Source organism: Podarcis muralis, chromosome 1, assembly GCF_964188315.1.
Source record: "Podarcis muralis chromosome 1, rPodMur119.hap1.1, whole genome shotgun sequence".
Lineage (NCBI taxonomy): Eukaryota > Metazoa > Chordata > Lepidosauria > Squamata > Lacertidae > Podarcis > Podarcis muralis.
Genome location: NC_135655.1, coordinates 122,330,456 through 122,402,544, shown reverse-complemented (window position 1 = coordinate 122,402,544; position 72,089 = coordinate 122,330,456). Strand labels below are relative to the sequence as shown.

Below are 72,089 nucleotides of genomic sequence, written 5' to 3'. Positions count from 1 at the left end.
GGAAGAAGTTAATGTTGCCATTTATTGATTCACAGCCAGAAATAGTAAAACTCCTTGCACGAGGCTAGGGCTTCCTCTTTTAGCACGTGCATTGGATTGCCCGTCCCTCCCTCCCTAGAATAGGGTTGTTCGCTTTGACCTTGCTATGCCTGTCATGGGGTCGTCTGCTTTGGGGCAGGGGCCTGGTAGGAATTTTGTCCATCTGGCTGATTGGCTGGGGCCATTTGGTTTTTGCCTACTGCGTAGCAAATCGTCACAACTTGTAAGGTTCGCGGTTAGGCATTGGTTTATGGTTTGGTTGGTGGAGGGGCATGGATTGGCTGTGCCTGCCCCTCTAATGCTGCTGCTGCAAGGGATTCCGTTAAAGGAATTGGGGGCTAACTATTGCTTTTCCACTCTGTCAAGGGGGCTCGGGCCATAGCAATGAGCTCCTGGTTGCATTTGGGGTGAGGGCAGGTTCCCTGCTCTGCGTAACCCCCAAGTGTATTCCCCCATTCTGACTTTCGCATCGTGCGGAATGTCAGTCTGTCCCCCATGGTGGGGGCAGATAGTCACAACCAATGCCTAAGCAACCACTCACATGCTTGTATTTTAATAAAGTTGTGGTCAAAATTATGCCAAAAATCTTAAACAAAAATTTCTGTGTGATGTGTGAGTTATTGGGGTGGACCTGGGGACCTCGACACGCAATTACTGTTGTGTCACACCATTCCGACTGGTGTGAGTGAAATTTAGCATGACATGTTTATATATCAGTCAAAAAGCCGCAGTTCTATAGCACTGGAATACTGCCATGTGAAAAGAACATTAAAAATGAGACAGAAGTGCTAGCATTATCTTCTGGAAAAGTAACACAATACCCCATGTGTCTGAATGCACCCTAGGGCTCTGTACATGTTATCATTTACTCTGGCGCTGGTGTGCTCACATATCTACCAACATTTCTCCAGTGACAATAGGGACGTCCTATTCCATACCCTCCAACATTTCTCTAATGAAACTCCTCGAACAGTTCCCCGTTGTAAAGAGGGGCGTCACTTCTGGGGCCCCTCCAGACCCTGAAACTTAAGCTTTATTAGTTTTATAGTAGATTCCCTGGTCCTGAATGGGGTAACTGAAGGATCAGGTGCGCAGCTCGGGAGTCATTTTGGACTTGCAGCTGTCTGTGGAGGAGCAGGTCAATTCTGTATCTAGGGCAGCTGTTTACCAGCTCCATCTGGTATGCAGGCTGAGACCCTATCTGCCCATGGACTGTCTCACCAGATTGGTGCATGCTCTGGTTATCTCTCGCTTGGACTACTGCGATGCGCTCTATGTGTGGCTACCTTTGAAGGTGACCCGGAAACTACAACTAATCCAGAATACGGCAGCTAGACTGGTGACTGGGAGCGGCCGCTGAGACCACATAACATCGGTCTTGAAAGACCTACATTGGCTCCCAGTACGTTTCCGAGCACAATTCAAAGTGCTGGTGCTGACCTTGAAAGCCCTAAATGGCCTTGGTCCAGTATATCTGAAGGAGCGTCTCCACCCCCATCATTCTACCCAGACACTGAGGTCCAGCACCGAGGGCCTTCTGGTGGTTTCCTCACTGTGAGAAGCCAAGTTACAGGGAACCAGGCAGAGGGCCTTCTCAGTAGTGGTGCCTGCCCTGTGGAACGCCCTCCCATCAGATGTCAAAGAGAACAACAACTACCAGACTTTTAGAAGACATCTGAAGGCAGCCCTGTTCAGGGAAGTTTTTAACGTGTGATGCATTACTGTATTTTAATATTTTGTTGGAAGCCGCCCAGAGTGGCTGGGGAAGACCAGCCAGATAGGAGGGGTATAAATAAATAATAATAATAATAATAATATTATTCACCCTTGCTAGGTAGATGGACTTGGGGAGGGTGTTAGGCAGGGTTGGTGAGGTGTGTAGCTAGTGGAAGGGACATTGTTCTGGGACAGTCCTGGGGCTCAGATGAAGAGGTCTGGAGAGGCCCATTCAGCCCCATGACCCTGTGGTTCTCCAGTCTTGCACTAAATGTTCGTTTTCCATGTTGACCTAGATTCCAACAGTTCCTGTCTCCCCATGAACTGTATTGCAAAATCAAGGACTGCTTTCTTTTTCTGAGATTATTTTTTTAATGTTGCTAATTGTGGCTATTCTCCAGTGTGCAAATTGCTGTGAGGGAGAAAGGTGAACGCAGCACTGACAAATGACTGTGTAGAAGTTCATCACATAAAGACGGTGAGCCAAAGAAAGTGTGATGATTATGTGCAGTAGCTCTTGAATATTAAGTTGTGAAAACTGTCCCTTTCCAAGAGCGTTTTTCAGGCATTTTTTTGACAAATTGCTCTGTTCTGGAGTTAGGCTGTTGTTGATGTGTTTGCACACACACACACACACACACACAATTTGTGGGTCTAGATTCAGGTAGGTAGCTGTGTTCATCTGATGCAGTCAAAATATATTTTTTTAAAAATAAAAAATTGTCCAGTAGCACCTTAGAGACCAACCAAGCTTGTTCTTGGTATAAGATTTCGTGTGCATGCACACTTCTTCAGATACTGTACACTGAAACAGAAGTCACCAGACCCTTATATATGGTTGGAGGGTGGGGTGGTTTTTTCTCAGGAGGTTAGTAGGAGATGGGTGATTGACTCAATGGATATGGTAAACCTGTTGATGACTGTTAAGGTAAAGGTAATTAGGTCCAGACGCTAATGACTCTGGGGTTGCGGCGCTCATCTCGCTTTATTGGCCGAGGAAGCTGGCGTGCAGCTTCCGGGTCATGTGGCCAGCATTTGAACCTTCTGATCGGTGGGAGTTGATCGCTTTCCATTTTTAAGTCCAGAATAGAGTAGTTGCTTTGGAAGACGATAATCAGGCATCCGCACAACATGACTAGTCCCATGCCATGTAGTGTATTACAGTCCCATCAGAAATGGACCCCTTGATTGTTCTGAATGTTTTGACTTCTGACTCGGGGCAGCAGGCTGACAGGGACTTTCCAGAATGAGATCAAAATCCTATTGCTGCATATTCTTTAGCAATAAAAGGAGAGTCTTGAATCCATTGTGTGCTAAACTTCAGACACAAGGTGGAAACTTGCTGAAAGCAGAGATGTGCCCTTCAAATGCGATCTTTTACTTAATTTCTTCCCAGGTGCCTGTTCTACAGTATTTTATTTCATTATAATCAGAATGGAGTGGGGGAAAGTTTAACTTGCAAAAATTACGCTATGTAAATGACAACCGTTTTCCCCTCTCAAGGTGAAGAAAGGCTTGCAGTAGAGTGGCCGGGTTTCTATGGTAACCCTGCAAAACTTCTGTGTGGTGGGGGAAATGTCATGTTCCAAAAGAGACAAAACTTCATGGACAAGTGGAGCTGTGTCTCTGGATGGGAAATTACGCTTTAAGAAGGGAAAGTTAATTTGCATTTATGTTTCTGGGTTTCATTTTCGACTTTACGGGGCCCTGACGGCACATTCTTCAGCAGGAACAAAATGATATTCAGCATTGCTGATGAATAATCTAGTTCATGATGATGTTTAGGCACCTGTGGTCCATTCTGAGGCTTGCAAGTGAAACATAATGAGCTGTTGCTCATAGATAAAAAATGGTGTAAAATCAACAATAGCTCAATTGGCATGAGTGGAGTTGGCTCACATTTGCACCTGCCTTTCAGAGACCTGATCCAGTCAATAAACCGATGAGAATTCATGACATGGCTTGCCATTTTAGCAAGTAAAATTTTTACCTTCCCATTCTGTGCTACTTGGATGCCATCAATCACCATTCATAGTAGCCGGCATCACATAGAAGAGCATTTTATGAAGAGCATTATCGTCGTGGTATAGCAAAGAGCATTGTTAATGAAGCATGGAAAAAAGAATAAATTCGTCTAATGGGTATATGTGTCAAATTTCAATTAAGGATAGGTTGGAAAGTGAAAAAGAGAGATGAGCATACAAATTAAACCTTTGACCTTCAGAAGGAAGTTAAGGAAGAAAAAATAAGAAGGAAATGGAACTCTTTTAGGCTTCTGTAAAAATGCTATAGTTTTCATAGATACTATTATGATTTTTCTTTTTCTTTTTAAAAAGGCATTGTATCAGATGTTAACCATACTCAGAGTAAATCCAGTGAAATTAATGGATATCTGCAGGTGGTACATTGGATCCTTGGTCTTGCACACAATTCTGATATCAGAGAACATAATCAAAAGGGAAGACAGCCAAACCAACACTCTGTCTTGAGAAATTGTTTTGGACATACAGTCTCTGCAAACCGAGAGGACATATCGCCTTGGCAATACATCAGGCGGAGGCTAAAATCCCTGCTCCAATAAATGCCCAACTATTTGCTTCTCCTGTGACTGATCACAAACATCACTGCCACAGAAGGCATGACACATCATAGGGAAAAGGAAGTCCAGTGTGGTGTTATGTGGTGAAACAAGGTGTTAAGTCCTAAACATGGGCTTATTAGGGCATAGGTGACTACAGCTCCCATGAGACTTAGCCAGCATGGACAATGGCCAAAGATGGAATCCAGCAACACCTCTGACCACAAGTTTGTAACCCCCTGATTCAGGGCAAACTTCACTCTTGTGGCTTATCACCTCAACAGCTTTGGGTTTTTGTAAAGCAAACAGTCTAATTTGTCAGCGCCTAAATGATATCGAGCGTCAGAACAACTTGGCCACAAGAAGGAAATTTTGCCCATGGTATGACTATTTTCCACCAAACCATTTCGACTCTCTGGCACCCTATCTACATAACCTAGCAATCCTAAAATATAGAATCACTTGTACTCTCACAGGATTGAATGTATTGACCTCGGCTGTACTTGAGGGACGATTCCAACAGATCCCACACGAAAAATGCTTATGTCCCTGTGGAGATGGCAGTACCGAATTAGTGGTGCATGCCCTTCTGGCTTGTACTCCTTAGGAATGAGATTATCACCCCTCTTTTATCGTCCATTCCGGGTCACCCAGCTACTGCCACAGTGTCCTTTCTCTTGGCAGATCAAGATGAGCAGGTGACAGCAAAGGCTGCAAGGTTTTTAGCTGGGGCAATTAGAATAAGATCCACTATTTGAGTATTGATTCAAAATCCTAAAATGTATTTTATATAATTGACTTTTTATTTCTATCCTTTGTATATTGTATTGCTTTATTGTGATGGCCGATCACTGACACAAACAAAGATTCATTCATTCATTCAGGGCAAAGTGTTTAATTTGTGGCAGTCACCCTATTTCGATAGCTTTTAAAATATAATTTCTGCAATCTCATGCAAATGTAAGTTTGAGTTTGTTTCACTTTTTAGACTTTCAGGAAAATTTGTTTTTCAACAGTCACTTAAAGCATATGTGAGTGTGTGAATCCAAGATCTTCTTCTTAAGCTCTTTATCAATTTCTTGCTGAAGTTCTGCAAAACCTGGACGGTCTCTGGATATTCATTATGACTGGTTACTTAATTTATCAAAGTCAACTTCTGAAAGCTCGGTGGATAACACAGAGTTCTGTTCTTCAAGGTTTAAAGCAAGATGAAAACAATTCTCACCTTTTTTTGCAATATGGAGTGTAGATCTAGTAGGTATTGTTAGGAGGATGTCATGAAATATAGATTAATGGCTGCATTTTCATACGTTTGATGTGCCATTTAACGAAGTGTGAACTCTTTCATATTTGACATCAAAAGGGACGTGCTCGAATTCTTATCTTACACATCAAATGGTTTCTTTGCATTCATGGGTATCATCTGAACTTCCAAATACCTGCTTTTTACAACCTCTGATGTGCATTAAATCACAGATTCAATCATTTGCCAGGATGCAGTTTAAGATAAACTGATGCAATTTAACTCCTGGTCAGGCGTCACTCCATAAAACTTCATTGTCTGTAAGCAGAAAGTAGGGAGAGGGGGGGAATGAATTGGTGTAAAAATGTACTGCTAAGTTTGCTAATAATCAAAGAAGAACTAAGGGCTGTGGTCAAATGAAAAGGTGTTTGTGCTTTCAAAAAGGATTGTGCGCTGTGGAAATCCATTCCGCTAGTTTGGAAGAAACCAGAGACAGCTGCATCATGAGCCCAAAACTCTGAAATTTGGGTCTAGTGCTCCCTAACATTGCCACCATCTTCCTTTTCCATCAAAAATTACCAAGCAATTGTACCTTCAACAATGAGACCTCACTGTAAACTTTCATTGCTGACACGGGTGGATACAAGGGCCCATGGGTCATCTCCGTAGTTCCCATGGACTATGATGAATGCAGACACAAAATAACCTGGCATAATTAGGAGAGTTTAACTCTCAGATACTAAATACATTTCACTGAAATGACATGCCCTTCCATATCACAGATATTTGATTTCCCATATCCATCAGTTTAAGTCTAATTAAATCTGTTCATTTAGCTAGGCGAAGGTAAATACATGGGTGGCGCTGTGGTCTAAACCACTGAGCCTCTTGGGCTTTGCTGATCAGAAGGTTGGAGGTTCAAATCCCTGCGACAGAGTGAGCTCCCGTTGCTCTGTCCCAGCTCCTGCCAGCCTAGCAGTTCAAAAGCATGCCAGTGCAAGTAGATAAATGGGTACTACTGGAGTGGGAAGGTAAATGGTGTTTCCGTGTGCGCTCTGGTTTCTGTCATGGTATCCCGTTGCGCCAGAAGTGGTTTAGTCATGCTGGCCACATGACCCGGAAAGCTGTCTGAGGACAAACACCGGCTCCTTCAGCCTGAAAGCGAGAACCCCATAGTCGCCTTTGACTGGACTTAACTTTCCAGGGATCCTTTAAAGGTGTAGGTAAAGGGACCCCTGACCGTTAGGTCCAGTTGCAAATGACTCTGGGGTTGCGGTGCTCATCTCGTTTTACTGGCCAAGGGAGCCGGCGTACAGCTTCTGGGTCATGTTGCCAGCATGACTAAGCCGCTTCTGGCGAACCAGAGCAGCACACAGAAATGCCGTTTACCTTCCCGCCAGAGCAGTACCTATTTATCTACTTGCACTTTGACATGCTTTCGAACTGCTAGGTTGGCAGGAGCAGGGACCGAGCAACAGGAGCTCACCCCATTGCAGGGATTCGAACCGCCGACCTTCTGATCGGTAAGCCCTAGGCTCTGTGGTTTAGACCACAGCGCCACCCGCGTTTACCTTTACCTTACCTTTATTTAGCTATACTTAGGGCTGCCATACATCTGGATTTCCCCGGACACTACTGGGATTTCAAAGGCAGAAATGATGTCCGTGGGTGGGGCTTTCTGAAATGTGGTGCTTTGTCCTGTATCTTAGGCAAGTCAATTGAAAAATTATGTTTGTTCGGCCTTTTGGTTTTTACTTTTTGAAATATGCAACCCTACTATACTTATTTACTATTATTTACTGAACTAGCTGTACTTATTTACCATTACCTAAATTCCAAAAGTGATACTAAAGCTTATCATAACATCACCTGTGCATGTAAAGTGATTTACAGTGCAAAACCTATTTAAGTTTATTCATAAGTAATTCCATGAAGTTCAGTTGTACTGACTTCCAGGTAAATGTGTTTAGAATTGCGGCCTTACCTTGTTTTTCTTTAGGCATTGTTTCCGACCTTATATTTTAGTCCAAGAATTCGAGGTTAAATAGGGCGGCTTATAGCACTTATAAAAACATAGTAAAATGTCAAACATAAAAAACTTCCTGATACGGGGCTGCCTTTAGATGTCTTCTGAAAGTTGTGTCATTTTTTATCTGTGGGAGGGCATTCCACAGTGAAGGTGAGACTGCCAAGAAGGCCTTCTGCTATATTGTTTTATTGGGCAGTTTATCTGGTATTTATAAATATATTTACACTGTTGGCTTGTTATTGACTTTATCCTGTTTTATTGTAACATGCTCTGGGCTTATTGTTGGAGAAGGGGGTTGTGATCATCATTGAATAAATAAATAGCCAGTTTGACATTTTGGCTTCCAAAATGGCAAAAATTCTATGCAGGTGAGTCAGTAATATTAGTATTATTTGTGTGTGTGTGTTGTTTTGTCTGTTACTTAGAATGAAAAATCTCCTACACCCCATTCCATTCCCTCTCCAAATTCCTCTTATATGTTCTGAATTGCTTCCAGGCCAGTCTATCCAGAGAGGTTGTCAGTAAAAAAAATCTAATTGTCCCAGAATTTCCAGTTCAAATGTTAATTCATTTGTAGCAATGGAGGAATAGGGTCCCCCAGGCAAAGGCCAGAGCATCATTCATCTCTTGCCCAGCTCCAAATGGCTTTTTATAAACCATACCTCTTGCGGTCTTGGAAGTTATTGATTGGTTCGTGTCCTAAGGGGTGGAGGCTGATTGACCAATCCTTGTGAGTTCTTCCCATTGACAAATAGGACTCTAGTGCCTGGAGGATCCAGACTTTAGATTAAACCAGCTTCTTTTTTGAGTGCCTGATACTATGAGGAGGAAATCCTGTTAAGGGCTAGCCACCGCATGAAGTCCAGTTTTAGAAAATTACTTTTTAGAATTTTGTAACTCAAGGAAATGCACTTCCTACCTCACTGAGTAGAAAGCGTTTCAGAAACATTTTTACTTTCAGTGCTTTGACTTCCAAGCGATACAATTTCTTTCTTTCTCTTTCTTTCTTTCTTTCTTTCTTTCTTTCTTTCTTTCTTTCTTTCTTTCTTTCCTTCCTTCCTTCCTTCCTTCCTTCCTTCCTTCCTTCCTTCCTTCCTTTTCAAGTTTATACATTTCACTAATTTTACAAGCATTTTGACATTTCAAAACTTGGCTTCCTTCCCCCTCTTTCTACGGTTCCTTAAATTTATTTTTATTTTTTATTTTATTCTTCTTCTGCATATCCAAATTAACTTAATTTGCTCATTTGTTCATCTTCTATAAATATATACTCTTATGAAACTTCAGCTTATTACAATAATCCTGCCAATGTTTTTATCAGTTTGCAATTAATCTGAAAATATTCAATAAACCATTTCAATTCTTTTATGAAAAATTTGTTATCTTGATTTCTTATTCTTTCGGTAAGTTTTGCCATTTCTCCATATTCCGTAAGTTTTTGTATCCATTCTTCCTTTGCTGGGACTTCTGCAGGAAAGGAATCAAGTGATACAATTTCTTAACAATAAACCTACATCTAGAGTCAAATTGAATGGTAATATGTCTGCCACCTTTCCTTTGACTCAGGGAACCAGACCAGGACACCCACTTTCACTTTTGCTTCTTAATATTCATTTGCAGCCCCTGGGTTGTGCTATTAGACAACAATGTGAGATTCATAGAGCAGTTCATAATTCAGTTGAACACAAATTAGTGTTTGTTGCAGATGACATTCTTTTGCTTATTTCGGAACCTCAGACTAGTATTCCCATCTTGATACACATGATAGAAGCTTTCGGTAAAATATCTGGTTATTCTGTTAATTGGTTCAAATTTGCACCAATCAGTCTGGCAGGCCATTGCTAAATGAAATAGCAAACCATCATGCCCTTGGGTGCGCAGTCTCTCCAAGGGTTTTGCAGGAGTTTTCCACAATATTTTTAAAGGATTTTAAAATATTCCAATAGGCAAATTTACTGCGCTTTCCCTCCATGAAGCTTATCTTTCAATTGCTCCTAAGCGTGGCATGGCTCAGGGATTTTTGATATACTTTGGTCTGTTGATGTGTTATAACCAAATAGATTGCTATAATATGCTATTAAAGATGATTCTCCCCTTCTGGAAAGTCATTGCATTATAATGAATTATAACCCCATATTTTGGCATATAGTGTTTCAGTCTGCAGTCTATCCTATCAACACAAACTTTACAGAAAGGTCACCTGGGACAGGATTTCAAACTCTACAGCATGAAAGTTTCTTGTAAGGAAAGGGTTTTTATTCTTTTAATTGGATGATAACTTCAAGGAGCAGTACTGGAATTTTGACATGAATATATCTGTAAGAGCCCGAATAGAATTTACTGGGCAATGTGGAAGTCCCAATCCTTTATCTTCCTCCAAAGTGAGGATTGGATGATGATTTGACCAATTCTTTTTCCAATGTTCACCTCACTTTGCCACATTTGTGCATTAGTCTACGATAAAACAAAATAAAAGTTCTCATTAACATTTTCCAACATTTCAGTGTGTATCTCACTTTGTTGTTGTTTAGTTGTTTAGTCATGTCTGACTCTTCGTGACCCCATGGACCAGAGCATGCCAGGCACTTCTGTCTTCCACTGCCTCCTGCAGTTTGGTCAAACTCATGCTGGTAGCTTCGAGAACACTGTCCAACCATCTCGTCCTCTGTCGTCCCCTTCTCCTTGTGCCCTCCATCTTTCCCAACATCGGGGTCTTTTCCAGGGAGTCTTCTCTTCTCATGAGGTGGCCAAAGTATTGGAGCCTCAGCTTCACGATCTGTCCTTTCAGTGAGCACTCAGGGCTGATTTCCTTAAGAATGGATAGGTTTGATCTTCTTGCAGTCCATGGGACTATCAAGAGTCTCCTCCAGCACCATAATTCAAAAGCATCAATTCTCCGGCGATCAGCCTTCTTTATGGTCCAGCTCTCACTTCTGTACATCACTACTGGGAAAACCATAGCTTTAACTTTATGGACCTTTGTTGGCAAGGTGATGTCTCTGCTTTTTAAGATGCTGTCTAGGTTTGCCATCGCCTTTCTCCCAAGGAGCAGGCGTCTTTTAATTTCGTGACTGCTGTCACCATCTGCAGTGATCATGGAACCCAAGAAAGTAAAATCTCTCACTGCTTCCATTTCTTCCCCTTCTATTTGCCAGGAGGTGATGGGACCAGTGGCCATGATCTTCATTTTTTTGATGTTGAGCTTCAGACCATATTTTGAGCTCTCTTCTTTCACCCTCATTAAGAGGTTCTTTAATTCCTCCTCACTTTCTGCCATGAAGGTTGTGTCATCTGCATATCTGAGGTTGTCGATATTTCTTCCGGCAATCTTAATTCTGGTTTGGGATTCATCCAGTCCAGACTGAACCATTTCATAGCAAGTGCCCTGATTCCAGAGAGAGAGATCCAATCATTGGCTCATGGAGTTAATGTAGATGCGAATACCCCATCATTACGGTGCCCATCCCAGAGCCATAAAGCTGTCTGGGTGTATGTTTTGATACAAATGAAGATGCCTACAGGCACCCTGGACTGTCAATTCTTCTTCTTCTTCTTCTTCTTCTTCTTCTTCTTCTTCTTCTTTTTAAAAAGTGACTACTACAGATAGATGCTGCCCCCTGATGAATAACAAGCATGAAACATTCTCGGCTAGTTCACCAGTAGGAATCTGCGGAGGATTCTAATGGTGTGAGGCAGCATCCATCCCCTATGCCCCTGTCGAGAAGCTGTCTGTTTCAGGAAATTGTGTGCAAGAATAGGGGAAGCAAATGACACACACTGTTCAGTATGTTGCAGTTCATCTGGGCACCACCTATAAATATAATTAATTTTATACAGGTTAAAAATGGTTGTAAACTGTCAGCAAGGTATATGATGCATAAAATGGCCTTCCAGAAAACAGTTCTACAGTAAATTGTTTTTTGTTCATAATGAAGCCATATATAATCTACACAATGAGGCAAGCTGAGCCCACAGGGAACTGTTTCCCAGCATCTAAACCTGCTATTATTACCTCATTATTTTTTATTTTCTTCCCTGCACAATCCTTTTTGAATGTTTTTTAAATGAAATGTATGCGGGGTTGTTTTTTTCTTCTTCTTCTGAAGAAATACTCTTCAAAAGAAGCTGGGTCTGGAAATGCATACATTGCACTGATCCTAACTATTCTGCATATTGTGATTTTATGACTTTTGCAGATGCAACAGAGGTAGCAGGAGGAAAGAGCTACAAAGTGTATAGGGAGGCAGTAAGCAGTGTGGGGACGCGGGTGGCGCTGTGGGTAAAAGCCTCAGCGCCTAGGGCTTGCCGATCGAAAGGTCGGCGGTTCGAATCCCTGCGGCGGGGTGCGCTCCCGTTGCTCGGTCCCAGCGCCTGCCAACCTAGCAGTTCGAAAGCACCCCCGGGTGCAAGTAGATAAATAGGGACCGCTCTGGTGGGAAGGTAAACGGCGTTTCCGTGTGCTGCGCTGGCTTGCCAGATGCAGCTTTGTCACGCTGGCCACGTGACCCGGAAGTGTCCTCGGCGGTCCTCGGCTGGCCCCTGGCCTCTTAAGTGAGATGGGCGCACAACCCTAGAGTCTGTCAAGACTGGCCCGTACGGGCAGGGGTACCTTTACCTTTAAGCAGTGATGTAAGAGATATGGTGTCTTGAGGGAAAATAATAATAAAGCAGAGTGTATGGATTAGTCCAAAGGTTTTTGGTAAGGCCAAATTAGAGCTCGTATGGATACAGACCAGGTGAGCAAGTAGTGTTTGCGGTGAGATTTGAGAGTCCTTAAATAACCCCTAGAACCTGTGAATTGCCCTATGGGTGAAATAATCCAGTCCCACATTTCAAAAACATTTCTGCACAAAGCCTTCTGGGGAGCATTCAGCTACTTTTTTAAAAAAACTGCCATTTTGGTGATGGAATACCCAATTCTCATTTATAAGAGCAAATGACCAATGGTTCATTTCACTGGTGAATACTGGCCAATATGTTGTCTGAAGCTAGGCCTCATGCAGAGCAATAAAAAACATTTTATTTATTACAAAAACATCTCCCCTCCTTCTAAATGGCTCAGGAATTTTAGTAGTGGCTCTGTATTTTTAATTCACACAAAGCGTGTTCTCCAATAAATGAGAGCACGTGTTGCGGTGTGGGCCACCAGGCCAGGCCTCTTGTTGCCAGGCAGGTTAATAGTTGTTGCCTGGCATCATGATTGGGTTACCGGGTTGCTGGGGCAAATTGTATGTTGCAAATTGGATGGGTGGGACCATAGTCTTTAAATATTGGTGCACTCTGGTTTCTCTTTCTCTTTGCAGAGTGCATCGGATCACCCGCCCGCCCGCCCTCTTTCCGGTTGACCTTGCTTTGCCTGTCATGGGGTCGTCTGCTTTGGAGCGGGGGTCTAGTAGGAATTTTGCCATTTGGTGAATGGCTGTGCCATTTGGTTTTTGCCTACTACTCAGCAATTCGTCACAACTTGTAAGGTTGCGGTTAGGCATTGGTTATAATATGCTGGTGGTGGAGGGGTCAGCTGGGTCTGCCCCTCCTATTGCGCTGAAGGGAATTCCGTTAAAGGAATCCTGGGGCTTGCCATGATTTCGTCCAATCCCTGTTATGGGACCAGGGCCGCCCAATCCCTGTTATGGGAATCCTTGTTATAGGACCGGGCAGGCAAGCTTTCGGGGAGCTGCTGGGGTGAGCGGCGTGGGTCCGACGCTTAGCTCGAATGACCCCCCAGTTTGACTTTCTCTTCTACTGGCTACCGATCGGACCTCGGGATGTCAGTTCTGTCCCAGGCGGGGGGACAGATAGTCATAACCAATGTCTAAGCAACCACTCACTGATTTTGTATTTTAATAAAGTTGTGGCCAAAATAGTGCCCAAAAACCAAAACTAAAATTACGTGTTATGTGTGAAGTTATTTGAGGGGTGGCCTGGGGACCTACACACGCAACTACATGAAGCAGGAAAAGTTTGAGAGAAAACAGTTGGCCCCCAGCAAGCTTTATGACTGAACTGTGATTTCAACCCAGATCTTCCCAGTGCGGTGCTCTATCTGCTCCACACAGTTTCACACAACATAGAGTTCACGATGGCAATCACTATCCTGTGAGGTGGTGATAGCTGACTACCTGGATGGCTTTAAGGAGAATTAGACAGGACCGCTCACCATTTTTGGTGGGCAGTGTTGCGGCCAAGCATCTGTGGCCCGATAGTGATCCACTGTGGAGGCGGAGATCGATGTCCCTTGCTTAGACAAATTCACAGAAGATAGAGCAAACAATGGCTCTTACTTAGGAGGATATATTATCCACCACCAGACCATCCCTCAGAATACCAGTCGTGGGAGAACATGAGCCAGAGAATGAGATCATGCTCATGTCCCGATGTGGGAACTTCATAGTATCTGGTTGGCTATGGTGAGAAGAAATATGCTGGGCTAGATCAAGGAGCAGGACTTAATAGTGGACTTTGTTATGGTTCTTGACAAAAAAAGAACTCCCCCTTCTTTGTTTTAAACTAACCCCCTTTTTGTATGATAAGGAAAGTGGGTGGTGCTGTGGTCTAAACCACCAAGCCTCTTGGGCTTGCTGATCGGAAGGCTGGTGGTTCAAATCTGCACGACGGTGTGAGCTCCCATTGCTGTCCCAGCTACTGCCAACCTAGCAGTTTGAAATCATGCCAGTACAAGTAGATAAATAGGTACCACTGTGGTGGGAAGGTAAATTGCATTTCTGTGAGCTCTGGATCCCGTCATGGTGTTCCGTTGCGCCTGAAGCATGTCGGCTCCCTTGGCCTAAAAAGTGAGATGAGCACTGCACCCCATAGTTGCCTTTGACTAGACTTAACCATCCAGGGGTCCTTTACCTTTTTACCTTATGATAAGTAGAGATAAGTGGATGATTCATGAAAACAGCAGGAAATCATCAGCTTTCTTTTGGACTGCATCCAAAAGCTGAGAGGGGCATCTTGTTGTCAGGGCAGCCCAGGACCTTCATACACAATGCCCAGGCCAAAGGGAGATAACTTTCGTGCTGCTAATGCAGAAGTTTGACTTCTTGCCAGACTGTCTCGCCAGAGTGGTGCATGCTCTTGTTATCTCCCACTTGGACTACTGCAATGCACTCTATGTGGGGCTACCTTTGAAGGTGACCCAGAAACTACAACTAATCCAGAATGTGGCAGCTAGACTGGTGACTGGGAGCGGCCACCGAGACCACATAACACCAATCTTGAAAGACTTACACTGGCTCCCAGTATGTTTCTGAGCACAATTCAAAGTGCTGGCGCTGACCTTTAACACCCTACATGGCCTTGGCCCAGTATACCTGAAGGAGCGTCTCCACCCCATCCTTCAGCCCGGACACTGAGGTCCAGCTCCGAGGGCCTTCTGGCGGTTCCTTCCCTGAGAGAAGTGAGGTTACAGGGAACCAGGCAGAGGGCCTTCTCGGTAGTGGCGCCTTCCCTGTGGAACACCCTCCCACCAGATGTAAAGAGAACAACAACTACCAGACTTTTAGAAGACATCTGAAGGCAGCCCTGTTTAGGGAAGCTTTTAATGTTTGATGGATTACTGTATTTTAATATTTTGTTGGAAGCCGCCCAGAGTGGCAGGGGAAGCCCAGCCAGATGGGCGGGGTATGTATAAATAAATAAGTAAGTAAGTAAGTAAGTAAGTAAGTAAGTAAGTAAGTAAATAATTTGACTTCACTCCTGAAGGCCCGTTCCATTGTCTCTTAAGACAGACAGTTGCCAGCAGCAACAACAAAATGCTGCATTGTGTGAGGAGAGGAAACGTGATCTAGTTTCCCACTGAATGCTTCACTACAACACCTTGATTACCGTCTCTCCATCTGACCTTCATCTCAGTGGGTATAAGATTCTCATTTAGACTACAATCCTAAGAACACTTTCTTGCGAGTATGCTCCATTGACTTACTTCTGATTAAGAATGCTTTGTATCCTACTGCCCATCTCTATCACACACCGTACTTAAGCAACACAATTTGGCTTAGCTTCCTTTTCATTCAGGGCTGCTTTTATGTATCAAAGCTGCCTATTTCATATAATAGTGCCATCCTTCCCAGGTGATATTTTCATGGAATGGCAGTTTTTCGGTAGCAATTGCAAACAATTCTTTCATCAAGCAGGTTCTTGGCATCTTTGTCTTCTTGTCAAAGCTATTCAGCTCTCGCTGAGCTTGCCCTAGCGCAAGAGCACCTCGGCTGACATTGCTGAATCCACACTAAACCAAACCTATTCTAATTTAGAAGATAATCAGGCCCAGCAACTGAACAGGATCCTTCTACAAAGCTATTCAACCCACGACTGAGAACGGGATGGTAGAATTTTGGATTGTGCCAATTCTTTCAGGCTGCCGAGAGCGCATGGCACTTGTTATTTGAATGTAAACTACATTCCCCCTGCTGTTTCTAGCTAAGGAGCAGCTTTGCCAGGCCTCTCCTTAGCTAGAAATGACTCACAGGGTGTTACAAGCCCCATGATCTCCCAGCAGGAAATGACATTCTGCATACCATTTTCAGCTAAGGGGAGGCCTTATGTGGAAGTGAGTTTTCTTCCACCTGTACTCTAAACGTTTTGCTATATGTATATAGCAAACATTTGACAAGAAGAGAACCAAGAGCCAGACAAGGATAGGGAATCAGTCCACAGATATACCTAATAGGAAGCTGACTTCAGTGGAGGGTTCTTAAATTCGCTCTGAAAACCAGGAACAACCCTACCGTTGGGCAAGGTGTGACAATGGTCTCAGGGGGCAGATCGAGGGAGGGGAGGAGCAACAGTCCTCTTGGCTGTTCTTCCGAAGCCTTCTGGCCATTCCCCTCTGTTTGAGAACAGGCCTGTTAGAAGAAGAGTTTGGATTTGATATCCCGCTTTATCACTACCCAAAGGAGTCTCAAAGCAGCTAACATTCTCCTTTCCCTTCCTCCCCCACAGCAAACACTCTGTGAGGTGAGTGGGGCTGAGAGACTTCAGAGAAGTGTGACTGGCCCAAGGTCACCCAGCAGCTGCATGTGGAGGAGCAGGGAAGCGAACCCGGTTCACCAGATTACGAGTCTACTGCTCTTAACCACTACACCACACTGGCTGTCTTGTCCCCCCCCCCCAACTAATCTGCTGTCTTGAGTAAAGGTAAAGGTAAAGGTACCCCTGCCCATACGGGCCAGTCTTGACAGACTCTAGGGTTGTGCGCTCATCTCACTCTATAGGCCGGGAGCCAGCGCTGTCCGCAGACACTTCCGGGTCACGTGGCCAGCGTGACAAGCTGCATCTGGCGAGCCAGCGCAGCACACGGAAACGCCGTTTACCTTCCCGCTAGTAAGCGGTCCCTATTTATCTACTTGCACCCGGGGGTGCTTTCGAACTGCTAGGTTGGCAGGCGCTGGGACCGAGCAACGGGAGCGCACCCCGCCACGGGGATTCGAACCACCGACCTTTCGATCGGTAAGTCCTAGGCGCTGAGGCTTTAACCCACAGCGCCACCCGCGTCCCTGAGTAGTAGAGTACATTATTCTGTCACCAGTGTTGAAGTAAAGATTGAACAGTGAGTTTAGCTAATGTGTGTACAGTGGTATCTTGGGTTACATACGCTTCAGGTTACAGACACTTCAGGTTACAGACTCTGCTAACCCAGAAATAGTACCTCGGGTTAAGAACTTTGCTTCAGGATGAGAACAGAAATCACGCAGCAGCGGTGCGGCAGCAGCGGGTGGCCCCATCAGCTAAAGTGGTGCTTCAGGTTAAGAACAGTTTCAGGGTAAGAACGGACCTCTGGAATGAATTAAGTACTTAACCCGAGGTACCACTGTACATGGAATAGGGAGGGGGCACAATCATGACCTTTGCCTCAGTCCTGCCCAAAACCACCTCCACATATCACACACAGCTTCCGAGTTCAAAGTCCTGTTGACCTCAGTCTAACAGTTACTTGAAATCCTGCCCAACGTCAGGGACTAGGCAGAGGAGGAATGGTGGAGATGCCTCCCTAGCCTGACCCTTCCAGGGAGGAGAAAGAGGAAGACACTATAGATTTACAACAGGAGGTATTGTGGGGAAGGTACAGGGGAGTACCATACGCCCAGAGAACCTGTCATTGTGCCATGGGTGTGGTTGAGTCCACCGAACACATTCTCTTGACTTGCCCTTCTTATGCAGAGCTTAGACAAAATTTTATAGACCCACTCCTATGTCAATTTAGCTTCCTACCCGGAGAAAACCAGGTTTTACACTTGCTGAATAATGTCACTAGAGCTATACCTTCCTTGGTGCCCAAATTTCTTTTTTTAGCTTTTAAGCGTCGCAAGACTATGATTGACTGTATTGATATGGGGCTATCTGTTTAGCCCATTTTAGTGTTGGTTAAGTTCTAAAATCTTTCTGGATGTTTTAACTGTGTATTGACAAATGTACTTTTTTTCTGACTGACGGTTGAATAAAAGGTTGATGATGATTACAACAGGGGGTGGAGGGAGGTCATAGCTCAGAGGCAGATGAGGGGGAAAGCTGGGAAATCACAGGACAGACAGAAAAAGACCCAGCTGACTCGTCGTTCCAGACCCTTCATCTCCCAGAAGCCAGCGAGCCTTAAAAGTAGGAGAGCAAAGAGCTCAAAGACAAAGGGCACGTAGCAGTACATGTAGAGGATGTGATGATGGTGATGAATGAGGAAGTGGGAGGGGGGTGGAGATTCACTTGGGACAATGCCATTATCCAAGAGGCTGGGTTCTATAGCATCTCTCTGTAAACATAAAATAAAAAAGGATGGTGAGAAACCAGCCAGGAGCCCCTGACAGCATCCTGACACCCAATGAGAAAAACTAAGCACATGTGTAACTCTCTCAATTTGATGATGTTGGCATGTGTGACTTATCTGTGTAACTCTGGCTTGAGTGTGCTCACAATTAGCTCACACTAGTCACATTTGACGGGTGCCGCTGTGGTCTAAACCACAGAGCATAGGGCTTGCTGATCAGAAGGTTGGTGGTTCGAATCCCTCAGACGGGGTGAGCTCCCGTTGTTTGGTCCCAGCTCCTGCCAACCTAGCAGTTTGAAAGCACATCAAAGTGCAAGTAGATAAATAGGTACCGCTCTGGCGGGAAGGTAAACGGCATTTCCGTGCGCTGCTCTGGTTCGCCAGAAGCAGCTTAGTCATGCTGGCCACATGACCCGGAAGCTGTACAGCAGCTCCCTCAGCCAATAAAGCGAGATGAGCACCATAATCCCAGAGTTGTCCGCGAATGGACCTAACGGTCAGGGGTCCCTTTACCTTAGTCACATTTGATGTGCCTAGATATACCTAGATATGGAGTTATTTGATGGGGAAAAGGCATTTTTGAAAAAATGTAGAGCAATTCTCTTGTTCTCCTTCCATTTGTGTAGGGGTTCCTTTGAGCAAAAAACGAGAAGAAAAATATAATATCCTAGACACCAAATCATCGTCAGCAAGGCACTGCATCCCATTTTGATGTTATAAGTGTTTTCTTTTGTCTGGCAAATTAGAAATGCAACTTTCTTTGTGGAAAGGTTGGCACTGGGGAGAGTTTAAATTACTATCAGGGGAGAGAAAAGTTAAACAAGGTAGTGGGGCAATGCATACATATCTAGTGGTCCTTATATTTATTGGAAATGAATATACAACAATCCACTATAGAGAAATCGAGTTGCCGTTTATGCATAATTCAGTTTTGTTGTGATATTACCAGGCATAGGTTTTGAGCATAAATCTCAGGTGCCAAAGGCTAGAACTTACTATTTCACCAGCACTACTTTCAATAAAAATATTAATTCCTTTTACACTCTTACGATAAATGCAATTTATAGAGCTGGGAATTGGGAAGAGCATTCCTGCAGTATACTCTTGTTAATGCCAGGACAGGAGATGCACACTGCGACTTTGCCAGCAGAATGACCAACCTGTCCAGAGTACCAAGAAATTTTAAAATGGTGTAGAAATGACAGACACATCCCTGAATTCTGGAGAAGTACCTCCACAGCCAAGCAGATGTTGGGTTTCCTTAATAAGTAAGGAAATATCTCTCTTCCCTTCCAGTCCTCATGAAGATTTGTTTGTGTTTTACTTTGAATTTTCCCTAATATACAGATTTTAATGCAATTTCCCAGTATCCAATTTTCACTAATATATGCATTGCTATGCACACTTACTATAGTAAGGTAAAGGTAAAGGTAAAGGTAAAGGTAAAGGTAAAGGACCTCTGTACTGTTAATTCCAGTCAAAGGCGACTATGGGGTTGTGGCACTCATCTCGCTTTCAGGCTGAGGGAGCTGGCATTTGTCCACAGACCACAGTGGTACCTCGGTTTACAAACAGTCCTGTTTACGAACTATTTGGTTTATGAACTCCGCAAAACCAGAAGTAGTGTTCCGGTTTGCGAACTTTACCTTGGTCTACGAACGGAAGGGCACTGGTGGTGGGAGGCCTCATTAGGGAAAGCGTGCCTCCGTTTAAGAACAGATTTCGTTTAAGAACGGACTTCAGGAATGGATTAAGTTCGTAAACCGAGGTACCACTGCATAGTATACAAATTTTTCTACCCATTGCAAATTTGGAGATGTGCGACTATTGAATTATAGCTGTGCTTCAGTTTGCGTATTGTTTTGGAAATTCTAATTATGTAGGTTTGCCTTTAAATGTGAACAGAATTCAATTTGCCGCCCATCCCCAACTGAGGCTGATGGGAATTGGAGCACAACAATATCTGGAGAGCTACAGGTCCTGTAGCTCTCCAGCTCTGTTGTCTCCTTTCAGCCAATGCCATAATAATAATATTATTATAATTTATTATTTATACCCCGCCCATCTGGCTGGGTTTCCCCAGCTGCTCTGGGTGGCTTTCGACAAAATATTAAAATACAATAATTCATCAAATATTAAAAGCTTCCCTAAACAGGGCTGCTAGTATTGGGCTGAACTAAAAGTAAGCTCTCTTACCCAGATGTCTGTTACTCACCACTGATGCTAGATATAACGTTCTTGTAATGCTTATTATCCATCAGCCAAATAGTTTCAAGAAACTGGAAAATGCACAGAGATTTGATTGCTATCCCCCTCAGTGTACAACAATTCATTAACTGCCAAAGTAAGTCTCATCTGATTGATTTTATTTCAGTACTAATCAAGTGCTCTACACATTACATTTTGTTTTCAACCAAATGCCATCTTCATGAGATTGTTTGGCTTCTAAGAAACGAATCTCGTGAGGGAGTAACCAGCTGGGATTAGGTGAAACTGTGCATGTTAATTGCTTGCTGCTTTTCTATTAAGTAAGATGTAGTTTTGTTTATGTTGATAATTCTTTTTGTACCTCAAATGTCCCACAAAGGGTTTCCTGTCCCTGGTAGTCATTTTAAACATGATCACCAAAGAGGATGATTGTCTCCAAAGAACCGGTCCAGTTTTTGGGATCTCTGTTGCTGAAAATAGTTGGGTGCCTTTCCAAGCAACTGTAAGAGGAGGAGGTAGGCTGGGCTGTCAACATCTGAAGAACTTGAGTGAGATGTACAGACTTTTGATATGAAATGCAAAGCTCCCATTTGGGTGGCAGAATCATGATGCAAATAGTAGAACTTGCATTATCCTGAAGCTCTGTAGCAGAAGCCCTAATTGTCTAGTATTAGTTGACATCCTAGAAGTAGATGGGCATGGACAACACAAGCCATGTTGTTGCTGCCCACCCCACAACCTGCTGTGACCCTGAGGGCAAATGCTTTAAAATATGGAGAGGAGGTAGGGGATTCCAGAAGATTCCCCTTCACTGGAAGCCCCTGGCCTTAGAGCCAGGGCTACCAGCACCCCCTTGTTCTGAGAAGCTTGCATCACACTCCTTTCTGGAACTTATGGCAGAGCTGAGGTCTTCTGAACGCTACCAGAATCAATGCCATAGAAATTGGGGAGGGTCCCCTAAAAAATCACAGGAGGTGGTAGGGGAAGTAATAGAACCACTTTGCATGACTGCCTTTAGAAATCTTCTGTGAGCCACAGTTGCTTGCTGGTGCAACCCCTAACCCACGAGTTGCTAACCACTGCCCCCCAGATGTTGTTGAACATCAACCCACTGTCTTAGCCATGCCAGCTCATGCTCCCTGGGTGTGTCAGGGCTGGAGGGGACCCATGGCTTCTCCTTGTGTGTCCTGGGCACACAGGGGCGGGACTGGGTGTGTGTCTCATCCTCCCCACCACTCCAGCGCTGCCTCCAAGTAGACCCACTTTGAACTTCTCCTCCTGCACAGACCACTGGAGCCGCTGCAGCAGGGGGCACCAAAATTTGTCCATGCTCAGGGTGCCATAATAACAATGCCCACCCTTGAGAGGATGGCGCATTGGCTGTGGTTCTTGCCTTTGTATAGTAAACTACATTTCAACCATGTGAAAGCCAGTGGTTTGCATACACACACCTTCTCCAGTCTCCAGTGTGGTGTAGTGGTTAAGAGCGGTAGTCTCATAATCTGGGAAACCGGGTTCGCATCTCCGCTCCTCCACATGCAGCTGCTGGGTGACCTTGGGCCAGTCACACTTCTTTGAAGTCTCTCAGCCCCACTCACCTCACAGAGTGTTTGTTGTGGGGGAGGAAGGGAAAGGAGAACGTTAGCCGCTTTGAGACTCCTTAAAGGGAGTGAAAGGCGGGATATCAAATCCAAACTCCTCCTCCTCCTCCTCCTCCTCCTCCTCCTCCTCCTCCTCCTCCTCCTCCTCTTCTTCTTCTTCTTCTTCCAGGCAACCAAGAGGAACCATCCCAGTTCAGGACATATTTCAGATGGGCAAAAGCACTCCTGAAGGGTGCAGAGTCTGGTCAGTGAGGGGTTGTGACATGGGGAGAGTCTGAAGGGCCAGGTAGAGATGTTCAGAGGGCAGGATTCAGGGAGGATCTCCACTGCTGGACAATGAGAAACTTTGTATTTTAGAGTTCTAGTAGGTTCTGCCCTTTGACTAGCAGAAAGTCTGCTGTAAGCTTGTATTTCAGGACCTTAGCAGTATATAGCATATAATGTTTTAAATAAACATGCCATGTCCTACCAGCACCTGTTAGGTAAAGCATGAATCAGCAGTCAAGATTCAACTGAGAATACACAAATGCTCTTCTGTAGAATGCTGTGCCCGCTGATGGAATAACCCCCCTCCAAAAAAATACTACCTAACTGTGAAAAATAAACGGGTAGGACTGTCCAAAATTGCAAGTAAATAAAATTACGAGAACTTTTTAGCAAGAAAATCACTACGTGGGTGGGTTTGACTCATGGTTTTGTAAGTCTGCAGCTGACAACGCTGTTATGCCTTCTCTATAGAAAGCCATGCGTAGGTGTTGGGTGAAGTGAAAGAGATAGGAGATCAGAGCGATGCTTCCATAATTACAAGTGACTTTTCTGCTCCTGGTGAAAACTTTTAAAAACCGGTTTCTTTCCTGCAACACAATGAAGTTTAACCAAGTCCTCAGAGTAAAACAACCGTGCTTCCATTTCTCTGAGGCAGCTTCCAGAAACTCTTGTTTAATTACTCAGAAAAGAAATGCATTCACCAGTAACCAACGTATTTCTCAGCACAAATAAGCTGCCAACTTTGGATATCAAGGAGAGAGGAGAGATTAGCAAGATGCATTCATTTTGACTACTTGAGGTAGTATCTGGATATTCAGTGGTTTCCATCATTGGACATATTATACTCACATTTGTAATCACTGGGCCTTTCCTTTCTAAATTGGCCACTGGAGTAATTTCCTTTTGTGTTGATCCAAATACTTCCCGATCATTTATGTTCAGAGACCAGGATTTGTCATCTTAGGAAATGTTTTTGTTGCAGGCGGGAGTAAGTTTTCCTCTTTTTTACTTTGCACATTATTATTTGACAACAGATTTATCTCTGCAATAACCCGTTGCTGTGCAGGGTCATTTCCCCAATTTTTATCTCCTCTATCACTTGTGACTTAGATTCCTTTAATTTTAATTTTAAGCCCATTGCTTCTTCTGTGTTGCACAATTTAAGCCCCGTTAATTTCTGTTTTATATGCCTGTTGTCTTTGTCCATGGAGTGATCTTTTAGAAGATCAAACCTATCCATTCTGAAGGAAATCAGCCCTGAGTGCTCACTGGAAGGACAGATCGTGAAGCTGAGGCTCCAATACTTTGGCCACCTCATGAGAAGAGAAGACTCCCTGGGAAAGACCCTGATGCTGGGAAAGATGGAGGGCACAAGGAGAAGGACGACAGAGGACAAGATGGTTGGACAATGTTCTCGAAGCTACAAACATGAGTCTGACCAAACTGCGGGAGGCAGTGGAAGACAGGAGTGCCTGGCATGCTCTGGTCCAGGGGGTCACGAAGAGTCGGACACGACTAAATGACTAAACAACAACAACAATTTCTGTTTTGCACAATTTAAGCTTCTCAATAAGTCTAGCCTTTCCAAGATTTCTGCCATGGTTGGCAAAGTCCAATACTGACGCATTAAGGCTTTCTCTTCCGAAGTAAAATTTTCTACCGACTTGATAGCGGAGTATTGTGGGTCGTGTTTAGGTGCTATCTTCCATTCTGGTTTTGATGTCTCGTTTATAATAAAGGGGCAAGGGTTGCTCAGAGTTATAGAATTTCAGCCTTGGAATTTAAAGCATTACATTCATTCAGATGAAATCCATACATTGTGCTAATAAACTGTAGCAAATTATATATATGATGCTCCACACTGCAATGCTTTAAGACAAAAATTTAGGTCAGAAATAGATATTGCTGGTTAGGGACACATTAATGAGCCAAAGGCAACAGCCCCTTCTCTCTCTTTCATCATGTTTCGTATTACATGATTCTGAAGTTGGATATGATTTATACCTGTATACCTGAAGGAGTGTCTCCACCCCCATCGTTCAATCCGGACATCCAGTGCAGAGGTGATTCCCTCATTGTGAGAAGTAAGGTTACAGGGAACCAGACAGAAGGCCTTCTCGGTAGTGGCGCCCACCCTGTGGAATGCCCTCCCTTCAGATGTCAAGGAAATAAGCAGCTATCTTATTTTTAAAAGACATCTGAAGGCAGCCTTGTTTAGGGAAGTTTTTAATATTTAATGCTGTATTGTTTTTAACACTTGATTGGGAGCCACCCAGAGTGGCTAGGGAAACTCAGCCAGATGGGCAGGGTATAAATAATAAATTATTATTATTATTATTATTATTATTATTATTATTATTATTATTATTATTATTATTATTATGTCACTATGCGATGAGTTTCCTTGAGCCTCCTGAAACCTCTTGAGGTAGCATAGTTTAATTTTTATTTTTTTAAAAAAGATATTTATTGGAATTTTGAACAGTAAAACAAACTTCACAATCAAACCAAAAAAGAAAAAAACATTATCACAATCAAATAAAAACAGAAAAATACAGTAAAAAACATAAAAAAGGTAGAAGAGAAGAAAAAAAAACATAAAAAAGACATAAAAATCCATTTTTTACTTATTGTTTTTATAACCCTCCTTCCTGACTTCCTCACATCTCCCTTTTCTGTGTTCCCTTTTACACAATCGTATTCAGCAGTGCCTTACCCTCTTTCAAATGTTATTCTATATTATACATTTCAACCTATTATGTCTCCAATTTTTCCCTTTATATCATTTTGTTTAAATTTGACATAATGTTATTCTAGCTTTTTCACCCTTATTCTTTTAAAACATTTTTTACATATTCCTTTCAACTATATCACTAATGCCATATTGTCTTTGTATCCTGCATCATTTTAACATTCAAACATTTTGCAATGTTTTTGCAAGTAGTCTTTAAGAGGTAGCATAGTTTTATGGCTTCTAGGCTTGGGTGTGTGTGAATGGCATCCAAAAGGTTTTAATTAAAAAAACCCCAAACAAATGGATTTTAAGAAATATATATTATATGTAGAAGCCAGAAAACTCCCAGTGACCCAAACAAGCAAACAATGTGTTAAATACATCCTCTGCTCCATCTTTCAGCACACTTGCCAAAGACGGATCTTATGTTCCTTTGTTGTTCTCAATAGGATCCCAGTGCATATTTTGTTGTCTAATGCAGGTTCTCACAGAAACAAGACTGAATGGACTTAAAGGTGAAGACGTGGACCAGAAATAAACTGATCCACAGATCTGCAATCAGTGCAGTTTGAGCTGTTGGTCATATTCATGTTTTTAGTTTCGAAAACTGCACAGAGAAATAACTGGGACGCCAGCGTAGGTTTATTTTTTATGCAATGTTTTATGAATGCCAGGTTTCGTGACTCCCCTCTCTAATATAACTGCTGATACATCTCGTTCAAAGCTCTTTTGTGCTGGCATGGGAAGGGTTTGGACCACAGTTTAGGGGGGGGGGGAGAGAGTTATTGAGAGTTTAAAAACCAGCAAACGATGAGCTTAACGTATCTGCAGAAGGTCCCTACAAAATCATGTCACCTTTCATTATTTTGAAATGGCTACTTTAATAAATCACAAACAATTTTGCATGACAAGCAGCCTACCTCCACCTCCCCAGCCCCCAGTCAGAATGATAATTGACACATTTACTTCATGGTTCTTCTGTTTTCGAAAATATTATATATCTATAGATGGTGATGATCAAAATGAACAACATCCAGAGCCAAAGTTCGTAACTGGCAGATGGTCGCTGAATGGCTACATAAAGGCAGAAGGCCATAGCTTTTGTGAGGGGGAAAAGGCATCCGTGATGATAACTTTTCATGTAGCACTGGTTCCAACACTTCACTGATGAATTTGGAAAATTAACTTTAACTACAGTCCTGAAGTATTTCTCCACGTCTGAAATTAAAGACAAAGCAAGAAATGAAATTTTGCATTTAAAGAAATGTTCAGGGGCAAATTTTGGCACATTCCGCAAGTTAGTCTCTACTGTCCAAAATGATCCATTTCTGTGCTCTGATATATAATTCTTTCATACTGAAGCAGAAACAAGCATTATAAGGGCCAGGTGCACCTCTGAACCTTTTATCTTTTTATTAGCAGAAATACCTTGTTTGCCAATTGTGTTGTGAGAAATAAGGGGAGTGTGTGGCATGCAGTCTATACCACTGAGCCTCTTGAGCTTGCCAACAAGAAGGTTGGCAGTTTGAGTCCATGTGATGGGGTGAACTCCTGTTGTTCTTTCTCAGCTCCTGCGAAACTAGCAGTTTGAAAATATACCAGCACGATTAGATAAATAGGTGCCATTGCGATAGGAAGGTAAATGGTGTTTCCGTGCGCACTGGCACTCGTTACGGTGTTCTGTTGTGCCAGAAGCAGTTTAGTCATGCTGGCCACATGACCCGGAAAGCTGTCTGCGAACAAACAACGGCTCCCTCAGCTTGAAGCAAGATGAGCACCGCAACCCTATAGTCGTCTTTGACTGGACTTAACCGTCCAGGGGTCCATTACCTTTCTACCTTATGGGAAATATTGAAAAGCTAGGAAAATGTCCACCAAATTACGGGAATGTAAATAAGAGTAGTTGTCCTGATGGGTGAACTTTCTCTGAGCTTGCACAGTGTGCTGGTCCTGGGGGGTTACCGTGCGGCATGGTCTGTGTCCGGTCCAGGGCTGAAGCGGGGTCCAAGGCAGGGAGTTGGGCGTGGTCAGGAACTCCAGCAGAAAGCAGGACAGGGTGCTGGCAGGAACAAATAACCAACGATGTTTCTCCCGCAACCTGGGACTGGGCTGGCTGGCTTTTATCTCCTCTGAGGCATAGGCACCTGGTCCACAGGTGACTCGCCTCTCCTGGCCTGGAGCCGAGCACTCCTCCTGAGAGAACTTAGTTCCCTCCGCCTCTCTGCCCTGAGCCTCTGCAGCTCAGGAGAGGCTAGAGAGTTACTGGACCCAGAGGCAATCTCACCTTCCCCTGACAGGGCTGGGAGAGGAGCACCTGCAGGCAATGGGTCCTCCATCACCTCAGGAGCCAGAGCGGATTCAGCTGGTGTCTGCTCCTGAGGATGTGGCACAGGTGAGGGCCCTTCAGGTTCAAGCCCCTGGCCCAGCTCAGCCGGCCCTGGAGGCGGGGACTCCTGTGCAGGCTGGGATTCCTCAGGTTCAGCCTCTGAATCAGATTCCCAGGCCATCACACCCAGCCTCCCAAAATATGGATGATCAGCCCTATATGACCACATGCCTTTTTCTTTAAGCCATCGCCATGCTTTCAGGGTGAATGCGTGAGAGCATAAAATGAACATACATGTGAGACCCATTCTCAAATACATTTTTTGAAGTTAATAACTCATTGGTAGTTTGCAGGTCTCTCCCCTTCTTCTTCTTCTTCTTCTTCTTCTTCTTCTTCTTCCCTTCCCTTTCATGATCTGAAGATACCTTTGTTTGACAGGAAGTGTTTAAACGTGCCATTTGAGTTGGCCCTCCCCGTAGATTTTGCCCTAATGAACTTTGACAACAGAAAGCTTTGAGATAGGGTCGTTAAGAAACAAAGAAGCATGGTCATACATTTTTAACTTATGACTGGTTTTGACTTAGTAATGGTTTTCCATTAGATAATCTGTACAGTAATTTTATTACACAATGTGTATGAGAATTACACAAGTCATCTTTACATAAATAAATGTATTTCAAGCCTAAAATCTGCCAGTTTGTATTTCTTAGTGGCAGAAAGTATTGATCTGATGTGTAGAGAGCTTTACTATTCTACTTAATTGAAGAGGGTTCTGGAAACTTCTAGAAGCTTCTCTGTGTGAAAGAAACAAGCAGAAGGTCCATGATGTTAGGGCTATTCCTTCAGAGAAGCTGAGTACAGCTGGTTTGAACTAGTTCTCTTTCTGTCAAGGTCATGCTGACTATAAAAGTAGGGCCAGAAGGAAGGAGCCTGAATTTCACACTTTCTCTTTTCCTTCTGGTGTAGTGTTTTGTACATAGTATGCTTAGTGTTAAGGTTTAGACTTATGCTATTGTTAAGTTTCGGGGACGCGGGTGGCGCTGTGGGTAAAACCTCAGCACCTAGGGCTTGCCGATCGCATGGTCGGCGGTTCGAATCCCCGCGGCGGGGTGAGCTCCCGTCTTTCGGTCCCAGCTCCTGCCCACCTAGCAGTTCAAAAGCACCCTTAAGTGCAAGTAGATAAATAGGTACCGCTTTCTAGCGGGAAGGTAAATGGCGTTCCGTGTGCTGCGCTGGTGCCAGAGCAGCTTCGTCACGCTGGCCACATGACCCAGAAGTGTCTCCGGACAGCGCTGGCCCCTGGCCTCTTAAGTGAGATGGGCGCACAACCCTAGAGTCGGACACGACTGGCCCGTACGGGCAGGGGTACCTTATTGTTAAGTTTAAGTTAAGTCTGCAGCAAGTGGATCTCTTATGGACAGTGCCAATCCTGTATGCATTGGTTTTGTGACCATTATGTTCATTTGCCTTCAGTAGCAGTAAAGCTCTGCTGGATGAAATATTAATTGCCTCTGGTCTATTTTTGGGGAATCCTGCAACGTGTTTAAGTTGTTACTCTGCTAACTATACGCTGGAATCTACTCTGGATCAATATTGAGTCGAATTTCCATGACAATATCTCCCAGACAATCATTTAAAAAGTAAGACCTCCTCTCAACCAAGTTTGTGCTGAAGGAGGTGCCATTTCTCTTCTGGAGCAAATCAGGCTGCTTTTTCTATTCCTCTAGTTCAAGGCACTTCAAAAGCCATTCCTGTATAGATGGATCATGAGGGTCTTTCTATTTTCTGGCCCATATTATTCTGGCTGCTGTTAACAAGATTTTTACTAAAGACATCTGTACTGCATCCTCAAACCAGCTAAATATTACCAATATTGGATAAAGTCTCAAATGTTCTGCTATCATCAGTGATCTGTAGCATAACAAATAGACCTTTCCAGAAGAAAGTGTAGCCTCCTTTTTCTTCCTTCAGTTGTCCCTCGCCTGTTCTTTGAGTCTCTTGAAGCGCCACAATATCAATGTTAAAACGACACAGCTCTCTTGCAATGATGGCTGTTCTGCGTTCAGGATGCTCGCTGTCTGTGCTATCTGACAAAGTCCATATATTCCATGTTCCAAAGTTCAATTGTCTTTTACGACTGCTAGGTGGTGACCCCGCTGGGTGTCTAGCCCCTCCCCCTTTTCAGGGTGAGCAGAGCGGATCCTAAAAAGGGTTGCTCAGTCATGGATACAGTTGCCGAGCTGCTCAACTGCCTTGTTCCCTGAGTCAGAACAACTGAATGGATGTGTGGGTCCAGAATTGGCCTCCACAGTCACTTACAGACTCATTGTTAAAACCGTGTCTATGGAAGACAATCTTACTCGGCTACAAGTGATCACCGAAGAAGAAGAAGAAGAAGAAGAAGAAGAAGAAGAAGAAGAAGAAGAAGAAGCATAACAAATACGGCTTATGTTCTGAAAGAATTTGTGTGTGTGGATAGATAATTGTAGAACGAATCTCACATGATTATCATTTTAGAGAAGTTCTTGGCTTAAACACATTGGGCGAATTGCAAAAATCAAGAAAGCATCTTTCCCCGCCCTCATTTTTTATTTTTTTTTGCTTGCCATCTTTATTGCATATGCTCATCAGACAATATGTCTGCTTGAGAACACAGTTACGCTCTTTCCTACACCCATGTTGGAGTGAAGAGTTGCCACAGGCTTTTTTCTTCAGTCGCACTGTTTCTGTATACGAGTCCTTGTACAGAAAATCCATTTAGCTTCAAATCCAGCATTGTTCGTCTTAAAAGCTTTCTGCTGCTCTGCTGGCCACTGCTCTAATATTGCCATAAACCTTTGATGGAGGACTTCCCAAGATGAGGTTGCAGATTGCTGTTTGCGCCATTTTAATATTCTGGAAAGACCCTAAAATATGAATTTTCGAGTCTGCAAGAACTATACGTGTTCTGGTCACATTTTCAATAGTGAATTTTGTTTTTCCACCTTTCCCAGCAATTCTTCCTATTGCTCTAGAAAGATGGTCTCCTTTTAACAGCTTGACATCTGTTACTTCAAAGGATTCCAGAAAAAGGTCATCTAATCTAATGAGAGCAAGTGCATCCTCAACTTGAAATCCAAGTAGAAAAGCTTTCACAAAATCAACTGCTTTTGTCAAAGCACCTACGTCTTTTGTTTGTTTACAAGTCTTTATCTCTACATTCCTTGTTTTTAAATTAAACCTAATTTGAAGCTGTAAGTGTTCTACGATAGACGTAAAAATTTTCATCCAGTTTTCTTTCAGAGGTGTGTATCTGTTTGGTGGTACAGAAATTTTCCTCACTTCACCTTTTCCACCCCCAAGAGCCTCTCTGCGGAGAGGGGGAAAATCCAGCCGCTTCAGGGGCAGAGGGCCCTCGGCCGTCTCCATGGCGCCTTCCTGGCGCTCACACGCATGCTGCTTCCGCGTGAAGCCTTCACCGGCAGCCTGAGCCTCCATGGCCGCGGGAGGCTCTGCGACCCCACTCTCGCCGGCAGAGCCCTCCATTCTGAGTCCGCAGGACACGCCGAAAGGCATCCTCATTTTTAAAAATTAATCTATGAGATAGGTTTCTCTGTTTTGTACACACCACACACCAAATTAACGCCATTTCCTTTCATTATCACATTTCAGATTCAGTTCCATAGTTCTGCTGTATTGCCAAACGAGTTCTAGTCATATATGATGGAACCTGCTAACTTTTAAAAAAATAAAAATCCCCTCCTGCCTTTAAGCTATACCTGAAAAGGGAAGGGAATCTTCTATATCAGACACTGCTAGATGTAAAACATGACTCGAAAGCAGCTCAGGAACCTGTGTTTGCCCCAGAGACACTTTGTGACAAGTAATAAATGGAAAATAAAATCATGCACTCAGTCAAAATTTCAAGGCAAAGCAAGTAACCAACCATGATTATTTTCAAATGAAATCTTTCAGACTGTTATCAGCTTGCTCTGCTCCAGTTGGTTCTTCTCTCCCTCTCCTAAAAATTATATAGCTTCACCTCTTAAAAAGAAAACAGAAAAAAGATATACATGAGGCAAGGAATATGTGGTTGAACATCTCTGGTATCATTACAAACCCACCAAGCTCAGTGTGCTCTCAGCCAGTCCCTCACCGGCCTAAAGGTAAAGGTAAAGGACCCCTGACAAGTCCAGTCGCAGACGACTCCGGGGTTGCGGTGTTCATCTCACTTTACTGGCTGAGGGAGCTGGCATTTGTCTGCAGACAGTTTTTCCAGGTCATGCGGCCAGCATGACTAAGCCACTTTTGGCACAGTGGAACACCAAAACCAGAGCAGCACATGGAAACACCGTTTACCTTCCCGCCGGAGCAGTACCTATTTATCTACTTGCACTTTTGGTGTGCTTTTGAACTGCTAGGTTCGCAGGAGCTGGGACAGAGCAATGGGAGCTCACCCCGTCACCGGGATTTGAACCGCCGACTTTCTGATTGGAAAACCCAAGAGGCTCAGTGGTTTAGACCACAGCGCCACCCACGTTCCTCACCGGCCTACCTGCTTACAACTATTCCATGAGGTGACGCTGGCTGCCAGCTTAGTCTCAGAGTTGCCCTTGTAGCACTCAGCAGGGAAGAGGATAAGAGCTTGCCATTGGCTCTGGTGCCACCTATCATTGTCCCCCCTGCCTTCCACCCAATGGGCACCAACCTCCACTGTCAGGGCTAGACAAGGTTTGAAAATGTTCCATTTAACATTTGTTAAAAAACCCGAGGCATTTTTGTTGGGGATTGTAGGGAAAGACCTGCCAAAAAAGCTGAAAAACATCTTCATGCATGCGACAACGGCCGCGAGAGCTCTGGTAGCACAAGGATGGAAGACTGAAGAAACCCCAGCTAAAGAATCATGGCAAGAAAAATTGACGGACTATGCAGAACTGGCAAAACTGACATATAAGCTACGGGACAAGGATAACTGTGACTTTAACGATGAATGGGAACCCTTTACAAAGTATCTGAAGACACAACAAAGTGAACTGAACTCCTTGGCAGGTTTTGAATAAACATTCACAAACTTTTTATTGATAATAATCAGCTAAATAGTTTGAGGATCTATACAACTTTGTAACATGCAGAAAACAGCAGTCTCAGAAAAACCAAAGACTGGAACTGAGGGAAGTTGGGGGGTGGGTGGGATTTTTTTTGGGGGGGAGGAAAAATGGGGGGGGATGATATGTTTTTGGATAATATATTTTGTTTTAATTTTGAATATTTTTTTTTAGGGTTAGACAAGGTTTATCATAGGCAAGTCAGACTTAGGTAATGGTAGCTATGTCCTCAACTATCTGCTTAGGGAACTGCCATAACAGAAATTGCTATTTGTCTTGCTCAAGGTGGAAGAGGACTTTGATTGCATCATTTGTTCCTCCTTCAATAAGTATCCTTTGTCATTTTGGATCATCTGAGGCTCTGGCTAACTTCTGAGCAGATGTAGGTTATTGTTTAGCTCAGGCTGAGAATCCTAGAAGTAAACAACCACTGAATCTTGATTTCTGTGCTGGAAATTCCTGGGTTGGAAAGTATTGTTTGGCAAGTATAAATAGCTGCGCAAACTCTAGAATTTTTCCACAGAAAGTTTATTTAATTAGTCATTTCCCCAAAGCCCAGCTAATAGGGATTTAGAAGAGAGCCAGTATGTGGCTGCTTAATAAAAGGTTATGATTTCTCTGAGAGCTGAAAAGAAAGGGAGGGAAGGTAACAGAAAGAAAGCTGCTCCGTCTTGCACAATGGGAGGCAGAATTATAGAATAAACACCTGGGAGATAAGAGAAGAGGAGGAAGATCTGTTTAAATGACCTTTATTCAGGCTCCATTGATTCAGGTGAATAAAGAGGATTTATTTTGCAGGAAACAGAATAGAACGCTGGGCTGTCTAAATAGCATATAATTCCATGTACAGAAGCACATGTAAGTCTAATTACAGTGAGGGGGAAAGATTTATTTATTTTCAAACCTACAAAAGAACTCACAAGCCAATATTGCTAGGGATGGAATAGAAATAGAGTTAAAATGAAAAAAGCCATGTGAACACAATGATGAAAGGGAGCTCATATTTAAATCAGAGGGGAAAGGGATTTCTTGGTTTGCACCATTAATCACAGAGAAATTCATATCAACCCTCTTTTTTCCTAATTGGCTGTCTAATCCTCTGAAGCCCTGGTATATATTCGGAGTGTAGCATTCAGGGAGGGGAGGTGGTTTAATGGCTTATTACTAGAGGTAGGAAAACAACAACACTCAACGTGCAAAAATAACGATTTGTGAATTAGTTAAGATACTTGAACAGTCATTGTTATTCAGTTGGCAGAAATGTGAGCGGCTGTTGTGCATGTGTGTATGATCAGCTGCCAGCACGGTGCTATGCCTTCCTTACTTCTTCAAGTGGCAAGGAGTTCCAAGGGTATAGCATTTATCCAGATTTGGTTCCCTTTGGGAGGAGATCGTTGGAGGATGATGGGCATTTTGCAATATTACAAGCGGAGCACAGGTCAAAATGAAATTTCAACAGACAGCCGAATCCAGTGCCCCACATTAGATAGCCAGAGGGAACTCCGCAGGAAGGCTCTTTCTCTGAGCTTGCACAGCCTCCCAAAATCATCTCTCTTGTCATCTTCTTCAGATGAGGCAGGCTGTATGGGCGGGCATGTTAACCCCAACCACCCCAAATGCTGGTCTACTCACAAGGAGTATCATTCTTTATAGAACATGGCCACTGGGCCCGTCACCTCCTGGCAAATAGAAGGGGAAGAAATGGAGGCAATGAGAGATTTTACTTTCTTGGGCTCCATGATCACTGCAGATGGTAGCAGCAGTCACGAAATTAAAAGATGCCTACTTCTTGGGAGAAAAGCAATGACAAACCTAGACAACATCGTAAAAAGCAGAGACATCACCTTGCCAACAAAGGTCTGTATAGTTAAAGCTATGGTTTTCCCAGTAGTGATGTATGGAAGTGAGAGCTGGACCATAAAGAAGGCTGATCGCCAAAGAATTGATACTTTTGAATTATGGTGCTGGAGGAGACTCTTGAGAGTCCCATGGACTGCAAGAAGATCACACCTCTCCATTCTTAAGGAAATCAGCCCTGAGTGCTCACTGGAAGGACAGATCGTGAAGCTGAGGCTCCAGTACTTTGGCCACCTCATGAGAAGAGAAGACTCCCTGGAAAAGACCCTGATGTTGGGAAAGATGGAGGGCACAAGGAGAAGGGGACGACAGAGGACGAGATGGTTGGATAGTGTTCTCGAAGCTACCAGCATGAGTCTGACCAAACTGCGGGAGGCAGTGGAAGACAGAAGTGCCTGGTCCATGGGGTCACAAAGAGTCGGACACGATTAAACAACTAAACAACAACAACAAAAGGTGCTTGGTAATGTCTCCAGCTGTAGAGCAAGTTATAAATGCTTTGAACAAGTAATTGGAGTCTAGGAGTTGGCCACATAATAGGGAGGGAGGAAGGGGTGAGAGCACCCACTGGATACAACATATGCACATTGGAGCTGGCAGTAATATAATAATAATAATAATTTATTTATACTCCTTCCATCTGGTTGGGTTTCCCCAGCCACTCTGGGCAGCTTCCAACAAAGTATTAAAATACAGTGGTCTGTTAAACATTAAAAGCTTCCCTAAACAGGGCTGCCTTCAGATGTCTTCTAAAAGTCTGGTAGTTGTAATGGGGTTGTTTCAACCTACATGGATAAGTCACAGAATCAAAATGTTACAAAAGACGGCAGACTACCAAAAACCTTTTTTGAAATGACAGACAATATGGATTTGATTGACATCTGGAGGATAAAGAACCCCTTGGGAAGAGAGGGAACATTCTTCTCTGAAGCCCAACTGACTTGGACAAGAATCGACCAAATTTGGATATCTAGAGGTCTGGCACCTAAGGCCAGAAAGGTGGAAATCTGCGCAAAGACCTGCTCCGACCATAACGCTATAAAGATGGATATGACACTACTACCAACCGGCTCTTTTAGATGGAAAATGAATGACAACTTATTTAGAGATCAGGAAATCACTAAGAAGGCCCAAAAAGCCTTGAAGGACTATTTTGAGATAAATATGAACACTACTGTGGAAAAAAGAACCATTTGGGACGCAAGCAAAGCGGTGATGAGAGGGTTCTTGATACAACAGAATGCTGTAAAGAAAAGGATAAAAAAGAGAGAAGAAAGACAAGATTTTGGACAAAATAAAGGAATTAGAGAAGAAGTTAAGGTCAAATCCGAAATTACAGGCGACTCTGAGAGAAATTAAACTACATCAAGCACAATATTCTAAACTGATAAACCAAGAAATAGAGTGGAAGGTCAAATTAATGAAACAAAAAACGTTTGAGTTGGCGAACAAATGTGGAAAACTGCTAGCTTGGCAGTTGAAGAGAAGACAAAAACTAAATACAGTTACAAACTTGGAAATTGATGGAAGGAACATTCAGAACCCTGTGGACATTAGAAAGTCTTTTCAGAGATACTTCAAAAAACTTTACACTCAAGGGCCGCAAGATGAGACAGAGATCAAGCAATTTTTGGGAAAAAATGGGCTACCAAAACTCTCACAAGAACATAGAACAACCCTGAACTCTAGAATAACACGGCAAGAGATTGAACAAGCCATTCAGAACATGCAACTGGGCAAATCTCCAGGGCCTGATGGGCTGACCTCCAAGTACTATAAAACACTAAAAGACTATTTGATACAACCACTTATGGAGGTTACCAATGAAATTATGGAGGGGAAGAAGGCGCCGGAGTCGTGGAAGGAAGCTTTTATCACATTGATACCAAAATCGGAAGCTGAAAAGACACAACTTAAGAATTATCGTCCCATCTCTCTTTTGAATGTGGATTACAAAATATTTGCAGACATTTTGGCAAGCAGATTTAAAAAAGTTCTAAATGAAGTAATCCACAAGGACCAGGCAGGCTTTCTCCTAGGTAGACATCTGTTTGCTAATACAAGGAACATTATTGATATCTTGGAACTTTTGCAAACAGATATAAATACAAAAGCAGTCTTAATTTTTATAGATGCGGAGAAGGCCTTTGACAATATTTCCTGGAAATTTATGAAGGGTAATTTAAAAGAAATGGAGGTGGGACTGGGTTTTGAGAATGGGATTGAGGCGATATATTCAGAGCAAAAAGCTAAATTGATAGTTAATAATGTGGTTACCAAAGAGTTTAAAATTGAAAAAGGAACACGACAAGGCTGCCCCATCTCCCCTTTGCTATTTATTACGGTTCTGGAGGTGCTCCTGAACATGATTAGAGGGGACCGGTTGGTGAAAGGAATTCAGGTCGGAGCGAAACAATATAAACTTAAAGCCTTCGCAGATGACCTAGTTTTGACCCTGCAGGAGCCAGAATCTAGTACGAAAAGAGTATTACAACTGATTCAAGACTTTGGTCGGGTGGCGGGATTTAAACTAAACAAACAGAAAACTAAAGTATTGGAAAAGAACTTGACAGATACAGAGTCAGAACGGTTTCAGAGAGAGACAGAACTAAATGTGGTTAAAAAGGTAAAGTACCTAGGGGTAAACATAACAGCAAAAAATTTGAGTCTATTTAAAGATAACTATGAAAAATGTTGGTCAGAAATTAAGAGAGACTTAGAAAGTTGGACCAAATTGAAACTTTCTTTGTTAGGCCGAATTGCTGCTATCAAGATGAGTGTATTGCCAAGGATGTTGTTCTTGTTCCAAACACTTCAGATTGTGGACAAGACAGAGTGCTTCCGGAAGTGGCAGAGAGATATCTCTAAGTTTGTCTGGCAGGGCAAAAAGCCCAGAATTAAGTTTAAGATATTAACTGATGCGAAAGAAAGAGGGGGCTTTGCCCTGCCGGACTTAAAGTTATATTATGAGGCTGCAGCTTTCTGCTGGCTAAAAGACTGGCTACTTCTCGAAGACACTGACGTGTTGGATTTGGAAGGGTTTAACAATGCTTTTGGATGGCATGCATATTTATGGTATGACAAGGTTAAGATCAATAAGGTCTTTAAGAACCATATTGTCAGAAAAGCAGTGTTTAATGTCTGGACAAGATACAAAGACTTATTGGAAAATAAAACTCCAAGGTGGCTCTCACCTATGGAAGCTAAGGCCCGAAAAACACCCAATATGGAGGCCAATTGGCCAAAATATTGGGAGATACTAGAAAAAGATGGAGACAGTTGGAAATTGCAGAGTCAGGAGAAATTGAAGGATAAAGTGCGAGACTGGTTACATTACGCTCAGATCAAGGAAATTTTTAAAAATGACAAGAAGCTAGGGTTCCAGGTGGAGAAATCGAAATTAGAAACAGAACTGTTAGAACCAAAGACTAAGGTACTTTCTAGAATGTATAACTTGCTGCTAAAATGGAACACTAAAGATGAAATGGTTAAATCTGCTATGATAAGGTGGGCGCAGGATATTGGGTATAACATCATGTTTGAGGACTGGGAAAGGCTATGGACTACTGGGTTGAACTTTACTGCATGTAATGCTTTGAAAGAAAATATAATGAAAATGATTTACAGATGGTACATGACCCCAGTCAAACTGGCAAAAATATACCACCTGTCTGATAATAAATGTTGGAAGTGTAAAGAAAGTGAAGGAACATTCTTCCACCTCTGGTGGACATGCCCTAAAGTGAAGGCCTTCTGGGAAATGATATACAATGAATTGAAAAAGGTATTTAAGTATACCTTCACTAAGAAACCAGAGGCCTTCCTCCTGGGCATTGTCGGCCAAGGGGTGGTAAAGAAGGACCGAACATTTTTTATGTATGCAACAACAGCAGCAAGGATACTCCTAGCGAAGCATTGGAAAACTCAAGATTTCCCCACATTGGAAGACTGGCAGATGCAACTGATAGACTACATGGAACTGGCCGAGATGACAGGCAGAATCCGAGACCTGGGAGAAGAGAGGATGGAAGAAGACTGGAAGAAATTTAAAATTTATTTACAAAAACATTGTAATCTGATTGAATGTTAAGCAGGTTGCTAAATCATAAAGAATTGGGCACCACTAAACTAGATAGAATTAGGAAAACAAGTGAGATTAAGAAAATGTGAACTTTTTAGGAACGATCAGATTATAAAGTAAGTTTGAGGGTGTATAATGTAAATAAGAGGATAATTTTGCTGAAAAAAATTTTTTTTTTCTTATGATGAAAATGGGAGCGGAAGATGAGAGGAAGTCCAGAGAAGTTGTGAAAATATGTTATGACTGATAATTTATTGTGAACCAATTATGTATGCATATTGAAAACTTTAATAAATATTTAATAAAAAAATAAAAATAAAAGTCTGGTAGTTGTTCTTCTCTTCTCCCACATCTGGTGGGAGGGCATTCCACAGGGCAGATGCCACTACCAAGAAGGCCCTCTGCCTGGTTCCCTGTAACTTGGCTTCTTGCAGTGAGGGGACTGCCAGAAGACCCTCGGCACTGGACCTCAGTGTCCGAGCAGAACGATGGGAATGGAGAAAATAGGTGGGGTGATCTTGCCACAAGCCACACTAGTGAATAGTTGGGTGATGGGAATCAGAAAAAGTGTTATCTGGGCAAGAAGAAATAGAAACAGGAAGAAAAATCACAATGATAACAGTGTCCAGGAGAGAATCCATAAATGTGAGAGTACTGAGGGGATCCTTATGTTTTGCTGTTAAATTTAAATGAAATCCACATACTTAAATTAAGTTCTTTTTCAGCATGAGGACTTGGGAGCCCAACACTTTGCAAATCGCGTTCCTGCACAGATCTAAGTGTTAATGCAATGGTATCTGCAAGGAAGCAAGCTTTAGGAAACCGGTTTTCATGCACACATGAGGCTACCCACTCTAAGCAATGACCTTCAGTTTACAAAATGCCCCTCTCCCTTTCAGCAATCAAATGTGGCCTCGTAAAAAAAAAACCCCATTGTGCGTAGCTTCCCTGAGAAAGCGGTATTATATTTCATTTGCCTTATGCAGAAAGCCGACAGACAGCGAGTCTAAGTGACAAAAGGAGAGACGCTTTGGTGTTTGTACCCTTGAAAAAGCTTCAGGTGAATGCTATATTCTTTTTTTTTAAAGAAAGAAAGAAAAACCCTTTTGCTTAGTTCTCATTGACTGAGCCGACAAGTGTTAAAACATCAGTTAAAGAGGAAGCTGTGAAACTTCCTGCTCTCCTTAGCAACACAGCCATGGTGAACAAACAACACACACACACACACACACACACACACACACACACACACGAGTGGGTGGAGGATTGGTGTGTTCCCTAAAAAAGAAAAGAAAAGGAAGATAGGGCAGTTGCAAATGTTTTATCTTCCTCCAATGTTGAATGCGGTGTTGGGAAGCTATCAGATTCATACTGCAAACATGAAATAAAAGGTTTTCTTATATATATAACAGCCAATAATATGAGTGAGCTGTTGATAAAGATATTCAACACACACACACACACAAACTCACAGGCGTTTTCATCTGGTACGTATGAAATACGGTCTGTGATTTTGGAAGCCAAAGACACAGGTGACAATAGCAGCCCACAAAACAAGGAGAGGTGCTCTAATAATAGGTGTGCTGAATGAATGGGAAAAGGTTGTGGTCATCTGGTTATCTGACAGAATAGCCCGGGTTCAAGCAAAGAGAGCCTTCTGTGCACAAAAGAAAGCCCTGGGCTGAAGCAATGCTGAATAGAAGAAGGAAATGGATTTTTATTTTTTTAACATCTCAGCCAAAAAGCAGCATTAACAAGAAGGCAGCTTGGAAGCTAAGTCCTCCATCACACAATGGGAAAAGCCTGTTCCGGAATCCTAGCTCCTGCTATTAGAGAGAGAGAGGCTGGGGCAATCTAATGAATGTAGGGCTTTGTGTCAGTGTAATTTGCAAACCGTCTCAGAAATAAAGTCAAGGTTTTATATGCTGCTTCCTCTTGGTGGGGATGAAGAATCATATCATCGGAAAGCAGTGTGCACATAAATGTCCCAAAGAGTTCACTGGATTTGAAGCCACTTACGTAGGTTATTATTATTATTTTTTATCAAGCAATTATATTTTACTACCTAATTAAAAGACAACTTGCACTGATCACATAAATTACGCTTACCAGTTTAGTACGATGCCTCCAGAGCACGGCATTTGATTAGCTGTGGCAAGGGGATTACTGTCATCTAAAAGCCGTTTGCAACCTGCTTGATAGGTAAGGGTTATGAAATCCACAGGAACATAAGCTCAATCCTCAGGCTTGGTTTCATTTTTTCCTCCCCTAAATGAAATCTTTTATTTTTGATATTACATGGATGAGCAATATGGTGACATACTGGAAATGTAGTTTTATGGGCTCCAATCTGCATCTGTTAAGGGAAGCATTGACATGGAAAGGAATTCATTTGGAGGCTTGTAAAGTCTGGAATGGAAAATCCTGAACTTGCAACAAGATGCCAATCTTTAAATGAGAGAGAGAGAAAGACCATTATAATGTGCAGAGGTAGTGTGGTGTAGTGGTTAGGGCACCAGACTAGGACCTTGGAGACCATGGCTCATATCCCCACTTAGCCATGAAGTTCACTAGGTGACCTTGGGCCAATCATTATCTCACAGCCTAACCTTTCACACACAAACACACTGTCAGACAGCAGAGGAAACAACCCCCACGGCAGGTTGCCAGGAATGGATAAAACAAGGAAAAGTTCTTACCTTCAACAAGTGTACAATCTGTGTACCTGTGCACACAAATAAACTGATCTGTGCACTCATACAGTTTTCACATATACAGTGGTACCTCGGGTTACAGACGCTTCAGGTTACATACGCTTCAGGTTACAGATTCTGCTAACCCAGAAATAGTACCTCAGGTTAAGAACTTTGTTTCAGGATGAGAACAGAAATTGTGCTCCGGCGGCGCAGCGGCAACAGGAGGCCCCATTAGCTAAAGTGGTGCTTCAGGTTAAGAACAGTTTCAGGTTAAGAACGGACCTCCAGAACAAATTAAGTTCTTAACCCGAGGTACCACTGTAATGTTATATGCGTGTGCAATCTATGTATCCACTGATCTGTACAAAACAACAAGTGCAATCTCTTCTCCACAAAGGTTTGAACATGTATAGAGTGGCAGCTTGAACTTGTGTTTAGAGAGAACAAGCCTTGGTATATCTACATGCAAAGATGTCCATAAGTAGCGATGATGCTAGACTTGCCCCACATTTCCCTACCATTGTGCTTAGGCAAGTTTTCCTGCTGCTAGTCTAGTGGGGACTTAAATATGGAAGCCGATGGAGCTCTCAAACTGTATAATTTTATGAAATTGGAGATCCCTGGAACTGCAGACTACAGATCACATTAGTCAGGGAGACACTAAGAGGACTCTGACAAGTGGAAAAAGCTACCAAATGTAATAGCCTAAGTGTTCTGTGTTTATAGCAAAGCTTCCTGGTTATTTTCAAGTGCTATCTGGAATGACTGGTTGATGGAAAATTACGCTCTGTGCTTATCACGAGTGATAAATCATCTCAGTCGATGAGCGTGTGGATAGCAGAACAAAGGGGTTTACCATATGCCATGAAGCATTAAGACTGAGGCTCTGCTGCATCCAGCATGGAACTGTAGACATTGAGACATCATTTGGGGAAGGAAAATAACTCCTTCAGGGGATTTGAGAAACATCACAAAATGAAAGCAAAGTGTGCCACAATTTATAAATGTCAAACAGGGGACGGGGGACGGGTTGAATCAGTCATGGGGCGATCGCTCTTAAATAATTCTGGCAGGCTGTCAGATTTTGATCTCATTGCACACTTTTATTTGAGAACAATTTGGCTATTTTTCGTTGTCATTCAAACAAAGCCAAACAAAACCCAGGGCTGCCTGAACTCTAAAGAGGTCAGCAAAACGAATAAGAGCAACACATAGGGCAGAACTGCCCATAGGGAAGAACTGCATGTTGCAAAAGACAAGGAGTCACCATTGTCCTCCCATCCTTCCCGTCTTCCTGTTGTGCATTTTGCTGCCTACCAACAGCTAATGATGACTCGGAAATGCATAGCTTGGGGTGGCTAGCATGGTTCCCCTCCAACTACTATAGCATCCTGTCCAATCAGAGGCATATGGGAAGCCCACAAGCACAGTCTCTTGTTTTTTAAAAGATGTATTTTACTAACAAAGGTCCGTATAGTTAAAGCCATGGTTTCCCCTGTAGTTATGTATGGAAGTGAGAGCTGGACCATAAAGAAGGCTGATCGCCAAAGAATTGATGCTTTTGAATTATGGTGCTGGAGGAGACTCTTCAGAGTCCCATGGACTGCAAGAAGATCAAACCTATCCATTCTGAAGGAAATCAGCCCTGAGTGTTCACTGGAAGGACAGATCCTAAAGCTGAGGCTCCAATACTTTGGCCACCTCATGAGAAGAGAAGACTCCCTGGAAAAGATCCTGATGTTGGGAAAGATGGAGGGCACAAGGAGAAGGGGACGACAGAGGACAAGATGGTTGGACAATGTTCTCGAAGATACAGACATGAGTTTGACCAAACTGCTGGAGGCAGTAGAAGACAGGAGGGCCTGGCGTGCTCTGGTCCATGGGATCACGAAGAGTCGGACATGACTAAACGACTAAACAACAACAACAACGATTTTTTTTATTAACAATTTCTTGGTTTACAAAAGTATGTGCATTGTCTCTTTTTTCAAGTTACATTACCTGTCAGCAGTAAGCATGGACCAATGGTACCAAATAGTATGGGAAACAGCCTTATTAGAAAAACTAACCAATAAACTGAAACTGACATGGGGACAAATAGAAGAAGACGCCTTCATCTATTTTTATCACATACACAGACAACAAGACAATGACAAGAACCCACCAACAGCATATAAATCAATCTAGCTAACCTGATCCAAAAACACCCACCCAACCCACTCACACATGAAAACAAAGTTCACCATAGCCAATCACAAACAGACAACCACACCCTAGGCCAACCCCAACCTGTCTCATCACCAAAGGAACACAAGTGAATAGTAAAGAGAACCTGCAAAAGCGAAGCTGACACAAAACTCCATACATACATTAAGTAAAATAGAAACATCACCACCCGACTCCACCTCCACTCACCATGCCCTACTCCACCTCTTCCCCCCTTTTCTTCCTAATGCAACACTAATGTCTCAACAAATGAAGCTGATCTGTAGCACAGTCTCTTGCTGAACTCCTCTCATGATTAAAGACAAGTGGCCATGGTGGCTGGGACTGATGAGATTTGTATAACCCTGGAATAGCTAATGACATTACGTCCCATGTTGTGTGAAATGTAACATTACCGGGAAGACAGGGAAAGGGACATGAAATAGTGGTCATTACATGTTGCTTGTAGAGTTCCTTCCTAAGTAAGAACGACCAGTTGGTGGGATCTCAATGGCTTGCTGGACTGTACTAACAGTTCCGTATACTGGGGTGCAGAGTGTTTAAGGACCGGGACATTCACAAGGAAACCAAAATGCTTGTTTACAAAGCTATTGTACTACCAACCTTACTGTCTGCTTGCAAAACTTGGACCAATTATGAATGCCATCTCCATGTCCTCGAAAGAGTCCATCAACAGTGTCTCCGAAAATTTTTACACATAACTTAGGAAGACAGGCAAACTAATGCCAGTGTACTGGAAGGAGCAAAGATCACCAGTGTCAAAGCAATGATTCTTCAACATCAACTTCGTTGGACAGGTCACGGTTGTGCGGATGCCTGATTATTGTCTTTCAAAGCAACTACTCTATTCCGAACTTAAAAATGGAAAGCGTAATGCTGGTGGTCAACAAAAGAGGTTTAAAGACTCTCAATGCAAATCTTTAAAAATATAGTATAAACACTGACAACTGGGAAACACTGGCCTGCGAGCGCTCCAATTGGTGAACAGCCTTTACCAAAGGTGTCATTGGTTCTGAAGATGCTCGAACTCAGGACGCAAGGGAGAAACGTGCTAAGAGGAAGGCCCACTTGGCAAACCTTCACCATGATCAACTCCTGCCCGGACACCTATGTCTCACTGTGGAAGGACATGTGGATCCAGAATTGGCCTCCACAGTGACTTATAGACTCACTGTTAAAACAGTGTTTATGGAAGACAATCTTACTTGGCCATAAGTGATCACCAAAGAAGAAGATGATACTGGGGTGGCTTCATTAGATCTCATGCAAATTGGAATGGCAAGATGCAGTGTCAGGTATAGGAGGGATGAACTCTGAGCATTTCATATTGCTTGGGGACTCTAGGTTATAATAGATGGCTGGCTGCTGAAGCACGTTGAATTCTCTTTGCCCTTCAAGCAGCAGCCAGTGAAGTGGACCGAATTCAGAAACTCACAGTGCAATGGCAAAATTTCACATGCAGCATACGACACAGCTGGACTTTGGTTATGAGCTGGAAGTGAAAAGGGGGCTGTGTGTCATAGTGGGATAGTAATTATTATTATTATTATTATTATTATTATTATTATTATTATTATTATTATTATTTTATACCCCACTCATCTGGCTGGGTTTCCCCAGCCACTCTGGGAGGCTTCCAACAAAATATTAAAATTCAATAGTCCATCAAACATTAAAAGCTTCCCTAAACAGGGTTGCATTCAGATATCTTCTAAAATTCAAATAGTTGTTTATTTCTTTGACATCTGATGGGAGGCCGAGTGCCACCACTGAGAAGGTGCTCTGCCTGGTCTCCTGTAGCCTCACTTCTTGCAGTGAGGGAGGCACCAGAAGGCCCTCGGAGATGGACCTCAGTGTCCGGGCAGAACAATTGGGGTGGAGACGCTCCTTCAGGTATACTGGACTGAGGCCGGTTCGCGCTTTAAAGGTCAGCCCCAAGGATAGAGAAAGTAATGATGATCATGGATTCTTCCAGCCTTTGTTGAAAGAAAAAGTGGAGGAAGGAGCATTTGGGACATTGTTTGCTAACAAGATGATTATGGTTCCTCCATAGAGAAATGGCTGAAAAGAGGGATCATCCTCTCTTGTATGATATATATTAAGTCAAATGTCTAACACAGAGGTAGACAATGTGGTTCCCCTCCAGATGTTGTTGGACTACAACTCCCATCAGCAGCAACCAGCATGGCCAGTGACTAGGTGTTCTGGGAGTTGTAGTACAGCATCATCTACATTGGCTACCCCTGGTCTAATAGATAAGGAAAACTGAGCATCCTTAGGCTTATGTAAGGCACTGTTGACGCCACATCTGGAATACAGGGTATAGTTTTGGTTGTGCTCAACCATATTTCCCAGAGACTGGATTCGAGCTGAAACAGATGCAAGGAGGAGCAATTATGATAATCATAGGAATGGGGAATTTAATGAGGACAGATTAAAAGAGCATGAAAAAAGGAGCCTCAGAGGGGTTTTTATAGCACTCTACAAATCTCTCGGTGGGGGTAATATAGAAGCGAAGCATAGACTACATAGATTAAAGGCAGCTGTGTTTATCAGAAGCTAGGGCTGCATCTTGGTCATTCACAAATTTAAGTTAGGGTGTTGTGCTTTACAAATTTGCTTTTTACTAGCAGCAGGTGCTGGGAGAGTCAATCCTGCGACGGCTGTGGAGGCAAAAGGAGACTGAGCTCAAGAAAGAGATTTTATGTAGGATGTTGTATTTATTCTTGATGCCTTGAGGTGGATTCAGCTGCACCAAGCATGGAAGCAGCTGAAAAACTTTGCGATGTGGTAGAAGGAAAAACCACAGGGAAGTAACAGCATGCAGGTGGATTGGCACGGAGAGCAACAGAGAAGAAAAATCTCCTCCTTTGTTTAAGCCTTGAACTCTATCAGATGGAATTCACAGGATCGAACACTCTTCCATAGAGCAACAAAAACAAAATCCACACATAGAGCAAACTGGATGTAAGGGGGGAAGTCTAGGCCTTAGGACTCTTCTCCCTGACAACCACTTTTCTTGTGGAAAGATAGAGCAACATTTGGTTACATGAGCCCTCGCCTGTACAGTGGTACCTCGCAAGACGAATGCCTCGCAAGACAAAAAACTCGCTAGACGAAAGGTTTTTTTTTGTTTTTTGAGCTGCTTCGCAAGACGATTTTCCCTATGGGCTTGCTTCGCAAGACGGAAACGTCTTGCAAGTTTGTTTCCTTTTTCTTAACACCGTTAATACAGTTGCGACTTGACTTCGAGGAGCAACTCATAGAACGCGGTGTGGTAGCCTTTTTTGAGGTTTTTAAAGACTTTGGTGATTTTTGAAGCTTTTCCAAAACTTTCCCGACACCGTGCTTCGCAAGATGAAAAAAATCGCAAGACGACAAAACTCGCGGAACGAATTAATTCCGTCTTGCGAGGCACCACTGTAGTTTGAAAAAGGGCACAGCACGAGTCCTTACCTGCTGAGCTACAATGTCAGGTTTACAGAGCAAACTGTACCATCGGGGTGCATGGATCTGATCCAATCCTCAGAGAGATCCTAACGAACACTTCAAATACATCTTTAATAAACGAGGACGTAATAACTACTTATCCAGTGAGGCAAAATGGTGGGGATTCATAGGAACAATTTTCCAGCCTGAGGACCTAAGCAACCTTCTAGAGGCCACAAACTAGTGGAGAACAAGGCCAGAGGCAAACTAACTTTGTGCAGAGAGAGGGAGAGAGAGAGAGCGAGAGAGAAAACTCAGCTACATTCATAAAAATAAAGCGCTTTATATGTGACACCACATGGCACTGTGGAGTCCCATCTTTCGCCAATGGGATTTCCCTGTATGAAGTTTATAATGCATTTAACTGAATCACTTTTTTTGATGTGTGTAGATCTAGACAGAGACAGAGACAGTGTGCATACATTAATATTGTTAATTGACATTCTGGGGCCGACTTCGCTACCAGTGCCAGTTCTGGTCCCTTTTTAAACTCTTGGAGTGGACCAGGTGAAGCCTGCTCACTCATGGTCTGCCCCTCTGGCTCCACCCGCCCCAGCCTCAGGATTGGATAATTTGAATTGGGTTTTGGCGGGAACCCAGAATGCACCACGGCAACCAAGGAGGGGCAACCCACTCAGATGGGCAGTAAAGGTAAAGGGACCCCTGACCATTAGGTCCAGTCGTGACCGACTCTGGGGTTGTGGTGCTCATCTCGCTTTATTAGCTGAGGGAGCCGGCGTACAGCTTCCATGTCATGTGGCCAGCATGACTAAGCCGCTTCTGGCAAACCAGAGCAGTGCACTGAAACACCATTTACCTTCCCGCCGGAGCGGTACCTATTTATCTACTTGCACTTTGTGCTTTTGAACTGCTAGGTTGGCCAGAGCAGGGACCAAACAACAGAAGCTCACCCTGTTGCGGGGATTCAAACCACCGACCTTCTGATCAGCAAGTCCTAGGCTAGGTGGTTTAACCCACAGCGCCACCCGTGTCCCTTTGAGATGGGCAGTATAAAATTACTACTACTACTACTACTACTACTACTACTACTACTACTACTACATTATGGTGCTAGCAAGAAGTCTGCTTAATATCTAGTTGTGGGTGAAGTTTTTAATTCCACAGGAGTGGAGTTTTCTTTTACTACTGCTGGTACCTTTGCTGCTTATTATAAAGTGGCCAATATGAAATGCGCGAAACAATGAATTCAGGTTGTCTTTTTAAAGAAAGCAAAAAAAGTCCAGAACTATGGGTAGAGGTGGAATTGGCTAGCTGAGAAGCTATTTGCAAGCTGGTTGTGTCAACTTCAAAAACAGTTCTGTGTTGTGACAGAGTGCATTACTTAACATGGGCCTCATCAAACAGGTAGCAAGGTATTTTATCACTCTAGGTGCTCCATACTAAATTTGGGGAAAAGGAAAACAGGTGAAATAAACAAGCAGGGAAAAGAACATTGGACGTCCACTGAACATTTGCCATATTATCTGTACATGCAATGATATCAAGCCTGAGGTCCAGTGCCGAGGGCCTTCTGGCGGTTTCCTCACTGCGAGAAGCCAAGTTACAGGGAACCAGACAGAGGGCCTTCTCGGTAGTGGCACCCACCCTGTGGAACGCCCTCCCACCAGATGTCAAAGAGAAAAACAACTACCAGACTTTTAGAAGACATCTGAAGGCAGCCCTGTTCAGGGAAGCTTTTAATGTTTAATAGACTATTATATTTTAATATTCTGTTGGAAGCCGCCCAGAGTGGCTGGGGAAACTCAGCCAGATGGGCGGGGTATAAATAAATAAATAATAATAATAAATTTCTTATAATAATAAATTGAATTTCTTTCCAAGTTCCCATAGATTTCCTGGTTTCCTTTGCAGACGCCACTTTTCAAGAAATAAAAAGAAATGAACCCACTATAATTTCTCAGTGCTTTCGCTTAGAAGTCTAAAGTTACTCCTATTCGCAGCACAATTTTTTACTTGTGGCTGGCCATATGGAGCCAAACGTCAGGAACCGGCAAGGTTTTTGAGAGTGATGGGCGGGGAGGGATGTTATTATTTTATACTAGGCAGTCTCTGTGTTGGAAATACAAATATAGGAGCCTCATAACCGTGAAATGTTATGATAAGGAAAGCTCCTCTCTGTTGATCTTGCTTTCTCTTTGCTGAGCTTTATACATATGGCGCCATCCCATATATCAGATAGTGTTTCATTATCTTGCTAGACATGATCGTACTTGAGTAATATATTTTCTAATAAATCTTAGATCTGCAGACCTAGCAGAATATCAATAACTTTGCCTCCCAAGCTACTTGCTTGTTCTGCTGTAGCTACAATGTTTCATTCTTAGTGCCGACTTTTTTTTTTTACAGTTTACAATGATCAGACATGACAACTTCTGTAAATCGGAGCCCACATTTAGCAAGTTGTGATATTTTTCTTTTTCATATGCATTTATTCCAAAGGATCCTGAAATCTCCACACACACACTTTAGCAGTCACCTAATGGCAAACCTCTAGAGGACTACCTTAATCACATCAGAAATTGAAACCTAGAGGATAGTATATTTGGGTGGAGGGGGGACATAGCTCAAAATGGCTCAGTTGTTGCCATTTGGATAACAAATTTCCAGATAATGGTCATTTGCATTTGCTTGTGAACCACTATTCTTCTGATACTGAGGCACACTGTGGAGAATATTCATTATTCATTCAAAGGCCAAAAATGTCTGGTTTAATATGTTAGGTCTGCTCTATCCAGGAGTCTTGGAGTGAAGAAATTCTCTACCTTTTTCATCCTCTTCTCTGACATTTGCAATTCCAATTTATTTATATATAGGCTTACTTTTACAGACTTGCGTCAAATGTATCTCAATCAGTGCTTCGTTTTGCAAGGCCCGATGAATTTTTCAGTGCATCTTCTGTAGAGCAGACTACTGGGGAAATAACCACAGGATATGGCTATACCGCTGTCTAGCAAATAGTGATGAGTGAATCGCTTCCCCCGGGTTCTGACCAGATTGGCTCAGAATAAGCAGAGTTATTCCATCCCAAATTGGTAAATAGCTCAGTTTATTCCGAGACAATCTGAATTCAATTAGACCTTGTGTCCCCACCAATTAGGGGTGTTAAGGAGTACACCTGGTGCTCCCCATTAATCTTCCACTTACCAATGGGCCTGATAACACAGTGAAACACTGCAGATTGGATGAATTCATAATATAAACTGGATAATTATGAATTTTGGAACCATTGCTAATTCCATCACTTGTTCATTGTGAAGGTACTGTGAAAACTGACACTCACAGAAGGATATACAGTGGTACCTCGGGTTAGATACGCTTCAGGTTACATACGCTTCGCTAACCCAGAAATAGTGCTTCGGGTTAAGAACTTTGCTTCAGGATGAGAACAGAAATCGCACGGCGGTGGCGCAGCAGCAGCGGGAAGCCCCATTAGCTAAAGTAGTGCTTCAGGTTAAGAACAGTTTCAGATTAAGAACGGACCTCTGGAACGAATTAAGTACTTAACCTGAGGTACCACTGTAGTCTAGAAAGTGTGAAAAGGCACCTAGCCACATCAGGTTTGGGGGTTATACTCTGCATAACCATTATAGCATCATTTAAAACCTTTCAAATTTGATGAGTAAGGAAGAAAGAGATGGGCGGATTGGTTTTGATTTGGTTTTGATATCCCGCTTTATCACTACCCGAAGGAGTCTCAAAGCGGCTAACATTCTCCTTTCCCTTCCTCCCCCACAACAAACACTCTGTGAGGTAAGTGGGGCTGAGAGACTTCAGAAAAGTGTAACTAGCCCAAGGTCACCCAGCAGCTGCATGTGGAGGAGCAGGGAAGCGAACCCGGTTCACCAGATTACGAGTCTACTGCTCTTAACCACTACACCACCCTGGTTTCCCCAAGACTGCTCCCACATTCCTCTTTTCTTCTGTTCCACAATCCATACTTTTTCATCGGGTTCAGTATGAAATGGGATCCATGAATGCTGCTGTAAACATTCCTGCTTCTCCTCTAATGTACCAAATTGAATACAGTGGTACCTCGGGTTACAGATGCTTCAGGTTACAGACTCCGCAAACCCAGAAATAGTACCTCGGGTTAAGAACTTTGCTTCAGGATGAGAACAGAAATCGCGCGGCGGTGGCATGGCAGCAGGAGACTCCATTAGCTAAAGTGTTACCTCAGGTTAAGAAGAGTTTCAGGTTAAGAACGGACCTCTAGAATGAATTAAGTTCTTAACCAGAGGTACCACTGTATAGCCTTTGGGAATGCTTCCTTCTCCTCAACCAGAGACTGTGTTTTTAGGTGGAGATGGCTAAAGAAGCAATGCAGAAAATTCCCTCCCTCTTCCCTCCCAAACACAACAGTAGCTTCAGGGAGGAAGCATCAGAAATATATTTACTCCCATCTTCAATGCTGGAGCTACCCTTATAAAGATAGGCTGTTTTCTTCTGCCTATGGTTATAGTGGTGTTGGGCAATGAGTGTTCAGACCCCTGGGCTCTCACTTGTGGGGTGCCTCAGGGTTCTGTCCTCTCCCTCATGCTTTTTAACATCTATATGAAGCCACTGGGAGAGATCATCAGGGGGTTTGGGCTGGGTGTTCATCAGTATGCGGATGATACCCAGCTCTACCTCTCTTTCAAATCAGAACCAGTGAAGGCGGTGAAGGTCCTGTGTGAGTGTCTGGAGGTGGTTGGATGATGGATGGCAGCTAACAAATTGAGGTTGAATCCTGACAAGATGGAAGTACTGTTTTGGGGGGACAGAGGGCCGGTAGTGTGGAGGATTCCTTGGTCCTGAACGGGGTAACTGTGCCCCTGAAGGACCAGGCATGCAGTCAAGGAGCCATTTTGGACTCATAGCTGTCAATGGAGGTGCAGGTCAATTCTGTGTCCAGGGCAGCTGCCTATCAGTTTTATCTGGTATGCCGGCTGTCTCGCCAGAGGGGTGCATGCTCTAGTTATCTCCTGCAATACACTCTATGTGGGGCTACCTTTGAGGGTGACCTGGAAACTACCATTAATTCAGAATGTGGCAGCTAGACTGGTGACTGGGAGTGGCCGCCAAGACCACATAACACCTGTCCGGAAAAACCTTCATTGATTTTTCTGAGCACAATTCAAAGTGTTGGTGCTGACGTTTAAAGCCCTAAACGGCCTCAGCCCAGTGTACCTGAAGGAGCGTCTCCACCCCCATCGTTCAGCCCGGAAACTGATGTCCAACTCCAAGGGCCTTCTGGCAGTTCCCTCACTGCGAGAAGTGAGGGTACAGGGAACTAGGCAGAGGCCTTCTCAGTAATAGTGCCCGCCCTGTGGAACACCCTCCCAGCAGATGTCAAGGAAGTAAACAACTATCTGGCTTTTAGAAGACATCTGAAGGCAGCCCTGCTTAGGGAATTTTTTCATGTTTGATGTTTTATTGTGTTTTTAATATTCTGTTGGGAGCCACCCAGAGTGGCTGGGGAGACCCAGCCAGATGGGCGGGGTATAAATAATAAGTTGTAGTTGTCATCATAGTTATCTCACTATGACCAAAGAAAGTAGAGCTTTAGAAACTATTCTAGAACTGCGGAAAGGCCTGCAATGTCCATTTTCTTAATTTCTAATTGTACCGTAGGTGCAACCCTTAATTCCATAGTATTGACACAGCTGACTTAACCAGTTTCTGAATACCTTCTGGATATCTCAATTTCACTTCAGGTGGTACACACACACACACACACACACACACACACACACAGAGAGAGAGAGAGAGAGAGAGAGAGAGAGAGAAGTCATCTGAATGTATCCTTTCGCATATAAAACTACTACTTCATATAAACTTGACAATATTAGATATGTGAAAGCATGTACTCAAAGGCCTTTTTTAAAGGGGTGAGGGCAAAATGCCCTGGGCAGAGTCTTGAGGATTGGTGGGCCACATTCTCAAAACTGAGGTCTTGAGGTTCCTCACTCCTGCAACAGAAAGTAATTTGGCAATAAGCTCCTTTCCCCACTTGATGGTAGATTTGTGAGTCTTGTGCCTGGTCGTATCACCACTTGTTGTTGTTTAGTCGTTTAGTCGTGTCCGACTCTTCGTGACCCCCTGGACCATAGCACGCCAGGCACCTCTGTCCTCCACTACCTCCCGCAGCTTGGTCAAACTCATGCTGGTAACCTCGAAAACACTATCCAACCATCTCGTCCTCTGTCGCCCCCTTCTCCTTGTGCCCTCCATCGTATCACCACTTACAGTCCCATTAAAATCAGTCCCTTGATGGGTAGTTTATAAGAACATTTTGAGTGGTCTGTACTCTATAAAAGCCACATGTAGCTTGTTCCGGTGCCCTGCCTGCCTGTTAAGGACACAGCACCTCTCTCATTATACCCCTCGAGTGTGGCTTGTCATGTTACTGTCAAAATTATCCATGGGTAATTTCATTCCATGAATAATTAGTCCACTTTGTGTCTCTGCTTAAAGGGTATAACTAATGGAAAAATCCCCCACCCCAAGATTCAGAAATATCCAGCGTGATAGAATAAAGAGAAATGTCTTTTCTCTGTGTGGTTAAGTTCGATTTTGAGTATAGTGACAGGGACTTTTTTTAACCCTATTTTTTTATATAAAAAATCTCACCCCTCTCCCATGAGTACTGAATACAAAATGTGAAAATAATAAAAGACCATAACTTCTGACATCTCTCTCATGAAAGTAGGGACATCCTATTCAATGATGATGATGATGATGATAATAATAATAATAATAATAATAATAATAATAATAATAATAATAATTATATTTAATAATAATATTATTAAATATACCCTGTCCATCTGACTGGGTTGCCCCAATCACTCAGGGCAGCTTCCAGCACATATAAAAACATAATAAAATGTCAGACATTAAAATTTTCCCTATACAGGCTGCCTTCAGATGTCTTCTAAAGGTTGTATACTTTTCTCCTTGGCTTGGGGATTGCATAACTTCAAACCCTCAAATGAAAATATTTTAAAATTGCAGCTATCTTTCTCTTTATTCATGGAGCAGTGGGGGCGGGGAGAGATAAATAAGCTTATTTGCCCCGTTTGCCTCCCCCCATTGCCATGTGAATAGAGAGAAGGGAGACTGCACTATAAAATGGAGAATTTTCTCTTTCCTTCCCACGGTAATAATAATAGTAATAGTAATAATAATACTTCCTTATTTATACTCTGCCCATCTGGCTGGGTTTCCCCAGCCACTCTGGGCGGCTTCCAACAAAAGATTAAAAATACATTAAAACATCAGTCATTAAAAACTTCCCTTCAGGGCTGCCTTCGGATGTCTTCTAAAAGTCAGATAGTTGTTTATTTCTTTGACATCTGATGGGAGGGCATTCCACAGGGTGGGCACGACTACCGAGAAGGCCTTCTACCTGGTTCCCTGTAACTTCACTTCTCACAGTGAAGGAAACGCCAGAAAGCCCTCAGAGCTGTACCTCAGTGTCCGGGCTGAACAATGGGGGTGGCGACGCTCCTTCAGGTATACTGGACTGAGGTCATTTAGGGCTTTGAAGGTCACCACCAACACTTTGAATTGTGCTCGGAAACGTAGTGGGAGCCAATGTAAGTCTTTGATGGTAGTGGTCATGGTGCTGGTAGTGGCAGTTTTGGTGTGTATGTGTGAAGAGGAGACTTTCTCTCCTTTGCTCCTTTCTTTCCATATGGGAAAACTGACATGCGGAGTGCAGGAAGCCTCGCAATGCCCACCCAGTGCTGCTTCTTCCTACCCCATCTGCCTCTATCTGCCTCCAGTTCCCTCCTGTGGTGGCCACATGAACTGCAGCATGGCGACATCCTTACAATCTTATTATAAACCAACATGCACACTTTTGTATGTAGCTTCGTCTAATCGAAGCAGTTTCCCTTAATATAACTCACCATTGTGTGCTGTGTTCATTAATACATGCATTTCTGTGTATACTTTACCCCATTTTTGCACACATTCTTGGCTTGAGAACTGCATTGCAAGATCCAGAGACATGCACGTTTTCAAGAGCAGCTGTGTTTCACTTTGCGTCCTGTTTTGCAATGTGCAAATTAAGTAAGTTCACTCTTAAATGTGAGCTGAATTGAGTATCCCCTCCCTACTAACAGGGAATGGAGATGGTGGCTTTTTTCTTTTTGCTTGTTGTCAGAGGTATACTGATTAAATGTGGAGTCTTGGGGTGAAATAATAGAATTTACATTCTAGGAAAGAAGCCTAGATATTTGGAAATACCATTCCTTACATTCTAGATCCCCCAAGTTCCTTAGAATTCATCAAAGTCGAGATGCTTAGTAGCTTGCCATTTGTGTTACGAAATAAATACATACTTGCACTCTCTAATAACCTTTGTGTCACAGAGAAATGATTAAATATTCATGTAATTTAGCTTAGTTCCAGTTTGTTTTCAATTAACAGAAGAAAATCCTCTCTCATACATAATGTGCCATTTTATGTATGGCTTTGGTTTATTTAACTAACAAAATTAAGCTCCAAGGCTTGGGAATCGCAAAGATTAAGGCTGTTGAAAACAACGTTTATTAAATAAATGGATAATAATGAGAAATAGGCAATAATGTGCTCGCAAATATAATAAAATGTAATTACTTTTCTTCTTTCCTCTTAAAAACAAATATTTTGCTAGGAAACCATCCCCAATAGGACAGGATGGGGGGGGGGGGAGATTAAGGAAGCATCTGATGTGTATGTAATGTATCTTGATTTCGATATGGGTTTTGACAAAATCCCCCATGATATGTTTGTGGAGAAGCGGGTAAAATGTGGACTGGACAAGATAAAGGTCAGGCTGATTTGTAGCTTGTTAACGGACCAAACCCCAAGAGTGCTCACTAACAGTACTTGGTCATTCTGGAAAACAGTGACAAGTGGGGTTCTGTGACTGGGTCTGCTGTTCAACATCTTTATAAATGACTTGGATGAAGGTATTGAGGGGATGCTCATCAAATTTGCAGATGACACCCAACTGGGAAGGGTAGCCAATGCCACTGAAGACAGACTCAGGTGTCAAGATGAGTTTAACAGATTGGAGAACTGGGCCCAAACTAACAAAATAAATTTCAGTAGGGACAAAAGTAAGATTCTACACTTAGGCAGGAATAACCAGCTGCACAAATATAAGATGGAAGCCACCCAGCTTGAGAAAAAGATCTAGGAGACCATCTTAGTAGACCATAACCTTCCTCTGGGGCCTGTTTCGGGAACCTGGATTCAGCATAGGCAATAATAATAATAATAATAATAATAATAATAATAATAATAATAATAATTTATTTATATCCTGCCCTCCCCGGCTGAAGCCGGGCTCAGAGCAGCTAACAACAGTAAAATGATAAAACATTCTAAAATCATTTCATTATAAAATTAATTCAAATCAGATTAATGGCAACCATTGGGCTAGGGTTCTGTGAGGATTGCCAAAGGAGGGAGGGAGTCAGGCTGTGCCCTGACCAAAGGCCTGGTGGAACAGCTCTGTCTTGCAGGCCCTGCAGAAAGATGTCAAGTCCTGCAGTGCCCTAGTCTCTTGTGACAGAGCGTTCCACCAGATCGGAGCCATAGCCAAAAAAGCCCTCGCTCTGGTTGAGGCCAGCCTAACCTCTCTGTGGCCTGGGACCTCCAAGATGTTTTTGTTTGAAGACCACCAGCTCCTTGGAGCTTATGGGGCTCAAGCTCCCCCCAAAATATATTTGAGGGGGCACAGCTCCCCCACCCCAAGATGATGAGTGCGCCACCGACTCACCAAACAGAGGGCAGGCTGTTTCTACAGGGCTGGCAGAACAAAGGTGAAGTCCCAGCCGCCCAGAAGTACTCCTGAGCTCTGCCTCACCAGTTGAAACCTGATCCACTGCTCTGTTGGCTTGAGGGAGGGGGTAGGCAGCGTCTGCAACTGGGGAAGGGCTGAGGCTGAGGCTGGCTGGCCGGCTCTGTAAATTAAATTGTAAACAAACATTACATGGCTCACATGGTCAAACACAGTCTCACATGGGTGGGGAGTGAGCCAATGAAGGAGGCTGCTATGAGAGTAGCTGGCTGTTGTAAGCGTGCCCACATGGTCCAGTATGGAGTATTAAAGCCCAGGCAGGACCCGAAAGCAGATTGGTAATGATAACAGTGTGTGCAATATTGACATTATATGTTTCTACATCCAAGCCAAGAAGTGAGCCCATTTGTTCTACACTGTTCCTGGAACAGTCTTCAAGGGCATGTTGGGAAACTGTATACGTGCAGCTACTCATACAGAGTCAATTAAGGTTTGGCAGACAGCCAGAAGGCAATCTGAAGGAGTAAGTCTGCCTGGAGACAACAGAGACATGAAGACAGCTCCCTGATTGGTCAAGCTCTTTCAAGGGAGTGATAATGAATGGCCTACTAACTGGAATGTGTTAGTTCAGGAGTTCAGTGCTCAGAGTTCTGTGTCAGTGTAGGAGTTGTGAGTCGTGTCAGAGAGAGCTAGCAAAAGATCCGTGTTCTGTTCCTCTAAATAGTCCACTGTATATAATAAACACCTAACTACAAGTTCCTGGTTCCTGCTTCGTCTATCCTGTCTGCAGCCAAGTCGCCAATTGCTTCCGTGGATTCTGCGTGTACTCTGCTAGGTCTGGCTAAGGTCCTGCAACTAGTCAGAATGTTGTGAAACACCAAATAGGTTTTGCCAATAGGGCAGCCCTTAAAAAACAACAACTCATAGCTGCAAGTGTCTTCATAATATGGAAATGCTAAGATGCCCAGCTGAGGCAGGTGTTTGGCAAAGCTTCCAATTCCTTCTGCCCTGTTTACATTTCTGAGATTCACATCTGAACCACGGCTGCGTTACAAAGGTATCCCCCTGCAGGCATAATCTGACTTCTCCCCTCTAAGTGACTTCAAAGGGCAAGCAGTATAATTTAATGTTGGGATCTACTCTCAGCAATATCCTAATGATTTGTACAGTAGCTGCTGCATGCTGAAGAATTTACAGATTCCCCTCTGCACCCAATGCCACAGAACAAATGTCTCATTCATATATATATATATATATATATATATATATATATATATATATAACATTACAATGGGTATTGTATCAACTTTGCTCACAGTACAAAGATAATTTGCCAGTCCCTTCCTCAGCCATGGTCTGCTTTCTCTGCTCTGTGCCTGACTTTCAAAGTGGATTCTGTGTTTGCTCTGACAATCGGCTGGTGCCCAGAACCCTGCTTCTTTAATTAAAGAGTGATTGCCACAGTATGCGCCGTGCAACCCCATTGATTGGAACGAGGGGAGAGCGTGAGAAATAACAGGAGTGCTCTCTACAGAAGGTTGCACCAACATGTCATTCAACTGGGAACACAGATGGCTGGCACTGTGAAGGCGATAGCACAATGGTGGTTCTATAGCAAATCCTCATTACATGGGAATGACAGAAAAACCCTGTTAAGATGAGAGTTGAAGTGCAAAGTTTCCCCAAATTGGCTATAGGCAACAAAGGAAGGAAGGAAGGGAAGGGAGGGAGGAAGGAAGGAAGGAAGGAAGGAAGGAAGGAAGGAAGGAAGGAAGGAAAACGGGGGAGAAAAGGAGAGGCAGGATAGAATAGAGGATGCTGCATATAACAAGGGTCCATCTAGCTCAGGGGCCTGCAAACTTTTTCAGCAGGGGGCTGGTCCACTGTCCCTCAGACCTTGTGGTGGGCCAGACTATATTTTGAAGGGGGAAAAAATGAACGAATTCCTGTGCCCCACAAATAACCCAGAGATGCATTTTAAATAAAAGGACACATTCTACTCATATAAAAACATGCTGATTCCTGGACCATCCGCGGGTCGGATTTAGAAGACGATTGGGCCGGATCCGGCCCCTGGGCCTTAGTTTGCCTACCCATGATCTAGCTCGTCGTTGGCTACCTACACTAACTGGGAGCAGCTCTCCAGGGTTACAGGAACGGGACATTCCAAACCCGACTTGGAGAACGTTGGAGTGTTGTGGCTATCAAGGAGTTAACACTCTGTGCTGGGTGGAAATGCTGACTCAGCAGCATGTGATGCGTCTCCACCCCCATCATTCTACCCGGACACTGAGGTCCAGCGCCGAGGGCCTTCTGGCGGTTCCCTCGCTGCGAGAAGTCAAGTTACAGGGATCCAGGCAGAGGGCCTTCTCGGTAGTGGCACCCGCCCTGTGGAACGCCCTCCCATCAGATCTCAAAGAAATAAACAACTATATGCCATTTAGAAGACATCTGAAGGCAGCCCTCTTTGGGGAATTTTTTAATGACTGATGTTTTAATGTATTTTTATTCTCTGTTGGAAGTCGCCCAGCGTGGCTGGGGAAACCCAGCCAGATGGGCAGGGGGGGAAATAATAAATAAATAAATAAATAGCATCACAAGACATGGAGAGTTGACTAATTGGTTCTTATCCAGCTGGTATAAAGAGGTATGGTTGTTTTTCCCCTGCTGGCTTCTCCGCTGTATGCAATCCCACCTGTGTACACTGGTTCCTGGATGTAAGAGAGACTGCTTTATGATGATGCAAGAGTTGCAACTGAAATAAAGCCCTGCTTAAAATACAGCTTGACTCCTAACGGCTTCATTCAGGGCTTCCGTACATCGCAACAGAGATGACAGGGATGAAACCTATGCATGCGAATCAAATATTCTACCCTGAGCTCTGGCCTTCCCTCAACCACGCTGTCAATCCATCCACAAGCTCCAAGAAGAGGTTTTTGGAAGATGACTGTGCGTGAATTTGTTTTATGTGTGGAGATCAGTGCACGCAGATCAACGCACAGTCTTTGCAGTAAGGCTCTATTCTATAACTGGCTAGTTGTTTTTTTTTGCCGTCTCCATCTCCTCAACCTGGTCATTCCTAGAATGCTCCGAGAGGTCAGGTAGGCAGTCGGTGTTATCAAAGATGAAGAGATCTCTGGGGATCAGCATCACACCCTCTGCTGGCTTGCCAATCGGAAGGTTGGCAGTTCAAATCCCCACGACGGGGTGAGCTCCCATTACTCTGTCCCAGCTCCTGCCAACCTAGCAGTTCAAAAGCAGGTAGATAAATAGGTACCGCTGCGGCAGGAAGGTAAACGGCATTTCCATGCTCTCTGGTTTCTGTCACAGTGTCCTGTTGCGCCCGAAGCAGTTTAGTCATGCTGGCCACATGACCCAGATAACTGTCTGTGGACAAACGCCAGCTCCCTCGGCCTGAAAGTGAGATGAGTGCCACAACCCCATAGTAGCCTTTGACTGGATCTAACTGTCCAGGGTCCTTTACCTTTACCTTTGGCAACAATGTGCCTCTATGTCAAAGATTCCTATTTTTCAAATGCCTACCAACTTCTTCAAAGGCAATCTGGGAGAAAGAAAATCCTTGCCTTCTGTTCTGCAGAACTTGCTCTCATAAGGTATTTTATGGACCAGATCAGTTTAAGGAAATGAATAAACTTGCCATGCATTTGTGAGGGAACTGTGTTCATTTCATATTCTGGCATGCAGTTAAATCATTCCCCGGGGGGAAATAAGAAGGAGTTTGTGTATATCTCTGTGGGTGTTGTATAGTGATTGAAGGATGCCTTGGAGAATTCCATATTTTGTGTCATCTCTGGAGATGGGGATATTACCCAATCTATCAAGAAATCATTCAGAGAAGGGGAATACTTTAAATAATATTGTCATTGTTACATACCAAACCCTGGATTTCCTTATAGCCAGAGACAAGAAGGATAAGTAATATTTTTGATAAATAGCAGGAAGAAAGAGAAACCAAGATTTAACACTTATGAGAGTTAAATCTGAGTTATAAAAGGAGGAGAACTTTTTATCCATTACCTGGTGTTCCTTCGTTGTTTATATTAATTTTAAAAAGATGGGTTAATTTCTCAAAGACCCATGTGGTCATATGATATATGGCCACAGAGACCATATAACACCAGTTCTGAAAGACCCACATTGGCTCCCAGTACGTTTCCAAGCACAATTCAAAGTGTTGGTGCTGACCTTTAAAGTCCTAAACGGCCTCGGCCCAGTATACCTGAAGGAGCGTCTCCACCCTCATTGTTCAGAAACGGAGATCCTCTTCTGAGGGTCTTCAGCTGGTTCCTTGACTGCGAGAAGTGAAGCTACAGTGAACCAGGCAGAGGGCCTTCTAATAAATCATCATAATCATAATCATCATCATTATTATTATTATTATTATTATTATTATTATTATTAAATTCCTAAGCATTTCTGGTCACTGGTTTGATAACAACGTAACCTGTGCCTGCTCTACTTTACCCTACATTGCACGTTCTGCGCGTTTACGATATTGCATGTCGTATCCATACTGAAAATTGAAAAATCTAAATAAGAAAAGATTGGGGTGGGATTAAAGGAGGGGGGACTGAAGCTATTGGTCCCTTGGAAAGTTGTTCATTGCTACCCACCCACAACAATTAGGGATGTCATAAGGAAAAGTGGGACATTTTGGGATCAAATCAGAATGGGATGGCTTATTATGTAAATGCTGGACTGTCACTGGAAAATAGGGACATTTGCAGGGTCTGATTCATTCCATATAAATGACTGGCTATAGCAAATCAATGGTGGTGTTTTTTACATTTTGTTCTGCCCAGTACCTGGATATGTTAACAGTCACCTTCTTGATGTACAAATGTTGTTTCCTGACTGCATTGTGGTGATTTAATTAAACAAACAAACAAACAAACAAACAAACAAACACCACCATGCATAACACTATGACCTCTTCAGTCATAAGTAAAGGTAAAGGGACCCCTGACCGTTAGGTCCAGTCGTGGATGACTCTGGGGTTGCAGCGCTCATCTCACTTTATTGGCCGAGGGTGCCAGTGTACAGCTTCCGGGTCATGTGGCCAGCATGACTAAACCGCTTCTGGCGAACCAGAGCAGCGCACGGAAACACCGTTTACCTTCCCGCTGGAGCGGTACCTATTTATCTACTTGCACTTTGTGCTTTCGAACTGCTAGATTGGCAGGAGCAGGGACCGAGCAAAGGGAGCTCACCCTGTCATGGGGATTCGAGCCACCGACCTTCTGATCGGCAAGCCTGAGGCTCTGTAGTTTAACCCACAGCGCCACCTGCGTCAGTCATAAGGTCAGCCTAAAATAGATATGGCATGATGGCTTTCTGGTGTGCTGCCTTGTGTTAGGATATTTCCGTTCCACCTTAAAAAGGGAGCAGGCTTTTGTGAGTCTGCGTATTTCCTGTTACAGGATGTTTATGTTTGCTATTCCTTTCGTTTTCTCTCTCTGTGCTTGAACGCTGAAGCAGACGGTCATGTCTTCTGTTTGCTCTGACCAACGTTGAATAAAATGTAAATATGCTCTCCTGCTGTGCAACTTCTGCTGTGTGAATTCTGCTGAAAGAGTGTGCACCAGCCTAGGAATGTGGATCCAAAGGCTTCGTGCCGCTAATTGCTGATACTGCGTGACTGCGTGACTACGGGAGGTCGATGGATGGATCGTCCGGCAGCCGGCTTGGGGGCTCAGATGGACGTTATCTCCCTGGCAGTATCCCAACACCTTGTACATATCTCCCTTTGTATGGGAACACTATATGAACCCCACCTTTCCCTTCTGTTTCCTTGACGGATGCCCTCCTTCATTTTCATTTTTTGTGAGTTCATGGAACTGTTAGTTGGTTATATGCCAGAGTTAAAAGAAAGGTTTAGCCTAAAAAATAAGGGGAGGGGAGCTAATGGATTCCTAATGATGTTCCAGGGTCGTTCGTCAGGAATTGCTTCCCTTCTCCCTTTCATTTGACCTTTCCCCCTTCCCTTGGTGCTGTTCTACAGAAGAAAACGATACCATGGAAATGTTAATTAAAACATAGACCGTTCTGTTCCTAGCCAAATCATGATTTATGATAGTTTCCTCAAGTGTTGGGCTTTTTATTGGAGGTTTGTGTTGTTTATTTCCGAGTATACCTGAGCTCTGCCACTCTCTTTGTCTAATGAATTAAACATTTGAATCCTTAAAGAAAAAACAAGGAATTAAGATAAAGCCCCACTTTATCCTCAGCTAACAGTGCAGGCCATCTATTGATGGACCAAACCTGAAACTAAAACACTTGTCTGCAAAACTGGTTTCTCTGGAGATGACCTTTGTGGGTCAAATCCTCCATCAGCCGTTGGCTGTTATAACAACACAAAGCTGTAAATTTGGAAATCAAAAAGTTCTATTTATTCTCAGAAATGTAAAAGTGAGATGTGGAGAGTCCGCACAGGAGAGCCAGCTTTCCCAAGGGGAAGCACTCACTCTCAGTCATCCTGCCAAGTGCAAAGGAGGTATTGTCTCACATCAGATGCAAATGTGTGGTAGAATGTGTGAGGGAAGTTTTGCTATTCAAATGCACACTGGGGACTCAGCTATACAGCTGCAGATATAATGTTTTAAGTGCATTATACAAATGCGACAGTAGATGGCGCTGATGAGCCAATGGCAAATTCTATCTATCTATCACAGTACAATGGTACCTCAGGTTAAGTACTTAATTCGTTCCGGAGGTCCGTTCTTAACCTGAAACTGTTCTTAAACTGAAGCACCACTTTAGCTAATGGGGCCTCCTGCTGCTGCTGTACGGCCACTGCACAATTTCTGTTCTCATCCTGAAGCAAAGTTCTTAACCTGAAGCACTATTTCTGGGTTAGCGGAGTCTGTAACCTGAAGTGTATGTAACCTGAAGTGTCTGTAACCCGAGGTACCACTGTAGTGATGTATGGAAGTGAGAGCTGGACCATAAAGAAGGCTGATCACCAAAGAATTGATGCTTTTGAATTATGGTGCTGGAGGAGACTCTTGAGAGTCCCATGGACTGCAAGAAGATCAACCCTATCCATTCTGAAGGAAATCAGCCCTGAGTGCTCACTGGAAGGACAAATCCTGAAGCTGAGTCTCCAATACTTTGACCCCCTCATGAGAAGAGAAGACTCCCTGGAAAAGACCCTGTTGTTGGGAAAGATTGAGGGCACAAGGAGAAGGGGACAACAGAGGACGAGATGGTTGGACAGTGTTCACAAAGATAGTAACATGAGTTTGACCAATCTGCAGGAGGCAGTGGAAGACAGGAGTGCCTGGCGTGCTCAGGTCCATGGGGTCACGAAGAGTCAGACACGACTAAATGACTAAACAACAACAACATCTATCACAACTTTTTTTAAAAAAGCATTTTCACAGTGTTTGTTATATCTGTGTAGATTCAGCCTGGGTCACATCCATGCCATACATTTAAAGCACTATTATAGTGCTCCTACAGCCATGGAGAACCATGGGAACTGTAGTTTGCTGACTGATTTCACAGAACTTCAGTTCTATTATTATTTTATGTAATTCACAGTGCCCTTGGCGAACAACAGCTCCCAGGATTCTCCACGACTGTTAAAGCGCTATAATAGTGCTTAAAATGTATGGTGTGGAACACCTTGAGTGACCACAACACTGTATTTAGCATTTGTATAATTGCTGCCAGTGTGTGTCTGCATGTATTTGAGATGGAATGTATTTATATTTGGCAGGGAGAAGCATAATTAGAAACTTGCCATCTAAACGAAAAGGGAGCGGGAACCCCATGATGATAATAGTTGCCAGGGAACCCACACTGAGGGTGGACACAGCTTCTTAAAATGTTCTGCTCATAAATGAATATATGTGGAAATAAATTTGGAATACCTGCTTTTAGCACTAAATGATCGTGCACCTAGGAAATGCAGCCACAATTACACCCCAAACCCTGGCATTAGATCTTGTTTTCCACAGCCTGCCATTTAAGAAACATCCAAATTGCTTAAAGGGAGATAAATCTGTTTTAGTGTTATCTATCCTATCATTATTTCAGATAGTAGCAGTGTTGTTGTTCTTAAAATTATTCCAGTGGGGCATTTTTAATTCCATATGTTTGGCACTTTGGATGATCTGGTTACTGCTGCTCAATGAACCTCAAATTCCTTACCTACATCCAGTACACCCCCCCTAAAAAAATGTTTAGGGGTACTCTCATTTTGACTCAAGCTAATCACCATTTTATACTTCAAATGGGGGAAAATAAATACAGTAAATGGACAAAAGTACAAAGATCATGCATTGCCTCATTTCCTACTCATATTGAAATACTGCCCCTCAACGAGGCCAAACTTTCTTCAGTAAAGCACCACACATCCACATTCCACACTGCTTCACACATTAAATGCTCGCTTCCGTCCCAGACTCAGGAAACACCAGGAAAGGAAAGGAAGCAGCCATTGGAGGTGGTGAGAATGAAACTGACCAATCACCATGCTAGATGCCAACTCCTACTTCACACATTAAACGCTCGCTACTGTCTGAGACTCAGGAAACACCATGACAGGAAAGAAAGCTGCCATCGGGGATAGCAACGGAACTGACGATTCACCATGCTATTCACCAGAACTGACAATTCACCGTGCTAGAGAAGAAACTTTACATTTTTTAAAATTGTTGGTTGCTTCTTTTCCCGTTAGATTCACAAAATGTTTCGGGGTACACGAACCCCTGCGTCCCCCCAGAAAAAAGCACTGCCTCCATTAAAGTGATGAGATGTTGGGAGTGAAGAAGGGATGTAATTATCCTTGACACAAATTGGAGGAAAAAATATATTGACATATGACAAACTACTGCTTGAAATTAAAATGTGTGCCTTTACCAAGGAAGCAGTGTGCTGGTAGCACAGCATGCCATTGAACTGTGTCAGGTTCACAAAAAAATAAAAGTTTACTCATGGATTTATTCCAGCAAACTCAACAGTTTTGAGATTATATGGTGAGAAATGTTTGTTTGCTACAGGATGTACTTATAGCAGGTAGCTTCCGCTAAAGTTGGCTTTAGATATTCCTTTATGACACAAGGAACTGGGAACATGTTTGCCATGTAGCACTGTTTTCTCACATACTTGCAAATATATTTAATTAATTAATTAATTAATTACCCAAGATGGCAGTTCTCAGGAAGTCACCCAACCAGGCTCTCACCAGATCCAGACTTGCTTAGCCTCATCAAGGTGGTGGCCTTATGTGCCTTACCAGAACATATACCTTGGTACACAGGAGACATGTGTATATGTTGGTGTTAAAAAAAGAGAAAAAGCTACTGATTCACACTTGCATGCATGATAGAGTTAACAGGGCCCGGCTCAAAGCTCAGGTTGCAAGTGGGTGTGGCTTACCAGGCTCTTGTCAGCCCCTGCTCTCCCCTTCTCAGTCTTTTTCTATTTATGCTTCCTGGAACAATCAAACAAGGAGCCATGCTGCCATGGCTCCCTGCAAGTGAACTGAATTTCTCTAAAATGAAATTTTACAGCCTGCATCTTTGCTAACGGAAAGATTGCATGACCCTTTTTTTGGTAAGGAAACCAAATTATTTTCTTTTAAAATCATTTGGAACCTTTTCTTCTTTGTTTTACTCCCAGGGAATGGAGACTTGTCTGATGTAACTTCTGGAAAATCCGAGTAAAACATTCACTTACTTGCAAAGCTAAGTGTCTGTGATTTATTCTAGCCTAAGTATTTTAGTGGGGAATGTTTGTTTAATGGTAGATGAGGTCAGATGAAAAAAATCTAACCAAGTGCTATGGCTGGACTTAGGTCATGCCCTAAACTTTTAAAATCTGTTGTGCAAGAGCAGTTGTCCTGAAAACTGCATGCTCTGCCCTGTAATTTCACATTCAACACATTTCATTTCCCATTTCTCCCTGTTGGAACTTTGAGAAAATGCAATTCCAGAACTGGCACATCTTTAAGCTGTTCCACATTTCCAGGGAAATTTATTATACATTTCAGTCCTTCTACTTTCTGATTCGAGGACAGAGACTAAGGAAATATAAAAAGGTAAAGGGAACCCTGACCATTAGGTCCAGTCGTGACCAACTCTGGGGTTGCGGTGCTCATCTCGCTTTATTGGCCGAGGGAGCCGGCGTACAGCTTCTGGGTCATGTGGCCAGCATGACTAAGCCGCTTCTGGTGAACCAGAGCAGCGCACGGAAACGCCGTTTGCCTTCCCGCCGGAGCGATTCCTATTTATCTACTTGCACTTTGATGTGCTTTCGAACTGCTAGGTTGGCAGGAGCAAGGACCAAGCAACGGGAGCTCACCCCGTCACGGGGATTCGAACTCCTGACCTTTGATCGGCAAGTCCTAGGCTCTGTGGTTTAACCCACAGAAAGCCTTTAATCTGTGGAGTTTACACACATTCGGGGGAGGGGGGAATGAATGGAAAAGAATCAAACAAAATGGTTACTTTTGCACTTTGAAGAGAACAAAAAGCCTTAGGAAACATTATTAGCATTTATGAGCCGGTGGAATTGCCACTTTACTTAGCTTTATCACAATGCTGCCGTGACCAATAATTCAGCTTCTATCTTCATTAATGTGGTTTTGTTTTATGGAACCAATTCAGCTTGCAGATGCTTGCCATATCACAAACATGAGGAAAGAATTGCTATTGCTCCCCCCACTCCACTTATTATATTAGATAATTATGCCTCAGTACATGAGATGAATAAGACACATCCCTTCTTCCATTTTCTTTAGTCACAAAAGCGCTAACACTTTGCATATTTCTTCCGGCTCAATTCTGTGATCGCTGAAACCAGAGTTTGCTGGAAGAAGGTGCATTTTTTCTGCTTAGCTCAATGGCATAAGTTCATTAATGTGCAAGACAACCTTATAAGACCAGGACTTCTTCAAAGAACAGCAGAAAGTGGGGCCAGTGTTGGTGCTGACCTTTAAAGCCCTAAACGGCCTCGGCCCAGTATACCTGAAGGAGCGTCTCCACCCCCATTATTCTGCCTGGATGCTGAGGTCCAGCGCCGCGGGCCTTTTGGCGGTTCCCTCACTGCGAGAAGCAAAGCTACAGGGAACAGGGCAGAGGGCCTTCTCGGTAGTGGCGCCCGCCCTGTGGAATGCCCTCCCATCAGATGTCAAAGAGATAAACAACTACCTAACATTTAGAAGAAGGGGCGCGGGTGGCGCTATGGGTAAAGCCTCAGTGCCTAGGACTTGCTGATCGTAAGGTTGGCGGTTTGAATCCCCGCGGTGGGGTGAGCTCCCGTCGTTCGGTCCTAGCTCCTGCCAACCTAGCAGTTCGAAAGCACCCCTAAGTGCAAGTAGATAAATAGGGACTGCTTTATAGCAGGAAGGTAAACGGCGTTTCCGTGTGCGGCGCTGGTGCTGGCTCGCCAGATGCAGCTTCGTCATGCTGGCCACGTGACCCGGAAGTGTCTTCGGACAGCGCTGGCTCCCGGCCTCTTCAGCGAGATGAGAGCGCAACCCTAGAGTCGGTCACGACTGGCCCTATCGGGCAGGGGTACCTTTACCTTTAACATTTAGAAGACATCTGAAGGCAGCCCTGTTCAGGGAAGTTTTTAATGCGTGACATTTTAATGTATTTTTAATCTTTGTTGGAAGCTGCCCAGAGTGGCTGGGGAAAGCCAGCCAGATTGGGCGGGGTACAAATAATAAATTATTATTATTATTATTATTATTATTATTATTATTATTATTATTATTATTATTAGGGTCTGCCCATAGTCCTACAAGATTGTCTTGGAGGTGGAGATTTAGACTCTGGCAGCAAAGGATATGTATGAAAAAATGTAAACACATTTGTTTTTGTAGTGTCTTGGCTCTCTAGCTCAGACTGCCGTCTGAAATTGTGCAGCTAAGTGTACTTATCACATGACGTGACTGGCTGGTACAGAAAGCTTATTTCAAAAATCCCCACAACTGCACCATTCTTCAGCCACGTAGAAGCAATTCTAAGTTCCAACCACACCCCTACGGGGAATATTTGTATGTTCCCATTATTTTCACATGCAACCTACGACTTCTTGGCTTGATGAATACATTTTCTTCTGAGGTTAATATATGCAAGACATGCTCACCTTCAATTGGATAATTCATTGCCTATTTGCAACACATTTTTTCGCTAAAGAAAATCAAGCATCCCCTGAGTCTTTAGTCTTTGGGATTGAGGATTCCATTTGCATCTGCATCTTTGAAGATATAATTGCTTGCCAATTATCACAGCTCTGCAAATACATATATCTTAATTTATTACCACTCAGACACCCATTTATTTGTGTATGTATATATATATATATATATATAGAGAGAGAGAGAGAGAGAGAGACAGTGAGAGAGAGAAAGTGAAACCTCCCTAATATTTCTACAGTGCTTTTCTTGGCTTAAGCTTTGGGAACGTTTCTCACAAATTACTGTTTCAATAATTGTACAGTGGTTCGTAGCAGATGTGACTCCACTGCTACGGAAACATCAATCTCCATCTTTCTCATAAATGCACCACCCATCTTATCGGTGTTCAGGAAATCCTACGTTTGCAACTGTCCAAGCAGCTACTTGCTTTGGGAAGACAGAGTATTTTATGGGAAACCACATGGGTGGAGAAGTGATTTAATCATATATTTATTTAAACCAATTCTTTGCCACTTCACATTACCAAAGGAATCACTTGCTGGCATACAGCCTGTCTTAAATAATCAAGGGCAACTAAGCAAAATATCGAAAGAAACCATTGCAAATGAGAATAATAACTTTAGGTTTGAAGTTGCTGACTTTGTTTTAGGATTTTGCTCCAGGAAATAAACTGCTGCAGGGACAGGATGAAAACAGCAGGTGGGCAGGATTAGACCTCCAGACTCTGGACATGCCTGATCTAACGAGACCATTGATCCATAAAATGAAAGCGATAATCAATGTACTGTACTATAAAATAAATAAGACAGTATTGTAGAATATATATATATTTCTTATCTGCAATGATAATAGTCATTGTTTGGATGTGGGGCTTTTATCCACTTCCACAGTCACGCAATCAATCAATCAATCAATCAATCAGTAACTGAACTGGGTTCCACACAGTTACAAAAACAAATTAACAACAACAAAAGCCTCAAAAGCAAAAACACAAATTAAATAGCAAAAACAAAGGTGCCGAATTTAATCCGTTCAGGAAGTCAGTTTGGCTTCCGAAATGTTCAAAAACCAAGGCACAGCTTCTGATTGGTGCAGGCGCCCGGAAACAATAGCTGACAGCTGCATCGGACGTTTGGCTTCCGAAAAACGTTAGAAAACCGGAACACTTACTTCTGAGTTTTCAGTGTTTGGGAACCAAGGCGTTTGAGTACCAAAGTACCACATATAATACGAATTATATGTCATGGGGGAAGGGGATATTAGGATTTTAGAGATGCTTAGGTGGGGCATGGCCAAAAAAAGTTTGGGAACCACTGATCTAGGGCAATACAGAAGCAGAACAACCCTCTCCCCACATCTCATCTAGATAGGGTCTTGTTCTATACCAGTTCAGTCTCTCAAACTATACAACAATCCAGAGGCTGTCTCCCTCTCTGCTTTACAAAGAGCAAAGCACACAGAAATTTAGTTTACTATCCAATAATGCACCACGCCTCCCCCATCCCTAGGTGGACTCAAGCCAATCCACCTCTCTGCTTTGGTTCCGAATTCAACAAAGGCGCCTCGATAAATACTGATGTACAACTGAAAAGCAAGATAATGCGACCACAATGCCTAAGCCGGCAAACAAACAACAGAACCTGAAAGAGGTGAGCGGATAATCCAAAGTTCCATGGAGAAATCACAAATACAGGAGTGCAATTTAGTTCTTCATTAAGGCCAACAGGTGCCAAAGGGAGATAACCCCCCAAAACAGCATGCAGGAGGAGGTCGAGGGAGGATGGAGGATTGTTCTGCCTGGCAAGCAGCAATGCTTGAACAGATGGAACGTTTATCCTACAACGACACTGAATTCCATCCATATTCTTTCCCGACATTCTTTTCTATTTGAAAGTTTGTCTTTTGGTCTGGGAGGGCGTTGAATGAGCCCTCACCTACAGTCTGAAGTGTTGTCATGGCCGAAATTCAAGAATGCCACCACAGTGAGAACTAGGCCTGAGTTTGCTGGGCTAAATATGCATTTCCACAAGTGAGAGAACAAACGTTTTTAAAGGCAACAGAATGTGCCAATAGTAAGGTAACGTAAAGGTAAAGGACCTCTGGACAGTTAAGAACTGTCAAAGGCAACTATTGGGTTGCTGCGCTCATCTCGCTTTCAGGCCAAGGGAGCTGCTGTTTGTCCATGGACAGCTTTCAGGGTCATGTGGCCAGCAGGACTAAACCGCTTCTGGCCCAACGAAACACCGTGACAGAAACCAGAGCGCATGGAAACGCCGTTTACTTTCCTGCCACAGTGGTACCTATTTATCTACTTGCACTGGCATGCTTTCGAACTGCCAGGTTGGCAGGAGCTGGGACAGAGCAATGGGAGCTCATGCCGCCGTGGGGATTTGAACCACCAACCTTCTGATTGGCAAGCCCAAGAGGCTCAGTGTCAGGAGTGCATGCAGGAGCCAAACACTGTGACTGGTATGGCCTCACAGGGCTGGGGCCTTCCTGAATTTGGCCTGGAAGGGCAAGGCACAGCCACACAGGTGAGGCTTGACAGAAGACTCGTAGCACCTGGTGGCAAGGGCTGGGAGGGGTATATAAGACCATTATTTCCCTCTGGCTCTTTGCCACAGCAACATGCTACCCACCTAGCTGTGTTTTGGCTTCCTGACTCCTGGTCATACTCCCCATCAGACTCTTGGCTTCCTGGCCCCTGGACTGCTGACCCTGGACTTCTGATTCCTGTTTCCCGATCTCTACCCCAGTCCCAATGTACCAAGCCAGGACTCCAACTGCCTGTAACCCAGACCGTGACACTCAGTGGTTTAGACCACATCGCTAATTCCTTCCATCAATATCTAGGAAAAGGACCTCCAGTTTCTAAAGGTTGAACTACTGGAGTTAGAAGGAAGCTTTTCCATGAAGTTATCTCAGATGTAAAGAACACCAGCAACTCCACAACAAACAATTTCTGTACATGTTCCCCAGCTAATTTTGCTGGGCGGTTTCAATTTGGAATATTACTTTCATATTAATTCCCCATTTGGGGAGAGGAGGAAGAAGGGGAGTGTTATGGAAATTTAGTGAAATACTAATAATATCTAAATAAAAAGATCCTTCAACAATGACAAAGGGAAGTCTTCTTTTTAAAAAGAAAGTTTAAAAAGCACTATTAATACCCAAGAAACAGCATT

At 43.3% G+C, this 72,089-nt stretch overlaps 1 pseudogene; it reads right to left on the bottom strand.

Annotated features, from left to right (window-relative positions):
- Positions 1 to 30,100: 30,100 nt before the first annotated feature.
- Positions 30,101 to 31,028, bottom strand: LOC114585325 (RNA-binding protein PNO1 pseudogene; annotated as a pseudogene).
- Between the last annotated feature and the right edge of the window lie 41,061 nt (positions 31,029 to 72,089).